Source organism: Brassica napus, chromosome C3, assembly GCF_020379485.1.
Source record: "Brassica napus cultivar Da-Ae chromosome C3, Da-Ae, whole genome shotgun sequence".
NCBI classification, from domain to species: Eukaryota; Viridiplantae; Streptophyta; class Magnoliopsida; order Brassicales; family Brassicaceae; genus Brassica; species Brassica napus.
In genome coordinates, this window is record NC_063446.1 from 70,220,522 (window position 1) to 70,292,610 (window position 72,089).

The window sequence follows — 72,089 nt, forward strand, 5'->3', positions numbered from 1 at the left end:
GATATCTGGATTTTCGGATCGAATCTCGGATCGAATCCGGATCTTGGATAAAAGTCTCAGGCCTACTTAAAATGCCGTTACTAAATAGGGAAGCTGAGTAAAGTTGATGTATGAAACGTCTAATATTAATCATAAGTTCCTAACATCAGAATTAAGCACTAAAATAAAACACATGCACAAAAAAATAGAAGAACAAAACAAAAAGTACTATTACTGTAACATCTGAGTTTGATATATAAAAATGTTTAAGAGAATTGATTTAGGTATCTATGTCACTAAAGTTGACTTACCTTTTCCGGAGCACATCCAGGAAGAACTCCAGAGTTAAGCGTACTTGAGCTGGAGTAGTGAAAGGATGAGTGATCTATCGGAAAGTGATTTGCGATAGTGTGCGAGTGAGGCCAAAGCACGGAAAAATGTCGAGAGGTGATTGCAGGGACAATAAACAATGATTTCGAGGCTTGGAAAATTTAACAGAACAGGAACGGGATGGGGCCCACAGGTCGAGAGAGCGGGCGTGAGCGGTCCATTAGCTGTGGGCGGTCGGGGCGTTACAAGTGGTATCAGAGCTGGTTAGCCATCTTGGTTCTGATCCGAGAGACGTTTTGAGACATGTCGTGGGGCGCAACGTGGGCGTTGCGTTCTTTGAGAGGGGGTGAATTGTAACATCCCGAGTTGTGATATATGAAAAGACTTAAGAAAATTGATTTGGCTACCTATGTCACCAAAGTTGACTTACCTTTTCCGGAGCACATCCAGAAAGAGCTCCAGAGTTAAGCGTGCTTGAGCTGGAGTAGTGAAAATATGGATGACCTATCGGGAAGTGATTCGTGATAGCGTGCGAGTGATGCCAAAACACGGGAAAATGTCGAGTGGTGATTGCAGTATCAGTAAACAATGATTTCGAGCCTTCAAAAAATTGACGAACCAACCACTGTAATGGGATGGGATCCACGGGCTGAGAGAGCGGGCGTGGGTGATCCACTAGCTTAAGGCGGTCGAGGCGTTACAATTACCTTCGGCTGTTTATCCTACTTTTCTCTCTCTCTCTATTGCCGGTCTTGGTTAATAAGTATAATCTTAGGGGGGTGTATTCAACTAAGAGTTTCAGATGATTTGTATTAAAATGACAAATCCAGTGTTATTCAAATGAGGATTTTAAAAAATACTTTCAAATCCAGTGTTATTAAACTTGTCATTTTAACAAACACTCTGAAATCCACTGTTATTGAACAAAATTTAAGTTGGAGATTTTAGAATGCTTTAAATGTTTTTAGGGTGTTTGAGAGAGATTTCTTAGTTATAAAAATAAAAATTTAAATCCCATGATTTTAGATGAGATTCTAGAGTTATTTAAAAAAAATCACACCAAATTCTAAGTAGGGGTTATTGGTTGTTGTATTTTAATGGATTTGAAAATCCGAACTAAATCTAGTGTTATTGGTTCTGTGATTTTCAAATCTGTATTAAAATCATGTGTTATTGGTTTAATGATTCATAAATTCTATATCAAATCAAGTGTTATTCAATCGTACAGATTTACTAATATATTTGATTTTATAATGGATTTGAATGGATTTGTTTGGATTTTTAAGTTAAAAATACAAATACTCAAATCCAAGGGAAAACCTCTGGATTTGCATATTTTACTTAGATTTATAAATACTATATGGATTTCTAAATCAATCAAAATATATAAACCAATAACCCCTCCTAATATTCTCTTAAAATCATCTAAAAACTCACTAAAATCAAATCACTTCAAATTTCATATTCAATACAGCCCCCTTAGTTTTTAATGATTTATTAGAAATGGATTATCTTCATGAATTTTTTTTTGATAATTATTATTTTCATGAATTGGGAGAAAGAAAGAAAGAGAAGTTTGATGAATTAACTTCCTTAGGTTATTAAATTAGACCAATCTTTGTTGATAGAAAATAGACCAAATTCTATCCACGTCATTATCTTTTCAAGATAATTTTTCTTTGCTGGGGTTTTATTATTATCTTAGAAAAGTGTTTCCTCTAATTCACAATTACTGTGTTTTTTTTGTTTTGCAGTTCTTACAAAATATTAAGAAACATTTTATAATTGACTTCTTTAAGTTATATGTATAACTGTTTTTAAATTTATTTTTTAATGTGTGAAAGCAAATATTTGTTAGCTTTCCCAACAATAATTTTAAAATCTTTTTTAATTTCTTGGAATTCCTTAAGTTATTTTTATGATTCCATGTTTAAACTGATTATTAGAATCGAAAATTACTACATTACCTAAACTAATTTTAAAATATGTACATGTAGTTGTGGTGTGATGCAATCCAATTTAATCGTCTTTTAGATTAGTGATGTGATGAATATCTTCGACTACACGTCAACGAAGACCACAACTATATAGAAATAGATAATCACAGAAAACATGTACTTATTACGTAATAAATAATAGATTAAACTTTAGCATAAACCTTTACATGTTCCTACCAGCGCTTATATGGGACCGAAATGAACATAAGTTTTGTGTTGAGTGTTTCCACCAATTAAATCTTTTCCACCTTATTCATGTATACAAAAGAATAATTTTGAATACACTCAATAATTGTCATAAGATTAACCAAAGATGAATCACATATTATATGGGTCAACCAGTACAAAACATGAACCAAATGCCCACATAGACAAACCAAATAGTTATTGGAATGTTTGAATCAAAATCGTTGGTGAATATTTGTAGCATGCTTATGACTCTGGGATGACGAAAATACTATGATATATATATATATTTTGAATTCAAATGATTTCTATAGTAGACACCAATCGTCGCCTATGAAAAGTACACTACAAGAAAACAGCGGTATTCTGACGGACATTCCGACGGAAAATGAAATACTCGGAATATCCCGAGGAATTTCCGAGGAAATTCCGAGGAAACACAAAATTGGGTTTCCTCGGAATTTTCTCAGAATATACCGACGGAATTCCGAGGATATATCAATCCGTCGGAATATTCCGAGGAAATTCCGAGGAAAAATGGGTTCCTCGGAAAAAACCGATGAATTCCGAGGAAATATTATAGTCGTTGGAGAGCCGTTGGGGGATTTTACAAAATTCCGAGGAAATTCCGACGAACTAGCCTTTTCCGTCGGAATTCCGTCAGAATTTCCTCGGTCTGTCGGCAGGATTTAAACTATAAATACAAGCACTCCTCTTCCTCTTCATTCACTCCATATCTTCATCCTCCCTCTTACTCTATTTACACACGAATTTGATTCATAAAAAATATGTCTTCTTCAAATTATTTTCGTTCTTGGATCGATCGACCTCATTTGGATCCGAACACGAGATTGCTTACGGAAGAATACCAACGAGGTATAACCGAATTCATGGGGTTAGTTCACCGACAACCGGAAGAAAAAACAGGTATGTTAAGATGTCTTTGCTCTAATTGTAAAAATAGAAAGGTTATTAAAGAGTGAGATGTTTGGACTCATCTATATTTGAGTGGGTTTACACGAAGTTACAAAATTTGGTATCATCATGGGGAAACTGATTATGAACATGGTAGTACTAGCGAACCTCAGCCAGCGGTTAGATTAGAAGAACCAATTAGAACGGATGTAGATTATGGTGTCGGTACTGAGTAGATGGTAAATGATCATTTTAGAGGGGAAGATTTACCCAATGCAGAAGCTAGGAGATTTTATGATATGTTGGATGCTGGAAAGCAACCATTGTACGAAGGTTGCAGAGATGGTCATTCAGCTTTATCATCTGCTACAAGATTGATGGGAATTAAAACAGATTATAATTTGGCTGAAGACTGTGTAGATGCGATTGCTGATTTTGTAAAAGGTATTCTACCCGAGGATAATGTAGCTCCTGGTTCATACTACGAGGTTCAGAAACTCGTAGCTGGTCTTGGTTTATCGTATCAGGTAATAGATGTATGCAGCGACAACTGCATGATTTATTGGAGGGCGGATGAACAGCGGGTTACATGCAAATTTTGTGGAAAGCCTCGTTATAAAGATACGAGTGGAAGAGTTCCAGTGCCATATAAAAGGATGTGGTATTTACCTTTGACGGAAAGGTTGCAGAGGTTGTATCTGTCTGAACGCACAGCGCAACCAATGAGATGGCATGCGGAGCACTCAACAGATGGTGAGATCAGACATCTTTCAGATGCAAAAGCGTGGAAGCATTTCCAATCAAAGTATCCCGACTTTGCGTATGAGAGAAGAAATGTCTACCTTGGATTATGTACTGATGGTTTCAGTCCGTTTGGCAAGAGTGGAAGACAGTATTCTCTATGACCTGTCATTCTTACACCATACAACCTACCCCCAAACTTGTGCTTGCGACGAGAGTTTTTGTTTCTCTCGATTCTCGTTCCCGGACCAGAGCATCCTAAGAGATCACTTGATGTGTTTCTTCAGCCACTAATATATGAGTTGCAACAACTATGGGCTCAAGGTGCTGAAACATACGATGTTTCGAGTAAAGAAAACTTTCAAATGCGGGCAGTACTAATGTGGACAATAACTGATTTTCCAGCATATGTTATGTTGTCTGGATGGACAACGCATGGAAGGCTATCATGTCCATATTGTCAAGATAACACTGATGCTTTCCAACTAAAACACGGAAGGAAAACGTGTTGGTTTGACTGTCACAGGAGATTCCTACCACCTGATCATCCATATCGTAGGAGTAGGAATTTGTTTACGAAGAACAAGAGGGTGTTTGACAGTCCACCTCCGGAAATTTGTGGGAAAGATTTGAAGATACAACTAAGAGATTTTGGTGCAGAAAGGACGCCAGACGTCGGTGGACATGAGCGTTTTCCGGTAGATGCTGTTGGAGAACTACATAACTGGCACAAAAAAAGTATTTTCTGGGATCTGCCATACTGGGAGGATCATCTGCTAAGGCATAATTTAGATGTCCTGCATATTGAGAAGAATTTTTTTGACAATCTCATGAACACGATCCTTAATGTTCAAGGTAAAACAAAGGATAATTTGAAGTCAAGACTGGATTTAGTCGATATATGTGCTCGTTCAGAACTTCATGTTGATGAGAATGGTAGGGCTCCTTTTCCCATATACCGACTTGATGCAGCGGGAAAAGATGCGTTCTTTGATTGGATTTCAAACGATGTGGAATTTCCAGACGGTTACGCATCAAATTTGCATAACTGTATCGACAGAAAGGAAGGAAAGTTTACTGGCTTGAAAAGCCACGATTTCCATGTACTGATGCAGCGCCTCCTTCCGTTCGCCTTCAAGGAACTATTACCACGAAATGTTTATGAAGCAATTGCAGGGATAAGTGGTTGCTTCCGCGATTTATGCACGAGATCAGTGACTCTTGAAGGTATTGAAAATTTGAAGACTAACATAGCTGTGATTCAGTGCAACCTTGAGAAGATATTTCCTCCCTCATTTTTTGATGTTATAGAGCATCTTGTTATTCACCTGGCAAGAGAATTGGAACTTGGTGGTCCTGTGCAGTATAGATGGATGTATCTGTATGAGCGGTATATGTTCCATTTGAAGAAGATGGTGAAAAATTTAAGTAGGGTGGAAGGTTCTATAGTCGCACAGATGATCAATGAAGAAACTTCAAACTTTGCGGAGTACTACTTTCCAGCAGAAGTTCAGACCAAAAACAGAAGACCTGCTCGGCATGATGATAGAGGCGAACATGCAACATATCATGTTACGGTTCCAGACATTTTCACAGACGTTGGACGACTTAGCGGAAAACCAAAGGACCGTCGACTTACTGAGCAGGAGCGCAGTCATTTGCAAACATATTTGCTCACCAACTGCGAAGACGTTCTACAATATGAGAGGTAAATAAATGAGCTTACAGTTTGTACTGGCTGGAGTCTGATGGGAGTAGCTGATGGGGTTGTGAATCATCTGGAATGGCTTGTGCAGCCTCATCTTCTCCTTCTTCATCAACCACGACCTTGCCTTTGGTCTGATATTTTGGCGTGAAGAAGGATGGCTTGTCTACTAGTGCGGTAGCAGGGGGTAGGAACTCAACTGTAGCCTCTGAAAGTAGAGCAGTCAGGCCGATCTGAGGCAGGTGGCAGTAGAGTGTTTTCTTCGCTCAGTCCTGGAATACGTAGACGTAAGGACCATCCCGATCGATCCTCGAGTGGGGACCAGCTATGAACTCCTTACTTACTAGAGAAATGACATCCAGGTAGTTCCAAGCAATGTTGTTCGATCTGTCCAGTGCTACCTGATGGTTCTCGCAGTCTACACCCACATGTGTAAGGATCAGAGTAATCACTGCACCAAATCCACATGCATTGCTCTTGGATTTGGTTACTTTCCCCTTGTATCCTGCTAAGTTTGCGGCCAGCACCGCTCCCATGTTGAAGGCAGTAGCAGGTGGGAATGTAGAGTTTCCAAATGCCGGTAGCAAATGCCTCACACCTTGGTACAGGAGGCACAACTCCCATTGCGTGACTGATGCGGCTTTGGTTGTCCCGTATAGCAATGAGCCAATGAGGCGTGTGGCATATCTCAGTACTGGGCTCCGGATAAGTGACTCATTTGCCTGAGAAGATCTATAAACCCCTGTGCCAATCGTTTCCCAGAAGTTCAACAGCTCTGAAGTCCAATAAAGACCAGATGTCCTCTCCCCTGCACTCAATCCAAATAGTCCGCAGAGGTCTGTGAAAGATACCTCATAGTATACTTTCTGCATTACGAATGCCAGAAAACCTTCCTGATGGCTATCATCTGGACGGCTGATGTATACGGATGCTATGAACTGGCGTACCAACTCCGGATAAGTGGGTTCGTTGAGGTTGCATAGTTGGCCTAGACCCATGTTCTGGAACAGCCCTTCAATGTCTGCTTTGGTTCCCAATATTGTCATCGTCTCAGGACATGCTAGTTGTGTAGCCGGAACGGCTACCTTCTTCATGTTGTTGTAGTGGGTGGTATCAGACTTATCCCACTTCTTTGGCCTTTGCTTCTCTCGCTGAGACGAACCCTCTTCTTGTGTGTTCTTCTTTGCTGATGTTTTCGTGCGCTTCATTCTCTACAAAATAGAATCATTGCTCTCAACATGGTTATAATCAATTAAGAACTCAAAGCAACACGAAAATGAAAGGCGAATTCGAGTTGTGATAAAAAAAAACCAAATTGAAAAAAATTCTCAATCCCTAAATCATCTCAAATCCTGTTCCAAACTCGTTGATCACAGAAAATTGTGTTCTATTCCATGTTTAAACATCTGTTTCATGCATATTTGATCAAGGAATCAACACGGAAATAAGAAATTCACAAAACCCAAAAAATTGCTCAAGAACACGATTTCAGAATGTAGAGATTCACGGAGTATATCTGTCTTAGGGTGAAAACGAGTGTAGGAATCAGGTAGAGCTCGAAAATCAAGGGGAATAGAGCCCAAAATTGTTCAAATCGGATGATTATAGAGAGAGAAAGGGGGGGGGGGCGAATTATAGGGGAAATCGGAGGGGATGAGAGTTCTGAGGTTTAGATCCAAAAAAGGTCGGGTTTTGCCTTATAATTCTGTTTCCCACACACGCATCGATCGATGCATTTTTGAATAAATACGGATCGATCGATCACATTCTTACGCTTTGGTCCATCTTAGTGATCGATCGATCCGTTTTTGGACATATATCCATCGATCGATCCCTTTATAAAAAAACTTACAAGATTTTCCGAGGACATTCCGAGGAACATTTGAGATTCTCTATCGATCGATGGGATAATCTCATCGATCGATCACATTCTTACGGTCCGGTCCATCTTAGTGATCGATCGATGCGTTTTTGGACATATATCCATCGATCGATTCGTTTATAAAAAAACTTACAAGATTTTCCGAGGACATTCCGAGGAACATTTGAGATTCTCGATCGATCGATGGGATAATCTCATCGATCGATCACATTCTTACGGTCCGGTCCATCTTAGTGATCGATCGATGCGTTTTTGGACATATATCCATCGATCGATTCGTTTATAAAAAAACTTACAAGATTTCCGAGGACATTCCGAGGAACATTTGAGATTCTCGATCGATCGATGGGATAATCTCATCGATCGATCACATTCTTACGGTCCGGTGCATCTTAGTGATCAATCGATGCGTTTTTGGACATATATCCATCGATCGATTCGTTTATAAAAAAACTTACAAGATTTTCCGAGGACATTCCGAGGAACACTTGAGATTCTCGATCGATCGATTGGATAATCTCATCGATCGATCACATTCTTACGGTCCGGTCCATCTTAGTGATCGATCGATGCGCTTTTGGATATATATACATCGATCGATCCGTTTATAAAAAAAAATTGACGTATTGAAACCCCAAACACTAGTTCTTCAGAATTTCCTCGGAATATTCCGAGGCAATTCCGAGGAAGAAGAGGGTTTCCTCGGAGTTCCCTCGGAATAATCCGAGAAAATTCCGAGGAAATAGGGTTTTTAAACCGAAAACAACGTTTTGCGGTTTGAATAACACCTATATAACCCTTATTAAGTGTCTTACGTTCATTATAAAGTCAAATATTTGTTCCTTACCGTATAATTAACACTTTTCCGATTGTATGAACGAAATCCCACAACATAAGAGAAACACTTATACCTTTTAATGAACGGTAAAGGGAATACTTTCAATTAGTTTTGAAATTTGTTATTTCATGGTTTATGCTCATCTATACAAAGAATCCTCAATGGTATGCATTACAATTGTATAAGAAATGAAATACGGCAAAAAAAATTGATGTTTTGAAACCACAAACACTAGTTCCTCGGTATTTCCTCGGAATATTCCGAGGAAATTCCGACGGATATTTTACTATCCGTAGGAATTTTCTCGGAATATTTTCATTTTACCGGGCAAATATTTCGCGAAAATTGAAATTAGAATTCCGACGGAATTCCGACGGATAATGTCCGTCGGACCCTAGGTTTTATAACCACGAGCCCCTTCTTCTTCCCCATTTCTCTCTTCTTCCTCTACGCGACTCCTCTCTTCTCTCCGGCGATTTCCCCCTGAAATCCAACGATATCTTCGGCGATCTCCCCCTTCTCTTACACAAATCATGTAAGGACCCTATCCCACTCTCTTAGGTTCTATTTGTTAGGTTTTTGTGTTGTTTTGATAGATTTTTGTTAGGGTGATTGGTTAGGATTGTGATTTGGTTGTATAATAGGTTTAGAATTATGATTAGGTTGAATAATTTGTTTTGTTGAATTGATTTAGAATTTTTTTATAGATTTTTTATTTTTGTATTTATAAAATCGATTTTTGTATATAAAATCGATTTTTGTATTTTACAAATCGATTTTTCTATATAAATTTGATTTTTTGGATTTTACAAAAAAAATTTTGTATATAAATTCAATTTTTTGGATTTTACAAAACATTTTAAATATCTATAAAACTTTTTTTGTGATTAAAAACTATTATTTGGGATTTAAAAATATTTTTAATATATATATATATATTATTAAAACTATTTTTTTGTAATTATTAAACTATTTTTATTTATTAAAACTACTTTTTGTTTATTAGAACTATTTTTATATATTTATTAAATATTTATAATATATATAAATCTTTTTTTGTGATTAAATTATTTGGGATTTAAAAAAAAATAATAATTTATATATTTCTCTATTTATTAAATATACTTTTTTAATTTACAGGTCTCATGATGATCAGATCCGGCCTCGACAGCGTCGTGGTCGTGGTGGTACGGGGAGACAGTCTCGGGATTCCAGCCGTTTTCAGGATTCCCCTTCGCCCCACAGCTCCAACCATACATCTCCCTCTGCTGCACCCGCTCCTGCTCCTCTCGCTCCCGCTGCTGCATCCGCTGCTGTTCCTCCGGGTCCTCCGGGAGTGATGCGTGTTGCAGAGTTGGTTCAACAGCCCGGTCGTGACCATCTTCCGTATCTCACTCCGTATCCACATGGACGGGGTCAAACATGGTAATTAAACATTTTTTTTTCTTTAAATTTGGATTCATTATTAACCGTTTATTCTTTTTATTAGGTTCAACCGATCCGGGAACGGGATCAGCGCATGGATCAACCGTATGATGTACTCGGCCCTCGACAGTGGACATCCGACTTTCACTCACTTCCCTACCGACAAGCAGGTTTTGTGGTTTCGTCAGTTTGCGGTAAGTATTCTAATTTTTTACTGATATTTTTAATCTTTAATATAAATTTTCTACTAATTGTGTTTTTTTTTCAGCAAGAGTTCAACTGGAATTCCGATGAGACGCTCTTTATCTATCACCACATCGTCCATAAAGTTATGGACAACTATGGGAAGCAGATCCACGAGTGGAAAAAGAAGTGGGAAATCAATAAGGTTCGATTTAATTTATTAAACAATTTTTTAATTTATTAAACTATTTTTTAATTTATTAAACTATTTTCTTTTCTTTTTTATTAAAAGGTCCCAAAGTCGATGAACGACACGGTCTGGAAGGAGTTGTGTGCGCATTGGGATAAGGAAGAGACGAAAGAAACTTCTTCCACCAACTCCACCAACCGCAGGAGCGACCGTAAAGGGAAGGACATCTACAAGCATAACTTGGGTGCTCAATCTATTGCCACTCTGGGAGATCGCATAGTAAGTTCAACCGCTTTTTCTTCAATTATTTGAGTTTCAGAATTTTAATTTATTGTGCATTTCTTCTAATTTCTAATGTTTCTTTAATTTATGTTTTTTTTCAAGGCGGAAGAAAATGATGGCGAGCCGGTTGATGATCTCGCCCTAATGAGGAGGGCGTATACCAACAAGAAGACCGGCCAGATTGATGACGGTCTTGTGAGGGACGTGGTCGACCTGGTCCAAACTCAGGTGGTAGACGAAGTGTCTCAGCTTCAAACCGAGGATGACGCTTCGACGGTTTCGACCAACTTGTCCCGGTTTCGAATCAACGAAATCGTTGAATCCGTAAGTTCTTTTTTTTTTAAAGTTCAATTCATTTATTTCTTGGTTTAAATTTGTAAATTTGGCTATTTTCTATTCAGTCGGTTCCAAAGAAGAAGGGACGTTTGGTCGGTTTGGGTCGTCGCACCCGGTCGGTTCCTCCTTCTTCTGCACCACCGCCCTTTGTTGATCCAGAAGTACTTACGGCTCAGTTGAAGGACAAAGATGATCGTATATCTTTGTTGGAGACCCAGATGGCGGCTCAACAGGCGGGCTATGAGGCACAGAGGAGGCTGAACCAGCAAATGATGGAGATGATGCAGAGGATGTACCCGAACGAGGTGTTCCCGGACGTGCCAGACCCGTAGTTTTTTTTTTTTTCCAAAAACTCGGAATGTTTTATTTTTATTTGTGAAACTTTGAATATTAATTAATATGATTTCAATTTTAATTTTAATTTCATATTTTCGAATTTAAATTTCAGAAATTTTATTTTTTTAAAAAAATTAATATTTTTTACATTCCGAGGAAATTAATTATATTTTTTACGCGATCGATCGATGCGTTTTTGGACATAAATCCATCGATCGATCTGTTTACAAAAAAACGTTCGGAATATACCGAGGGACCTGTTCCTCGGAATATACCGAGGAACTGTTCCCTCGGTATATACCGAGGGACATTTCCCTCGGAATATTAACATGTCCGTCGGTATATTCCTATCGATCGATGTATATATGTCCAAAAACGCATCGATCGATGAACGTCCGAGGAAATATCCCGACGAAGTTCTCCCTCGGTATATTCCGAGGACATTTCCGACAAATTAGTGATCCTCGGAATTTCCTCAGAAGTTCGTTTCCTCGGAATTCCGTCGGAAAATTCCCAGGGATTTCCGAGGAAAGAAGAAATTCCGACGCATTATTTCCGACGACTTGTTTCGTCGGTATGTCGTCGGAATAACGATATTCCGACGAAATTCCGACGATTTTTTCCTTCAGAATCCTTGCTGTTTTCTTGTAGTGATATACGTCTTTTACAAATGCTTTTTTGTCTGTTAAACCTTTAACAGATGCATTTGGTTAATTATATCCTGGGAGAAATTGACTTTATGGTGGGAGAATAAATGTTTATTGTCTTTCAGGTAATGTATACATCAACCTTAAGTTTCAATTTATCATAACGGTTGATAAATATCAAAAGCCGACCATAATAAAGTACACTTTCGGCTCCAATAGATATGATTCGATTAAAAAGACAATGACTTTTTTTTTTTTTTTTTAAAAGACAATGACTTTGACTTTTTCATTACAACGATTGCCGCTTAAATCGACCTTAAAAATATGTCAGCATCGCCGCCGGCAGTATTGAAGCTGGTGGTTGGAGCCGCCGCAGAACGGCTGAGATACGGTGGTCTATATAGCTTCACAATCATTGGGAAATTTTTATTCTAATTGTTCAAACTATAATACTTATCAACTTTCTAGCAAGGTGTGGTTGGATAGTGGCAGACAAGAATGAAAATATATTTTTATAGTTTTGTTTTAATCGTGTCTTAATTACCGATTATTAAAGAAAATATATTCCCCCTTGCCAGATACCGTCACCATTACCGTCAGTAAATGCGCAAACCTCACTAGCGTTTCTAACAACATTAGAGGTAAAAAAACTAATTATGACTTTTCTATAATTTTCCATGGTACTTGAATTCAACTTGTAGTCTTCTCGCAGAGTTGCTAGAGAATTTCTACAACGACCTTAGCTTCTGGAGAAGAACAAATAAAGACCAGGAGACTAAAACAAATTTACTTCAAAAAATCAATTCTATAATTAGAACCTTAAAACATGGGACAGTAAAAAAGAGAAGGTATTTACCACCAAATACTGTATGGACGTATGGAAGATCGTTAGGTGAGTAAAAGTCTATAAGAGCAAACACACAAGACCTTAAAGCTTCATCTACCTCCCTGCAAAAGTTGCAAAATCAATAAAGTCTTATCTACTTATTTAGATGTAATCCTATACACTAGTAGAAAACTTTGATATAGAGGTAATTTTCGTGACTGAGACTCATTTTTCGTGACTATATGACATCATAGACACGAAAAGTCACGAAAAAAAATGTGTCTATACGATCGTGACCAAAATTAACCGTGATAATTCGTGACTAAAATAGTCACATGTTGGACACAGTTTCATTCGTGACTATAATTGTCACATTAAGTCATAAAAACAATCGTATCTACTCAGTCACGTTTTTTTATTGTGACTTTACGTGACTATCTGCAAAAAATATTTTTAAAAAAATAAACACAAAATAAAAATAGATTTTTTAGTAATTTAATTCAGAAAACACAAATTATGTAATATACATAATTACATATATTTACAGAAAATTACATACATATATATATATATATATATATATATATATATATATATTATATCAACGCCTCCACCGCTCCACCATCGGCTCCGCCACCGGCTTCTCCACCGACACCTCCATCAGATTTTACACCGACACCTCCACCTGCTCTGGATGCCATGGGTTAAGCGATGACTCAGTCTGCTGGTGGTAGAGCCACCGGTGTTACGGCTGAACCGACGAACCGATATGCTCGCCACGCCTTCTCAGCCGTCAGGCTTCTTATGCCTCCACCGCCATCAAGCTTCTTCTATCTCCTCTGCTTTAGAGTATAGATATAAGAAATAGAGTGGGATATAGGGTTTGAGGTTTATATTTAAGATTTTAAATTAAGTTTTGAAATATTAATTACTATATTTTATAATTAAAATTAGTTAAAATTTTAGAAGTTAGTTTTTATCAATATATATTAATTATTATATTTTATAATTAAAATTAGTTAAAAGTTTAGAAGTTAGTTTTTATACTTTAGGGTATGAAAGGAAATAGGATTTATATGTTATATGTTTAAAGTTTTCGATTAAGATTTGAAAAATAGATTTGAAAATTTTGATCTTTTGTAGATATTGATTTTAAGAATATTGTAATAACTGAAAAGTTATTTTAAAATTAAGGCTTAGGGTTTTTAATCTAGGGTATGTAGTATATATATAGTATTTTGAGGTTTATAGTTACGTGTATATAGTGTTTGGAGTTTAGATTTAAGATTTGAGTTTAAGTTATGAAAAACAACAAATCATGAGTTTAGTTTTGAAGATTTGAGGTTAAAATATTATGTTTTTAGGTTTGTGTGAAGATTTTAGGGTTTAAAGCTCCATCTAGGGTTTAGGGTATCATATAGTCACGAAAACTTCGTGGCAAATTCGTGATTTTTTTAGTCACGTTTTTAGTTTCGTGACTATTTCGTGATTTTTTTAGTCACGTTTTTTACTTCGTAACAATTTCGTGACTTTTTTAGTCACGTTTTTTACTTCGTGATAATTTCGTGAGTAACTAAAAACTAGTCACGTTTCTTCGTGACCATTTCGTATCTTTTTTTTTTTTTTTTTTTGAAACACGTGACCATTTCGTATCTATAAGCATTTTTTCTACTAGTGATAACTTCAGGAAAAAAAAATCATCTCAAGCCATATTTGCAGTAGACTGTAGTTTATGGAGTCTGATCTTGACAGATACGACTTGAGCATGGTCTTTTCTGGTGTGGAAGTAGCTTCGAGTTTAGCATTCTAATTTACATTTCTAGTTCTAATTTCAGTTATAGTTCAACAAATTACACTGAATAATTTTGCTACAAGCCTTTAACTAGCATGCATGCTTAGCAAATCAAGATAATAAATCTACAAAAAGAATTTTACCAAACATTCACACATAATAACTTCGTTATATATATAGTTTATGAAATAAATTATGTATACCGAGTTATTCAGAACTAACAATCCCTATAAATAGAAATGAAAAAATAATAAACTTTCATTTTTGTCCAAAAAAAAAAAGAAATGAAAAAACAATGAAAAGAAGCTGAGTCTTGTAAATGTAAAGTCGTGAAGATATTACATTATTGGTAATCTAAGCAAACTAAACCAAAAAATATAACTGGAATTTTTCGATGATTTAGTTTTTTTTATAGGAAGGTGAAATAACTAAACTAGCTAGTTTACAGAACAAATTCAACAAAGTTCATATAAATATAAATAACCGATTTGAAGATTTATATAATATAATCATTGATTTGAATAGAATTTACTAATGTAAGGTAGACTTATCTTATTACCAACTATAAATCTATAACGAAAATTATTTAAACATAAGAAAAATGTGTTCACAATGAAGTTATTTAAGTAAAATGTTAGTACAATTAATAATGTAATACTTTTTGTAAGAAACACAAAACACTTGTTAGAGTTTACAAAGTACAATAATATAATGTATTGGTTGAACTGAATTATATCTAAATTTTATTAGATTGATTATAATTATGTTGATTTTATCAAAAATGTTAATATAACTCAAGACATATTGCGATATCAGTGGACACTACTAAAACTTCAAACTAAAGCATAATATGTTACCATCGGTCATCAAATTATGAATGGTCGAGAGTTAAAAATGGACAACTGCTATATCATATATTATATTTGTAACTTGTAAGCATTCGCTCATAATAAGTTTTGAATAATCGGGTCGTACAACTAATGTTTCTTTTAATCTAATACTAGTGGTATTCCGGCGCGTAGCGCCGGGTTCGTATGTTTTATTCTCTAATGAGTTGTTTTTGACATTTTTATTCTCTAGTGGGTTCAAAAAAAAATTTGATTCGTTTGATTGTGGTTAATGATTGTAATGTTTTTATTCAAATCTTCTTACCGAATATTAGTTGAAATCACATTGGCTTTTGATAAATAATCTAGCATAATTTAACTTCCATATTTTTTAAGTATGAACCGGGAAAAAGTATAAGCATATTTTACTAAATAATTTTATAATAATTTTAATTTATATTTTACCTAAATTCAAACTGAAATTCACTTAACCCCTAAGTTGCACGGAAGCTTCATCAGACGATCACTTCCCGCTTAGGAATCACAATCGAAACCTTATGGAAACTTACGAAATAGCGCTTCCAAAATGCTTCAAAAATATCCTATTCGAAAACACTTTGGAAGCTTACGATTCCATGTTGGAATCACACTTTCATTCAAAAACACACAAAGCTATAATTAAATAGAAAATGCAAATAATATTTTCTTATATAAGATTTAAAATTTAATACTAAAGAAACAGAGAGAATGTAAATATACAAATATTAAAACTAATATTATAAATTATCTTTATGCATTGAAGTTTTTATTAGAGATATAACATATATATATTCAAATATATTGTGTCAATTATTTATGAAATATTAAAATAATTAATATGATAACTTTTATAAAATTAATTTATGTGTATTTTCGCAGTTTAAATATGAAATCATTTAAAATTATTATAAATGAATGATTTTTTTTATTTTTAGTTTCAATCATATAATTTTAGTTATAAATCTTATAAAATGTACTTATATTTTAATATATATATATATACTCTTCCAAGACATATCCGTTTCCGTTTCCGTGTACCCGCTTTTTTTTCATGTAACATAGCTTAACCCTAAAACGCACTGGCCCCGATATATATAAACAAATATAACATATTTTGGTACAAACCTAAACTATTCTTAAATTAATCATTCATATTTATTATTCTAAAACCATTATCTATATACATTTATTGACATTTTTTACATAATCTATACATAACAAAAATCTTTTGAATTTGAACTTTACTTTTCTTTATATGTAGCTTTTAATGGCGATGAGGCTTACAAACTTTATAAAATACTAAGGATTAAGTTTCCAGTTAGAATTTTCACTATTTACCTATAAAACATTAAAATAAAAATTAAGTACTCTACCATGTTTGAATTGTCATATATATTTTTATAGTTAGATTCTCAACACAAAATGTAATTGGTTTTTTTCGATGGAAAAGTGAATCATAGTGAAAATAGTTTCCCAACATGTAATTGTATTAGAACGCATATTATTGGTTGGATTTCTAATCTTTTATTTTTAGATTATTTACTCTGTATATTTTAAAACACGTTAACAAAATACATATAATGTTGTATCGAATAAAATCAATTTTTTAATAGTTTTCAACACGTAGTAGGCAGATTTGTTTTCTACACTTGCCTAAAGATTGGAATTCAACTTTTTTTATCACGCATTTATACTTTTCTAATTTTCTCGTTTTTACGACAAAATAAGAATATCAATCGTCGACAAAAAAAAAATCAATCAACCTTGATCCGTGTTCATTATCTGTTGACTGAACTTTTACGCTACGTGTAAACTTATGTGTTTACTTAACAGCATAACCTAATACAACATCAAGAAAAGGGTTGTTCAACGCAAAACTTGACAATTACTGAAGTAAGACTATAATTTTTACAAAAAGGTTTATAGGACAATGACCATCTTTTCTCATTTCTGTAAGTAGTCCAGAAGCACATCCAGAAACCATGTCGAGATAAGAATCAACGTCATTGGCACATTGATAAGAACAGCAGAACCGTATTGGTACATCCTTGAACCAGCAGCTGCTTTCACTCTCCCTCTCGTCCAGCGTCTGTGAATAAGAGAAAACACAAAATCGACATTAACTTCCTCCTGGGATATTTAAACTAACATAACGTAATAAGATACTTGTGTTCTACTGTGTATCAGAATATCAGTTAAATGAACACAAAGATAACGCTTGAAGGTTCCCGGTTATTATGATTGGTCTTATTTCATTCAAACAACATTGTAAACCAAACTTGAGTATAAAAATCAAAGGTTTGACGAAGAAACAACAAAGTAATCTTACATGGACTCTAGAAGAAGAATCAGAAAACTCAAGGGCAATCGATTTGGTAGACCACATGATAGGAGGAACATTGCAACTGGGAGGGTGGTTTGAACTTCAATCAAACAACAAACTATTTCCAGATTTAATGGTAGCAGATATAGCATAATATAACTCACCATGGAGTTGACCTCTGAGACCCACAATTTGCTTTGAATGAATGGAACTTGAACTTGTCTTAACTCAATTACCACAGTGTTCGCTTCAAGCTCAGACAAGATTGAGTTGTGAGTGAAATCTTTCAAGCAACTTTGCCTTTGACCGGTCAAAAGCTTTGATCTTATATGGAATCTGGTTTCTTAATCCTGCATCATATAAAATCTTTTATTATAAAGTGCATAAAATGCAGTAAGCAAAGTGTAACCAAACCAAGAAAATCTGAAGATTCTTTGGTTATGCCATGCCTCCCAGAAGATGTTGAATGCGACCATGCGATCCACTTGAAAATGATTTTATTGGGCCAAGTCTTCACTTCCTACACTGACACTTGATTTGTCAATGATTATCCGTACTTTGTATTGTCCATAAACTCATCTTTTGTTCTCTGCACACAACTCTTCTGCTTGTTTCTTGCTAAACCGCCTTCAGCTGCAATCGACATCATCATCACCGAGTTAGTTCCTTTCATGTTCAACCTAATACCTCCAAATATGAAATAGAATAGTATGTACCCGAAACGGACGCCTTTGAGATCCCTTGCCCCTCCTGCTAAGGGTGTGTGTGTTGTTTCTATTTATCGTTCAGTGGCTTGATTTGATTGATGTAGGTAAATTTCACCACCAAAAACAGGTGTGCTGGTCCTCAGAAAACCCTGGGACAGTGTTTGACAACATGTCAGTTTCTCGACTGTTAGGACGGTTTAATGTGGTAGAAGAAGGGGCGACGTAATCATGAACGAAACCAAATGAGTTATGACAAGGACACTTGATGGCCGGAGCTGATTTAAAAGGTGTCCTTCAGCCATCTCTTTTAACTTCCTAGTTTCATTGAAACAACCAGTAAGTTGCATACATCATTGTTTTTCTTGCACACACTTAAATACCAGAGATGACAAATTTACCTGAGCGGTGATTTATTTAATAATTTATTTCGATGTCTTGCATCTCGCTAGAAATTTCCAGCGTCTCTTTTAGTTGTTTGGTTGTTATTTTCAGTTCTGCATCTTGAAGATGTGTCTTACGTCCAAGATTTTGAACCTGTCAAAATGAGTTATCAAAGGAGTCAATTTAGAGAAACGATAAATGATTCCCTTCTAAATTAAATTGCTGAGAGAGCTTTTAAATTTAGGGGGCATGATCTCACCTGCTGTTTGCTCCACCTACACACAAATGTAAAGCAAAAGATTTGAATATAGATTTCACTATTCTGGATACTATCGATTTCTCTGAAAAATTGGTTTGCCTGATTTGGGTGAAAGAGAAAATCAAAGAAGAAGAGGGATGTCGAGCTTCAAGTCGTTACCTCCGCCAATACTGAAACCGAATTAATAAGACGGAGTGGGAGGGTAGGTGAGTGTAGTCTAATGATTGGATTTATGGTGAAGTTAAAGGAGGTACAAACGTTTCAAAAACATTTATCTGAAACCATTGCCATAGTTGAGCATCAAAGATGATGAAGTTTAGAAAAACCTAAGACAAATGTCAGGCCGAGTTTATGTAATAACATGGCCTAACCAAATAAAACAAAAGTAACATACACGGCCCATATAAATTTGATTTACGAATACAAAATTCAGTTTCAGGGGTTGACACGTGTCAGTAAAAGCCCCATGCTGTTTGCTGATGTGGAGGACTAAGGTGGGAGAAAAATCTCCTTTATTATTATAGGTAGATAATACCACCTGATTTATCTCTAAATACAAATAAGTAGCTAGTTGCATCATTAATAAGAAACAAAAACGTCTATCTAAGTCTCTGGTTATAAAGTTGACCCCCAAAAAAGGTTAGCGGTTACTAATTGTTTTGTAAAAGTCGCAAATGGCAATCTCCATCATAACATTCAACTTGTTTTTCTTTATTTTACGGTACCGAAAAATGAAAGGCATTAGTTGACCTTACTGATCCTATTAGACACGGGACTAACATATATAATATGTGGAGTTTACTTTCTGGATACGAAAATTGTTACCATTTGTTGGTATATTATATGCAGTGGGGAAGCTACATGCACTAAGGGAGGGCCAATTTCCCACCATGATTTAAAAAAAAAAAATTAGTGTAATTTCTTTACTTTTGAATGAATACCCCTGTTTATATACTATATTTTGCTAATCTATTTTATTTTTTTCTCCGCGGATTCAAATAAATTATAGATCCACCACTCAGTACATATATATAATATTATATTCTTAAAAGAAAGTATGAAAACATTTACAAATGGAGTTGTAAGGTTTTTTTTGGTAATCAAATGGAATTGTAAAGTTGTAATCCTATAGAAGTATTTAGTTAGTTACTAAACTCTCTATGGGAAATAAAGATAAGTGTTATAAATTAAGCATTGAAATGATCATCCACTTCTTTACCAAACTCAAGCACTATGATCATCCACTTCTTTACCAAACTCAAGCACTATAATCATCCACTTCTTTACCAAACTCAAGCACTATGATCATCCACTCATTTACCAACTCAAGCACTATCTTTCATATTTTATGTATTGTTGCTCACTATAAATACCATCACTCATCTCACTCATTTGTACACCATAAACAAGAACAAGAGTTTATAATCAAAGAACCATCACATCTTCTTCTTCTTCCTTATAATAAACTCTCTCCCTTATACTAGTGTTATTTGCTTCCTACGGGTATCAAATTCTACTCTTATTTAAATTTCTCGATACTATAAATTATAAGTTATTTCTTAACACGTTATCAGCACGATCGTTCTGCAATTCGGTAAAATTTATTGTATCATATATACTCTGCTATAATAGTCGGTATACCGCCTGTACTATTATTTATATTATGTTCTAATGGCCGGAATACCGCCTATATTTTTATTAATATTTTAATTAATTTATTGGTCGGCCGAGCCGCCTTATATTCTATTTATTGTTAACTGGACGGCCGAGCCGCCTTTATTTTCTGTTTGTTGTTAACTGGACGGCCGAGCCGCCTTTATTTTCTGTTTGTTGTTAACTGGTCGACTGAGCCACCTTATATTTTGTTTATTGCTAATTGGTCGGCCGAGCCGCCGTATAATTTATTTATTATTCTGCATTGACCGGCTGAGCCGTCGCATAATTTATTATCATAACACCATAATTTTTATTTTTATTAAAATTTTATGAAATTTAATAGATTTGATTGATCGTTTAATACGATATTTTCAGATTGATTTTTAGTGCACTCGATTTAACCCCAACGGTCACAAAGAAAAATTTTCAAAATTTTTCTCTTTTTCAAACGGCTATGAACAGTATTTTCATCTATAAATACAACTCATTCTTCATTTCATTCACTCATCCAAAACATTTCATCTCCTCTCAAAATTTTCAAATCGCCATATTTCGGTTTTTCAATCGCAATGAAGATGAGTCGCTTAGCTTTAATTTTATGTGCGATTTGTATTTTTTCGGCTATGTATTTTATTTTTGTTGGAGGAACCACTGATGAATATTTTGGCATTAACATCGCCTTATGTTTGTTTACATTATATTTACTTGTTATTGCTTGTATGATTAATGTAAACTGTTTTTAAATTATGAAGTTCATAATAAATGGTTCATTTTAAAATTGCGAAATTCTAAAAAAAAAATAATATATATATATATATATATATATATATATATATATATATATATATATATATATATATATATCAACGCTTGTCTATATGTAAGAATAATAGTTATTTGATGAATTAAATTTTGCTTATTATACTTTAATATGCTTCATGGTTTAATGGTATTAAGGAAACATACTTTATGATTCATGGTCTAACATCATAAAAGAAATTATTTGTAATCGGTTAGTTTTGTAGTCGATTAGTCTTTGGTCTAATATCATAAAAGAATTTGGATTATATGTTGATATTTACTAATGTAATGGCCATGTTTATATGAGCAAAATTTATAGTTTTCAGGATTGTGTATTCTCTCGGAAAGATATGTACAAGTTATCAGCCAATTCAGAAACGTGAACAGCTGAAACTTTCATCGCCGATATACTTCTGTTTATAAGATAAGTATTTTTATGTTTTATATACAAGTTTAGCAAACTTGATTAGATAAATCAATTTGTTCATTAAATTGATTGATAGGTTAAACTTTGTTAAAAAGCATGAGAGTAATAATATAGTCTATATAATAATTACTATGAAAGTTTTATTTATTTTCTGATATAATAAGACACATTTGTTAATACATATTTATATATATTTGAAATATTTTGATTTTATTACCATTTATATTGAGGATTTTAAGTTTAAAGCTTGACTCTAAAAGATCCATAAGTTTTGGAGAATAATATATATAAAAAATGTATTATCACCTGAAGTGATTACCTAAAGCTCATTTTGTATTTTGCATTTAAAGATTACAAGACCTGAAGTCTGTAAATAAAACCAACTATGTTGGATGTTAAGTTTAAAAGTAAAATTTCTTCAAGAAATTTTTTTATGATGCATATATATTAAAAAATATCTATTGATAAATCACGTCTTGTTGATTATGATTCATTCTCCTGAAGAGAATATGACATTTAAAAAAACTCATAAATAGTGGTTTTAGACGTGAGCATAAATGAGGTCAAGGTCCAAAGAGTTTCTTTATAGAACTCATACTCTCACTTAAAGTTGAGAAAATAAACATGGTAATAAAGAAAAGAAATTATGAATTCATCTGAAGATGAAAGAAAATTTATTGTGTGTACAATATAAGGTAGTAAAAACTTATAGAATGCTTAAAAAGATGATATATATGATGCTCCAGAAGTATACATAGTATTACTGCACATAAAAATTTAATTTAAAGTTCTTAAGAATGCAATTTAAAGTTCTTAAGGTATTGTATTTTTATAAGTATCAAAAGTTAAAAGGATCTACGAAAAATACATAACCCATGTAGGATATGTTGTTGATTAAGAAAATGAGATACATTCGAGATTGATAAACCTGTAGTATTATAATCTCGAGGGGAAGAGTTAAAGAATCTCACTTTTTATGATAAGTCAAACATCCAGAAGATTACACTAAAACTAAGATTGATGAATTTTTCTCAAAGTAAATCCGTAAGATTTTGAGACACTTATGTTGAGACAATAAGCAAACGAAATGATATATACATTTCAATCAGAAATAATTCTCAAAGCAGTATAAGTATTTTAGAGAAAATATATACAGCCTCTTATATATTGTACTACACAAAGATTAGTATAATGAAGATAAATGTATAGTAAACTAGAAGTTTACATTTGCCATGAATCAGTTAGACCATTTTGGTTCATTAATAATGCGAATATATACTTAAAGGTCATATGCATAGTCATATAAGAACCAGAAGATTCTTCCGAATGATTTGACATATGTTGCTTACCCATAAGATAAAAGGGTAATATGGTTTTCACCAGCCAAAATAAGATATTGGCATAAATAACGAAGATGTTAGTGGACTGATCACCCACTATGCATTTTTATAATATTGGTGAATTCACTTCTTAAAGTCTTTAACGACTATAGCACATTCACTGAGATAAGTGCTAAACATTTTGAGCAACAATGGTTCGCATCAAGCCAATAAATATTCACTAGTTCTCCCCATCATTGGTATAAAATCAGAAACCAATCATTTTCATCTAAGAATGTTGGATGTTGCTCCGCCACACAGCTTCAAATGAAGATGTGTTTTCAAATGAGGTTGGAAATATATGTTGGATATAAATCTCTATTGACACTTAAGAATCCAGAGCCATCCCCGAAAAATATAAGTAAGGCTATACATGAATTCTAAAAGTGAGTTAGTACTTCCAACATAAGGGGGAGAAAATAAACAGCTGGAAAAGAAAATAAGTTGAAATGAATTATCATTGATCCTCGGGCTAAACACAATGTGAAATAGAAGTCCAAAAGATAATTCATTTCAAAACTTACTAAAGCAGTTGCCAGACACGACCCATATAAATATAGTGATCAAGTCACATATACCAGCTGTAAATGCTCCAATAAGAATAAATGTTCTACAAGAACAATATCAAATTGCTAGTCACGCCTGCAGGGTGGTAGACAGATTGGTTCCAAAGATAAATCCTCGTAAATGAAAAAGGAGCATATATTGATAATGGTCAAAACGAGGCAATATAGTTTTGTATGATCTCCAGAAGAGAAATTAAACATGACTGACGAAAATTCAGGTACCTGAGACAAATGAAGAGATCTCAATAAGTTATGTCATGTATGAAACAAAATGGAACCGATAAGAAAATTGACGTCGATGATATTATACATGCAAAGTAGCAGTTGATATAATAAATGAGAAAGAGGATCATGAAAGAAAGTCTATTGAAAAGTGTACACAAAGAAATGATTGGCCAAATCAGAAAGATGCAATAGACAAAGATATAAACTTCTTGTGAAATAGAGAAGTATTTGGACCAGTAGTCCATACACTAAAAGGTGTAAAACAAGTGAGATGTAAATGAACCGTTGCACACAAAGAATGATCAATATGAAATTAATTGTGAAGAGACATAATTTCATGTGGTAGATGCAACTAGTTTTAAATTCCTTATAGTCTGGTAATAAAGGAAGAACTTGAATGAAACAATCCACTTGAAAAATGTTAATCCCTGAAAGTATAATCCATGAAGGATTGATGATATCAAAATCATGTTCCCGGGAACTCTGCATATTCGATCGAATTGAAACAAACTATTTTATGGGATATATGAAATATTATAAGGTTAACAAATGTATCCATTTGTATTTATCAAGAGATTATAAATCAATAGAATCATGATTTGAATATAATCAAAACTCCTGAAGAGTTATAGAAAAATTATATTTTGGAAGAAAACTATTGACAATACTATATTGTTTTATGTATTCTAAACTGGAGATCTAAAACTAAGATGTTATCATAAAGATCCTTAAAGTATTTTATTTAAGACGCTCGTATATGTTTGGTCCTGAAATATCATACGTAAGAGTGTTATTTAAGAAAATTATTAATCTTTTTCTTTACTGAAAGATGTAATTTCATATGAAAAGAAAGAAAATCATAATAGTAACCTCTATAGTTACAAATGAATAATTCGTATGTACGAGACGAATTTCTATACGATTATATGTAAGAAATTTGGTTTGAAATCCAAATAGACCAATAAACTATTGTCTAAGTCAAAAGAAAATTATGGACAAGAAGTCTAAAGGACCTAGATATCATAATAGAAATGAATAGAATTTATTCTCTTAAGCTTAATTCTCTGAAGAGAGTTGATTGGAATGCATATCCTGAAGATATTGTTTCCAGGGAAAGAAATATGATAGTAAGTGTGGTTGTACTCTTTTTCCTTATCATGGTTTTTTTTTTATCCCATTGGGTTTTTCCATGACAAGGTTTTAACGAGGCAACAAAGAACATACAAAAGATAGACAACCAAAGAGAATGTTACAATTTGAGAGATGAAAATCTATCATTGTTCTAAAGGTTCTATGACTACTCATTCGAGGGGGAGCTTACGTAGTTGTACTCTTTTTACTTTTACTACGGTTTTTCGTATTGGCTTTTCCATGACTAGGTTTTTAACGAGGCACCACGTAATACAAGATGGATGATCAAGGGGGAGTGTTATAAATTAAGCATTGAAATGATCATCCACTTCTTTACCAAACTCAAGCACTATGATCATCCACTTCTTTACCAAACTCAAGCACTATAATCATCCACTTCTTTACCAAACTCAAGCACTATGATCATCCACTCATTTACCAACTCAAGCACTATCTTTCATATTTTATGTATTGTTGCTCACTATAAATACCATCACTCATCTCACTCATTTGTACACCATAAACAAGAACAAGAGTTTATAATCAAAGAACCATTACATCTTCTTCTTCTTCCTTATAATAAACTCTCTCCCTTATACTAGTGTTATTTGCTTCCTACGGGTATCAAATTCTACTCTTATTTAAATTTCTCGATACTATAAATTATAAGTTATTTCTTAACAATAAGCTATTATTAGTGGATGGAGAGAAAGAACAACTTTAGTGGATAAGTTTTGAAGTTACAATTCAAAGTATTTTTAGTTAGGTTTCATTTGCATTTGGTGGAAATCTGGCATATGTTGACCAAACTTTTGCATGGACTCGTTGTGCATGGTGTTTAGTTTGGGAGATTTTGTCTAAGCATTTTTAGTAAAGAGAAGAACCTTATTTATTTGAGTTTTATGACATATTAATTTTGAAATAGTATTATTACTAATGCAGTAAGCTTTTATATATCAACAATAATGTTGAATTTGAAAATAAATTGTTTTAAAAACACTATAAATTTCTCAAAGTAGTCTTTGGCCTTGGTGAAAAATATTTTGTGCTTAAGGAAATTATAGTAAACGAAAATTATTTAAAAACGTGTCCACGCCTCAAGTAGACAAATATTAAAAAGAAAATATCTCTTAATTCATGCAAAACAATATATAGTTTTCGAAGTCTCCCCTTAATTCACTCATGGCTTCATCCTTTATATAGTCTTACAGTCTCCTATCTGTCGAAGCACTTGCATCTATCTACTCATCAGTATTTGCAAATCTCGTCCATATATATAAGCCAAACTTTTCTCTCTTTAACATTTCTCCTCGTTTTTTCGTAAAACTCGATCTTTGAAAAATGGTCGAGGGAGTGTCCAAGATAATGTGGATTGTTGTGGCCACCGTGTTTGCAGGAACAGCGGCGGTCACACTAGTGGCGCATGGTCAAGAAACGCCGTGTTACTTCGTGTTCGGAGACTCTGTCTTCGACAACGGTAACAACAATGCGTTAAATACCATTGCAAAGGTCAACTATTTACCTTATGGTATAGATTATCCCGAAGGTCCAACCGGTCGGTTTAGCAACGGACGTATCATTCCAGACGTTATCGGTTAGTTTTTGACCGGTTTCTTAATCTTAATTTAGTTCAATCCAATTGTTTATTCGATTATTACACGTTGTGTACATGTTATGTATATACCGGATCATGCGGGGTTCTTTATAAAAAATTGCTAGTTTACAAATTAAGTTTTCAAAACGTTTTATGAATAATATATGATTAGATTATTAGCCGTAGTGTCTTGATTTTAGTCAATGTTTTGAAAACCAGACCAAACACCTGTTCATTATTATTGGGTGACTAGGTGACTGGTCGGACCGGTTCAACCAGATTTTCTAAGTTATATATATGTGTATGTGAAGTGAATATATGATAAACTGAAAAGATTACCTAAAATATTTCATTAAAGTAAAATATAATTATAACGTTTACCAAAAAAAAAAAAGACTATTGTCTGAATGCCAATTGTGATCACTATTGTTTATATATATATATATATACATTTTAGTATAATACTTTTGAATATTTTTGTTATAGCTGAACTAGCGGGTTTCAATGATACCATTCCACCATTCGCCGGGGCACCACCAGCACAAGCTAACATCGGACTCAACTATGCTTCCGGTGGCGGCGGAATCCGGGAAGAAACCAGCCAAAATTTGGTGACAACCTAAAGAACATAATATTTTTATATCATTCTAAATAACCTAACAAAATTTTTTTTTTTTTTTTTTTTTTTTTGGTCAAACCTAACAAAATTTATGTGTATATATTTATAGGGTGAAAGAATCAATTTGAGAAAGCAAATAAACAACCACCAGTCGGCGATTATAAACGCGGTGGTGCCACCGAGTCAGCTACGGAGATGTCTATATACAATCAGCATCGGAAGTAATGATTACCTCAACAACTACTTCTTGCAACCTCCTACCCCAGCTCGTCGTCAGTATACTCCTGAAGAGTTTGCTGAATCTCTCATACGCCTCTACACTATTTATTTGAAAGTAAGTATTATTTTAAGAAAGAAACCAAACAAACCTAATTCATATGTTATCTAAAAGTCTAAAACATATGGAGAAATATCCTATTGACAATTAATTTTGGAATATAAAATTATAAAATTGAATTGTATAATTTCAATAAATCTAAAATCTATTTTCACACAAATAAATATTTAAACCTGATATATATACACTAAAAACAAATTTTCAGTTGATACAAATTGTCAAAAATTCATCGGTTTTTAAACCGTCAGTTAATTAATATTCATGCGTCCTTAAATTTGTATTAAAAACAATTCCAATGACTCTATTCAATGCCAATATCAATAGATTTCCATCAAAATTATGTCAATTTCTTTTGAAAAAGATAAAACGATCTTATTTTAAAAAAAATTAAAGAAAAACTACTAATCCATTGGAAATCGTTTGAATTTTTTTGACAGAAAAATACGAGCGGAAGTTATGTCCAAATCCCATCTTTCTGTAGTGATATACTTCTTGTTTCTACCAAATATAAAAAATGAGAATTTTCATGTTTACCACATTGTTGGTACCATTATTCATGTTTACCACCAATAAAAAGATATTTTCGACAATATATTTTTCATTAAGAGCCAAAAGATTCTTATACATTTATTTTCTATATATATATATATATATATATAATAATTTTTAAATAAATAAATTAATTAAAAAATATGTTTTCGAATTATACTTTTTCAAATTCCAACTTTATATATATATATATATTTTCAAAAAAAAAAATTTGGAAATCGAAAATTCATTTTGAAACTATTTTTAATCTTTTTGAAACTATTTTTGGTATTTTTGGCAATTTTTGGCAATTTCCCTTTAAAAAAATGTGTGGTTTATATGTGTTTTTCTTGTAGCAATTGTACCTACTAGGAGCGAGGAAGGTGGCTTTGTTCGGAATCGGTAAGATTGGGTGTATACCACGTATTGTTGCTACCCTTGGTGGTGGCGTTGGCTGTGCAGAAGAAGTGAACCAAGCGGTGGATCTCTTCAACAATAAACTCAAAGCCCTAGTCACAGACATCAACAAGAAACTCTCTAGTGCTAAGTTCACTTACGTTGACCTCTTCTCTGGAAATGCTGAAGACTTCGCCGCTCTTGGTAATACCATACTTCAAAAACAAACAATGAAACTGTCTAATCAACTTGTAATGATTCATTTTTGTGAATATTGTAGGGATCACTGTTGGTGATAGGAGTTGCTGTACGATTAACCCGGGTGAAGAGCTTTGTGCACAGAACGGACCGGTTTGTCCTGACCGAACCAAATACATATTTTGGGATAACGTGCATACCACGGAAATTATTAATACAGTGATAGCTATTGCAGCGTTTAACGGAGACATAACTTCTCCCTTCAGCATATCTCAGCTTGTGAATTAGCTTATAATATGGACATGACTTTACTAGTTTAAGCTGTAAACTGGTTTGGTCATGGAAACCATATAATATACATATACTATCAACTGAATAATGAATAAAAGGATTGTAATAGTTTCCAATAACAATAATAATAATAATAATAATAATAATATTTTCAAACCCTATCTGATTGTTCTTATTTATTGTATTCCACGTAATCGAACTTTACATGATGTTCTCTGTGGCGACGTCCTCTGGATGGTTAACGAGCATCTAGTGTTCATCAGCTGAGGTGATTGCAAACTCAGCTAATGAGCTCACTGCAGCAGACAGCCCCTGCCAGACTACTTTAACTGCAATCTCAACCAACTTCTCATCATTCATCATCTTCTCCACATTGTCAGCTTCAACAAGCTCCATGCTCTCTGGTGTTCCTGAGTATGGTTCTTCTTTAAGCTGTCGAGCAAAGATTGAACCCATCCCAGAGGCAAAGATGTCGAGAAGGCCTGGCCCTGAAATAATTTTTTGGGCCGGAAGACCAAAAATTATAAAAGTAACAAAACGTAGTGAGGACTTGATAGAAGAATCGAACCCTTCACACACTGTCATTACTTTGGGACCCCATTACTTTTCACATCCGAGCTAGTCCGTAAAACGTTATAATCAATGTCAGTTACTTACTAGTAAATGAGAGACGTTTCAAAGCCACAGCATACCCTTGAAGAAGCTCAAGAATCTGTGGAAGCAGTTCTTGGTCGCGAAGAGACTCTATCCTTTGGAAGATAGACTCTATTGAGTGTATAAAAAAACCTTCATCTGATGAGCGTATAGATCTCTGACTATAAATCTTGTTTAATCAACTGAGGAATAGTCATCTCCTTTCACATCATGGTTCCTTAATTAGAGCAACATTATCAATGCTGATTCTTAGCAAACATCTTAGAAGTATTTATTAATATTTTAAGTTTAAGAAGTTTTGTAAGATATTTAAGTAAAATATAACAATCAATGGAATTTTTAGGAGGTTCTTAGGTGTAAATTTTTTTTTTTATTAATAAGTAGTAATTAAGATATATTCATTTATATTTAATACATTGAAAAGAAAAACATTTTATTTCATTAAATCAAAATTTCAAACATTTTATTACATTCCATACATAAATAAAAATCATAAATAAAAGCAAACACAAATTTTATTCAATTCATAGAAACTTAAAAATCATTGGTTATTTAGAAGATGTCCAAATTTAGCCCAAATATTTTCAATCAAATCGAATTTTAATTGTTCATGGGCTTGTCTGTTACGAACGCTCGATCGACGATCCATTGCAGTGCCGAGATTTGAATTCAGAGTAACAGTGAATGTATCCTCTTCCTTGCTTTCTTGAAATTCTCTCACGTTATACTGAGAGTATGTTGATCGTTCATTCTCGACAATCATATTATGGAGTATGATGCATGCTTTCATAATATTTCCTATTTTTTCTTTATCCCATAACTTGGATGGATTTTTGACTACGGCAAATCTAGCTTGCAGAACTCCGAAGGCACGCTCCACATCTTTTCGAACAGCTTCTTGGGTTTTAGCAAATAAAGAATGTTTCTCACTTTGTGGAAGTCGGATAGATTGAATAAAAGTCGCCCATTTAGGATAAATACCATCAGTGAGATAATATGCCAAATGGTATGGATTACCATTAACATAGAAGTTCACTTGTGGCGCTATTCCGTTAATTATGTCATCAAAAACGGGTGATCGATCAAGAATATTAAGATCGTTCATAGTACCTGGAGCTCCAAAAAACACGTGCCATATCCAGAGGTCACTTGAAGCTACCGCCTCCAAAACAATTGTTGGTTTTTCGGTTCCTCGTGAATACATTCCTTTCCAAGCACTGGGGCAATTCTTCCACTCCCAATGCATACAGTCGATGCTGCCAATCATCCCCGGAAACCTACGTTGTTCTCCGATATAGAGAAGTCTTTGCAGATCCTCCTGTGTGGGTTGGCGTAGGTATTGATCACCAAACAAGCTGATTATTCCGGCGGTAAATTTGTGCAAACATTTTCGAGCTGTCGTTTCTGCAAGTCGGACATACTCATCAAGTGAATCAGCTGCACTGCCATATGCCAACTGTCTAATTGCTGCAGTATATTTTTGTAGGGGTGTTAGACTAGACCGTCCAGTACAATCTTTTCCTTGTTGAAAATACGGTATGTTGGTTTCGAGACATTGCACAATACGCAGGAACAAAGTTTTGTTGATTTTCAACAACAGCCTCCTTAGATGTGTTGAGCCACACACTTATAAGAACCTCGTCATCAGCTGGAGTCCATTGCCTTCTCTCCTTAGAGGCAACAGCTGGGTTTTCACGTTGAGCTGGAGGTTCTGGTGCTTGTGAACTAAAAGCAGGTATCTCCGATCCTCCTCCAAAGTTTTGACTGGGAGGAAAACTTCCATACTGGAAGTTTTGACTATGGAGAAGGTAGCTATAACTAGGGGACTCACTATATGGATTCAAAGGATTCTTTGAATCCATACCGAGCAAAATGAGAGGATTTAAAAAAACAGATAGAGAAAGAAGAGAGAAATTACAGAGAAAGAGATTACTATGACAGCGTGTATAGGTACTACAGGTTATATAAAGATAAAAGAGGGAAAAAGATCATAAAGAGCTTTAAAGTTAAACCTAACCATCAACTACTATGGTCTAATCAATAGTTATTACAACATTTAAAAACAATTTTCATTTGGTTAGAAACAAAATACAGTCAAGTTACAATGAGCTAACATTAAACTTATATAATAGTTACAGATTGGTTACAATTACCTAACAATAAATACAGTCAAGTTAGAATGAGCTAAAAAAAATAATTTCAAAAAATTTGTACACTGCTGAATTCAATGATGAAGACAATGTAATTTAAACAACATATTATGCCAGCTATTACCCAATACAGTTCAGAAACATTCAGAAACTCTATACAACCTATACAAGTCGCCAATGAATTTACAATCAGACACACATCAGTTCACAAAAAATTTCATAAACATTCAGAAACTCTATACAGCCTATACAAGTCGCCAATGAATTTACAATCAGACACACATCAGTTCACAAAAAAATTTCAGAGACATTCAGAAACTCTATACAACCTATACAAGTCACCAATGAATTTACAATCAGACACACATCAGTTCACAAAAATTTTCAGAAACATTCAGAAACTCTATACAACCTATACAACTCGCCAACCAATCCATCACAAACTATACAGACAAACATTCAGAAACTGTATACAACTCGAACTATACAATTTCAGAAACATAAAGAAACTCTATACAGACGAACTATACAACCAAACATTCTGAAACAAACCAATCAATTTGAAAAACACAATCAATTCGAACAAACCTATCAATTCGAACAAACATATCAATTAGAACTAACCAATCCATTCGAACAAACCTAGCAAATCGATTCCTCTAATTCGCAAACCTTAACATAGAGACAGAAGATTAAGCGATATAGAAGACAAACCTGCTATCTTTTCGATTTGGAAGACGACGAGATCCTTCTGGAATCGGTGAGAATAGACGATGGCGGCCGAAAACTACCGGAGAGAGAGAGAGAATTGTCAGTCGATGCAAACCCATATCAAATACCACGCATGCAAAAGGAAATCGAACCAAAAAAAAATTAGATCCACAAATCTAACCGATTATCGAAAAAAATAAGGTCAGACAAGGAAGACGAACCTGCTGGAGAATAGATGCCGCGGCTGCGCCTTCGATTGAACGGTGAATCCGTGTGGTTCGCGACGCTACTTCAATGCTCGTGTAATCGCCTTCGACGGAGAGAGAAGAGGGAGACGCAGAGAATGAATCGAGACGGAATCACCACTTCCCTCTACCGCTTCGTACGCCCTATCACAACGAGACACGTGACACAAGCAACACCGATGAAAACTTCTTGCGTAAAAATCGCTTCCTCTAATTAACCTATTTTTTCATTTAATTTTGGGCCAACAGTATCGGTAAGAAACGGGTTAAGAAGCCCGATAATGTTGCTCTTAGAGCCAAACATATCTTCTCATATGCAATATATAACGAAACTAGTTATACGTAAGAAAAATGTGTTGATTAAAACTGAAGTAAATTAAGTAGGACAGACAATTAATAATGTAAGACTTTTTGTAAGAAACACAACACTTGATAGAGTTTACGAAACTGAATTATATCGAAGTTTTATTATAATTGATTATAGTTATGTTGATTATATCAAAAATGATCAATATAACTCAGAAATACTGCGATATTAAAGGACACTACTAAAACTAACTAAAATATGTTATCACTGGTCATCAGATTATGAATGGTCGAGTGTTAAAAGTGAACACTGTTATCATCACATCCTATTTTTGAACATTCACACATAATATGTTTTTAATAATTGGTTTTCTAATGGTTCTTTGTAATCTATTATCATCCGATTTATCTCCAAATACAAATAACTAGTTGCATCATTAATATGAAAAATCATCTATCGAAGTTTATGGTTACAAGTTGACCCCTAAAAGGGTTAATGGTTGCTAATTATTTTGTATAAAGTCGTAAATGGCCAACTCTATCAACATTCAACTTTTTTTCTATATTTTACCGCAAAATGTAATGCATTAGTTGACCTTACTGATCCGTATTATTCAGGGATTTCCTATTAAATTAATTACATATAGTCAAATAAAAATATGTGGAGTATACCTTCTGAATACGGCAACAGTAACCATTTTTGTTGGTATATTATATAATTTTATTACTGTTATTATATTTTTAAAAGAGTATAAAAACATTTACAAATGGAGTTATAGTCCAAGTATTAGAAGTATTCAGGGAAGATAGATAAGCTATTAGTGGATGGAGAGAAACAACAAATTTAGTGGATAGTTTTGAAGTTACAATTCAAAGTATTTATAGTTAGGTTTCATTTGAATTTGGTGGAAATCTGGCATACCTTGACCAAACTTTTTGCATGGACTCATCGTGCATGTGTTTAGTTTGGGAGATTTTGTCTAAGCATTTTTAGTTAAGAGAAGATCCTTAATTTTATTTGAGTTGAATGACATATTAACCTTGAAATATTATTATTACTAATGCAGTAAGCTTTTAGAATTTTCGAATTGCATGTATATGCTAAAAGACTATTATATATCAACAATTATTTTGAATTTGAAAATGAATTTTCTAAAATTATTAGAAATTCTCAAAGTATTCTTTGGCATAAGTGAAAATATATCGCGGTTAATAAATATATAGTAAACGAGAATTAGTTTTCTAACCACATCAAGTAGACACGTATTTAATTCATGCAAAACAAGGTATATCGTTTTCGAAGTCTCCTCTTAATTCACTCATGGTTTCATCCTTTATAAATAGTCTTACAGTTTCCTAATTATCAAAGCACTTGCATCTATCTACTAATCAAAATTTGCAAATCTCTTTCATATATATAAGCCAACCTTTTCTTCAACATTCTCTTCTCATTTTTCGTACAACTCGATCTTTAAAACATGGTCGAGGGAGTGTCCAAGGCATTGTGGATTGTTGTGGCCACTTTGTTTGCAGTAGCTGCGGCGGTCGCACCAGTGGCTTGTGGACAACAAGCACCATGTTACTTCGTGTTCGGAGACTCTCAATTCGACAACGGTAACAATAATGTCTTAAACACCACTGCAAAGGTCAACTATTTACCTTATGGTATAGATTTCCCCGAAGGTCCAACCGGTCGGTTTAGCAACGGACGTAACATTCCAGACGTTATCGGTTAGTTTTAAACCGGTTTTCTTTAGCTTAGTTCAGTTCAGTCCAATTTTTTATTCGATTATTACATGTAGTGTAATATTTACCGCTTATGTAATTTAAGTTTTCAAAACGTGTTATACATAATACATAGTATATGTTTAATTTCTTGATTTTAGTCAATGGAAACTAGATCGAACACCAATTCGTATTATTACTGGCTGACTGGTTGGACCAATCCAACAGGTTCAACCAAATTTTTTTTTAAAATTATATATATATATATATATATATATATATATACTAGGTGTTTTCCTGCACCATGTGCAGTAAATTTTTTTTTAAATCTAACTTATATTTAAAAATAAATTTCATTAAATATTTTAGATTTTACTATTTTCTTACTAATATTTAATATATATTTGATATATATTAAATCAATTTGTATAAAACTAATAAAAATGATATAACATTGTATAATTATCAAAAATTTAGTCTAAACAATATTTATAAAATTTGTAGGTATATAAAAAAGTAATGATCTTACGATTATATATTTAAATTTTTAAAAAATTATAGAAATTTTTGAAAGCTTTAGTAATACAAATTGTATAATTATACAAAATAATAATAATTTCAAATTTGAAATGATATATATGAATATATTTATTTTATAGATGAAGTATGAGTTATTACCATATATAATAAAAGTTTACCAAAAAGAAATATCAATATTAAATGTAATATATGAATTATTACCATATTCTAATAAGTTTGTCAAAAATATAAATCAACATTAAATGAAATTATCCATGTCATATTTTTCCGGAAGTCATGTCATCAATTTCAGTAGCCATGTCATATTTATTTTGTGAAATTGATTTTAAAGAGGACATGTGACAAAATCATTTCGCAAATATAGTCTACGGGATATGTGTGTGTATGTGAAGATATGATAAAATTTAAAAGATTACTTTAAAGTATTTCATTGATAACTTGAAAGAAAAATACGACGAAAACAACTATCAAATTTAAAATATTTGTGACTATTGTTTGATGTCAATTGTGATCACTTGACACTACTGTTTATATATAATTTTCAGTATAACGAATTTTGAATATTTTTGTTATAGCTGAACTAGCGGGTTTCAATGATTCCATTCCTCCATTCGCTGGAGCATCACCGGGACAAGCTAACATCGGACTCAACTATGCTTCCGGTGGCGGCGGGATCCGAGAAGAAACCAGCCAAAATTTGGTAGCAAAAACTATATAGTATTACGATTTATCATCTGAAAATAATCTAAGTATATTGATACGTATATAGGGTGAAAGAATCAGTTTGAGAAGGCAAATAAACAACCACCAGACGGCGATTATCAACGCGGCGGTGCCACGGCGTCAGCTACGGCGATGCCTATACACAATCAACATTGGAAGCAATGATTACCTCAACAACTACTTCTTGCACCCTCCTACCCCAGCTCGCCGCCGTTATAATCCTGAACAATTTGCTGAATCTCTCATACGTCTCTACAATATTTATTTGAAAGTAAGTATTCTTTAGAGAGAGAAAACAAATAAACCTAATTCATCTGCTATCTCAAACATATGGAAAAATACTATAATGGCAATTATATAATTTTGGGAAAACTAGGTATCCTAAATTTTTGAATGGTATTTTTTCACTAAATCCAATATCTATTTGCACACGAATATACAATTAAACCTTCGATATATATACACTAAGAATCAAAATATTCGGACATGTGCATATCATCAAAAATTTATAGGTTTCTAAAAACATTAGACGGTTAATATTTCTGCGCCTGAAATTTGCTTAGAAACCTTATTTCGGTGACCATATTAAATAAAAACTAGATTTGGACCCGCACAACGGTGCGGGTATTAATTTTCATGTTTATATATATTTTACATAATTAGAATATATTTTTTAAGTTACTTATATATTTAAATGTTTATATATAATTATTTTAAATATAACAATTTGATAGTTTTCATGTTGTAAGTTAATTGATTATTTCAAATCATCACATATATTTGGTATTTTTATTATATATATTTTAAAATTATTTTTTATTCAATTATTATGATCCTGATCCGTAATTCAAAGCGCTAGATTTCCGTTATCAATATTTTTTTTATGTTTATTCATTTAAGATAATAACTATATATATATATATATCTATATATAAAAGTTTAAGATAAGTTAATTTTATACATGAATTATCTTATGTACTAATGTTAACTCGTTCTACCAACATATTATATTTCTAGCATAAATTTTTAATGTTTGTGAAAATAAAATATATTAATTTATCAGTTTAAAATAATTTTATCATATTTAGTTAAATACAATGTTTTATTTTAAAATGATAGATATAACTATAAAATAATAAAATTTGATATAATTTTTTTCATTTTATAAAAGATAACCGAGTATATATATATATATATACACATATATATATATTAATGTATAATAACATTAATTTCATTACTAATTACAAAATTAGTGAAAATATTTATATACAATTTTTGATAATTAAGATATTGTTATAATGTTTTTCAACACATTTGTCAAAAAAAATAAATTTATATATTTATATTTTAAATTAAAAGATATCAAATTATATTATGGTTTAAGTAGTTAAAAAATTATATATTAGCATTAAGGAAATACATTTAATAAAAAAATTAAATGATGATCCAAATAAAAATATCACACATGAATCAAGATGAGTTTGTTAATCAATCCGGGTTTTTAGGGGCCGATGTTATATTAGGAATGATATGTTATTAATCTATATTATTAGTAATAAATGAATGATAACTGATTTCCAGTAAGGGTATATTTTTAAAAAAATCACACATGAATCAACGTCGTGACTTCTGTTTTAATATATAAGATATATTTTGATAAAATTTGCCAGCTTTGTTTTCGCCAAAAAATTCTGACAATTTTTTTTATCAAAAAACCGTTGAATTTCCTTTTGGAATTTTCCGACCGAAAAAAATTGATCGGAAATATTAATGGAATCCCCTATTTTCTTTTGGTGATACATTTTTTGGTTTATATATGTATGTTTTAGCAACTGTACCTACTAGGAGCTAGGAAAGTGGCTTTGTTTGGAATCGGTAAGATCGGGTGTACACCACGTATTATTGCTAGCCTTGGTGGTGGTGTTGGCTGCGCAGAAGAAGTGAACCAAGCCGTGGAGCTCTTCAACAATAAACTCGAAGCCCTAGTCGCAGACTTCAACGACAGACTTTCAAGTGTTATGTTCACTTACGTCGACCTCTTCTCTGGAAACGCTGAAGACTTCGCCGCTCTTGGTAATAACAACTCAAAAGCAAACATTTAATCAAGAACTTGTAATGATTCATTTTGTTTCTTGTGGAATACTCTAGGGATTACTGTTGGTGATAGGAGTTGCTGTACCGTTAATCCTGGTGAAGAATTGTGTGCGCAGAACGGACCGGTTTGTCCTGACCGAACCAAATACATATTCTGGGATAACGTGCATACCACGGAAACGGTTAATACCGTGATAGCTGTCGGAGCGTTTGACGGAAACATAACTTCTCCATTCAGCATAGCTGAGCTTGTGGATTAGTTAATAATGAACAGAACTTTACTAGTTTAAACTTTAAACTGGTTTGTTAATAGAAAGTACCACATCTATATATATAAAAAAATGTTTGCCTCACTCCTGCTTTGCCACGTCATTAAGTAGTTTAACCATAGAACAACACGTGTCCCTCTTTTTTAGTACGCTGCGTTTCTATATTTAACGTGAACATGTTTTTACCACTTTTTCCATTAAAGCCCAAATGGATTTGAAAAGTGCAAACGAAGGCCCAAATACAACAAGCTAATTACATCTAACCAAACTGTTAATACTAAAAATTAACACACTAAGATGTAATTAGAGATTTGAAGAGAGATCTAGAAAGAACTAGGGGAAACCTCATCGTCTCTACTCTAACATCGACGCTAGAGACGTTTGCCACCACCGTCTCCCCATGATTTTCAATCCCCGTGAAAACTCCTACCTTTACTACATCAGGCCTTCAATAATTGGTGATGATTTCTTCGCAGATGGTTGCTGGGAGAAGTATACTAACTCTAACCTTGATTCACCAGAGAAAACAAAGCCCACACCTGACTTAAACAAGAGTACTATTTAGAAATCTCTCCCCGTACCAATATAGAACCTGATATGATGTATGGCGGTGATAGTAACGTCACGACATGATCTGACGGTGGTGTTGCGTTTTGTTGCCGCCATTGTTGTTGCGTTTTGTTGCCGCCATTGTTGTTGTTGTCCACCGTATGGTCCTCCGGCTGAGAAACGCAAGAACATTCCAAATCTCAAAATCGGAAATGTTGAAAATCGACAAAACATTGAAACTTTCTAACAAATTAATTATCATTTCCATAAAGCTTATACCTTTGGGACAGAAGGAGGTGGAGGAACATAGTAAACATCTTCTTCGTCTCTTCTTCGTTTCTTCTTACAAGCTAATAATCCATCGGAAGAAGAAGACGACACGGCGGAGACGGCGAAGATGGAGTTCGAGAAGGCCCTCCGCTGCCGCCACTTGAGGGATTGGACGGTGGTCCTGAGGATGATGGAGGGTTTAGAGTAGGGGGTCTAGGAGGAGTGATAGGTGCGGTAGGAGATCCCAGTGTAGTTGGAGCGGGTGGAGACGGCTGAGTTGGAGCGGGTGGAGACGGCTTAGGAAAAGGCGGCGAAGATCCCGGCGTAGATAGAGTGGGTGGAGATAGATTAAGAACAGAGGGTGTAGAGGGAGAAGACAGAGGAGGAAATGTGGGAATAATGGGTGGCGGCGAAGGAGAAGAAGAAGGTGTGGTGGCTGTGGAGTTTGATAGTGGAGATGGTGGCTAATCCAGGAGACGGCTCCGAGGACAATGCTTTGCTTAGATCTAAATAAAAAAGGAGAGAGGAGGCTAGGGTAAAGTTAAAAGGAGGGAGGAGGCTAGGGTAAAGTTAATTGAATTTATGTTTTAATCATTTTTCTATGGGGATGATTTTTTGGACAATGAAGCTGTTATGGGGTCCCACACGATTCTTTGAGTTATTTCTTTCTATGTTATAATTTTATAAATGCGTATGTTCTGTTTAACAATTTCTTACAACAGTTTTAAATTTGGAAACAAATAATTGTTTGCTGTGATTATCAAGGGAGAATACGATTAATGTACCATTATGATAATTTGATATTTAATAGCGTTTTAGAAAGAAAAGATCAAAATAGTCTTTTTTATTTTGAATTTTTTAATATTTAATTTTTTAAATTTTTTTTTAAACTATATCCCTAAAACCACACTCCTTAACTCTAAACTCTAAGTTTAGATTTGATAACCCTAAGAAATTCTCTTATATTTACTATTTAATAAAATTTATTTTGATCATTTTCTTCATTGATGGTCATTTTTGTGACAAAAACTCAAAAAATAATATCCTAGAGAATTTCTCAAAAATATATGTGAATTAAAGGATAGAAATGCAACAAATTATTTAAAGAGATCATTTGGTCTTAAAGAGATACGTATACACAAATTATTTTACAAAAAAATATTATTTATTGTATTAATTGCATTAAGAGGAGAAGGCGTAATAACAATTTTTTGCATGTGTGGAAAATAGTTGGAATTCTTCTTGCTCCAAAGCAAAGAAAACAGCTGGACTATTGCATTAAATCACATACTCAAAGCCACTTACTACGTCATCTCCAACTTAAAACCTTATTTTAAAGGGATCAAAATCTCAAAATGAAAATGTGAGGGTTGATTGCTCTAACTATGAATCCTCAAAAAAATCTTTAAAAGTTTATTTATTTATATTGTAATCTTTCACATTAACAAAAGTTATTAATATGGATAAAACTTCACAAATGCATATAAAATATACGTTTAACACGTTATATAACACACGTTATTATAATATGATACAATACTTTAATATTATTGTTTCTGGTTTACACAACTAATAATTAACCGACTTAATAATAAATTTTACTCAAAATGCTTGGTTAATCTATGATTACAAGTTTGTCTCTTTCCTCACTATACTCTTTAGATGCATCCAATACCAGAAAACTACTAAAAATTATGTGATGACACGATGAAAAAAAAAATACTTATCAATACGGTATGGTATATTTAGTCTTCAAATACAATAATATATACAAAATTTAACTAATATGTATATTTTAAAATATAACAATTTATATTGAATATTTACTCTAACTATTTATATAATTTCTAAGAACTCATCCCGCCCGTAGGGCGGGCCGGCCCTAGTAATATATAGACAATATGAATAATGAATAAAGATTGTATCAGTTACAAATAATAATAATAATTTCTTAGTGTCATCTAATCTATTAAAAGAAGAATACAAAATTAGATTAACCTTTAATAAAATTAGATTAACCCTTAAACTTAAACAATATTTACAATAGAAATAGAATGTCACTCAAGTAATTAATAATACCTTTACTTTAAACATTTAATATTGTCTTTTCCTAATTTAATACACAATTACCTAAACTAAATTCACAACAATTACATTTTTTTTGTCTTTTCCTAATATAATACACAATTACCTAAAATAAATTCACAACATTCACAAAATTACCTAAATCCACGTTACTCTTTTATTTTTCTAACAAACTCTTCTTTCTCACTAATATAATTATTACATGCCCCAATATAATTGTTTATCAAATTTAATGCAAATAATCCATTTTTGTTTTATTTATACTTTCTCGGGAGTTATTGTTGAATGTTTGTATATTTTCATATACTATATAAACATAATAACTTAAACCGCTTTAACATTTGGTGATCCCCTTCCCACGTATATATAAATCATCAAAAACAATTTTATTGTGATTTAAATTGCAATATAACTTAACAAACTATTGATTTTTGAACCCACAATCTTTAAGAATATTCTCTATTATTAAAAATTGCACCAGTTGTTAAAAAATCATGCTCATTCCTTTTGGGTTGGGTTGGGGGGGGGGATATCAATATTTTTTATAATTTATTTTACCTATAAATCAAATTCTGTAACTGATTTAATATAGCACTAGATTATGAGAAATATTTTTTTTAACAAAATCTAATTTACAACATCAATAGATTTTAACATATTTTTATAAGTAATGTTTTAACATTTTTGTATTAGTGTTTTTGAAAACTATATAATTATATTATTTTATACTTATATTAAATAGGAAATTATCTAAAATATTAATTAATTTTGTTTTAATTATTTCAATCCATTTCATTACGAAGTTTTAATAAATATCTGTAATTGTTTAAATTAAAATTGTGATATATACTTATTTGATAAATTTTTAATTATAAAAGTTATTTGATGTTAATTTATTGACTCTAATATTATCTTTTTTTTAAAATGATTCTGATGTCAACTTAAACCAAACATAATTTCAAATATATAGTTATATGTTCTTAAGAATAAAAAAAATTTAAGAATATGCTCTCGCATATTAATTTGATTTTTTATATATCTAAACCCGCAAAAAATAGTTATACTTATTTTAAACTTTTTATAAATTATTTGGATTGTTTTAAATCAAATAATTTAAGAAATGACAAATAAAAGTTATTAAAAAGTATGACCTAATTTTTTATATTGTTTGGACACAAGGTTCATTATTGTGTTGTTTGCAAACACATTTAGTAGTATAATGTTATTTTTCATAATTACAACGGTGAGTTTAAATAATATAAAAAAGGTGTCTTCAATTTAAAAATTTACAAAAAAGTTGGGTCCATGAGAATAATTCAGTTTTAATAAAAGAGATTGATTTAGCATATACTATATCTATCCTATTAAAGTTGAAGTGTTTTTTTTAAATACATCTTGCGACTGCCTTAATAATAACTATTAGAAATAGTATTTTATTTTCTTAGGAAAACATATGGGTGTAATCAATTTTTTCAAGTTCCTTATTAGGAATACTAGGTATCGTTATCCGCGCCAAGGCGCAGAGTTTTTGCATTTTAATCTATTTTTGTCTCTTGCTCACTAATATAGCATTCAGTTTTTCAATGCATTTTATCTTCACCATCTCATTTTGTCTTGTTTACATTTTTTTTACGTTCTGTCGTTTGATTTGTCTTAGTTTTGGCTTGTGTAATAACTTAACCCTGCTCATTCTTCTTTCATTCTTTATTGATTGATATTTTTATCTCGCTTAGCTCTGTGTTGCCACTAATTTGCTCGAATCATTTTTCATCATCTGCTTCGTATTCTTTTCATATTCATTAACTATTATCTCCGATCTCTTTAAATCCTAAAAATCCTACATGTTCTTTTGTTTATTAAATCACATATTAAATATTGTTGAAACTGTTTATTTATTCTAATAAATCCTTATAGGTTATAACTAAGATGATATGGATAAAAGACTGATTATAATTTAGTTGAAATTAAAGTCTAAAGTAGAAGTTATTAAATTTGTAATCCTTCTTTTTGTCATCCAAGATAGCTTTAGTCAAATCAATTATATTGATTTAGAAAACCCATAAGCTATTTCAATATCAAACAACAAAAAACGCATTTGTTATTGATGCTGCGGCGGGTTTCATGTACTATAAACATAATTGCTTGTCACAACTGTTAATAAACCCAAATGTGTTTACAAAAGCTACCCATATAAGAGTTTCATACTCATTTCTCTAGTCATCTCCTATGTTAGTAGCTATCATAATACAATCATCAAACAAAGGACATATCTCTTAGTTCCATATAGAATATGCAAAATGACTGTTTTCTGCAGACTCCATGATCACTGAGTATTATAAATATCAAACTCTGTCTATGGTCTATTTATATTTTGAGGAAATGCTTCGAAATGTAGCTTCCAAATAATGATTTCCAGGTCAACACATTGCATGTTAACCTCCACAATGGGATCAGCAGATCTGCAGATACCGCTACATGTGGAGTCGAACGCAGCTACACATATGTTCCCTGCTTGTGCCTTTCATTCACAATCTGCAATTCTCCCAAGAACCAGAATCAATGTTAAATGGGGTAAAAGTTTTAGAGTCACAACAGACTTTGTATAGCCAAGCCCAATAAACCAAGCACCCAACGTAACATCCCCATTTGCCTATTAGTGCAGAAAATGACTTGATCATTATATAGTAGCATCGAGAAGTTAGATGGAGAATGAGGTATGAATACAAAGTAGACAAAACAGTTAAAATCTTACTGATTATGGGAAATATAAGAAATCAATTCTCTTGAAATGACGTATAACTGTCCAATAGCGTGACAGAAGTACTTTTTCCTGTTCTCACCAAACTTCCAATTCTAAATGTATATATAAATCTATTAGAGTTATTGCCAGCGCTCTGTTGCGATATTTGTTAGCTAAAATAATCCATCCAACATAATAGGAAAAAGAAACCAACGAAATTATAAAGCTAACCATCAGCTGAGATGCTTTTGCTGTCCTGACACATTGCAACCTTAGTGATTTCACTGTCAAAAGTAACAAACTAAGCAGTCATATACATCCGAGATATTTATTTACAAACAGTTCTTAGCACAGAAAAAGCATATTATTATGTTACGGATGATAAGTTTGATGCATAAATACAATTTATAATTTTTTTCAACTGAACATTTGTGCCTACTGAATTACCTTACAACACCCACTGCATTGTGATTTTGGCATGTTAAAGCTGAGAATCAACATTGGAGCTTGCGTTAGCATTTGGAACATGAAATATAGCACCATCAATTTCCAGTGTTAATTCCATTGACAATAGCTGTGCAAAAGAACTCTGCTAGTAAGGTAATCGTGATTAGTAATTCTTTACATCTTCGTGTCGTACAACTTCAAAACGATATACATTTACAATCGACGGCTCTCAAAGATGGACCGCAAACCATCTAATGATATGCTTACCTCGTCGTATAAGTAATCCATGTCACTTCCCTCCCACAGGTAACGTTGCTGGTGCAGATCAATTCCCTCCACCTCTTTCTCATCATTAGGATGCTATGCAATATACCCTCTGTAAGGTTCAAATTTATGTCGCTAGAATTATCAGAGAAAGAAATATAAAGTACCCTCCAAATCTTCAGGAGCATCAACATTTTCTTTATTCAATGATCTCCATTTAACCTAACAACCATCAAAATAAAAAGAATGTGAGGCACATAATCTTCAAAATCCAAGTTTAATGAATGGAAAAAAAAACTCAGGAAGACAGAAAATGTCAAACACTCACTGGCTTCTTCTTCTTTTACTTATTGGCTCCCGTGAATGAACTGTCAAAGCCATCATTATTTGCAGGAGCCATCATTATTTGCAGGAAAAAAGATTAAACAAAGCAACTGATGAAAAGAAACAAATATGTTTCACATCACATAAACTCTTCTTGAACAATCAGGCAACGGATAGTATGTCTCCTGTGTGACTCAGCTGAGTCCTCGATGGCATCATGAACGACAAATGTCTTCTTCTTCTTCTTGGTTAGATCAAAGGTTGCAAGTTAAGGATGACCAAAGAAAATTAAAACCACACAATCATAATTTATCAGGCAAAATAAAAGAACCGATGATGAATTTATTAAAGATGGGGAGATGTAGACACTAAAGAAGAAAAACTGATTCATGAAACTCAAAGAGTCAATCTGTATTTCTTAGATGAGTCATGAACCGATGATTAAAAATTGAAAGCCCTAAACTTCCATTGAAGAGAACGCTTACAGACCAAAGAGGTTTATTGAGTTTTTTTTTTAAAGAATCTCATTTCAAAACGTGAGTTATAAAGTATTTATTAAATCATTAGATAAAATAAATAAGTGTGGGTCCCAAAGAGAAAACCGAAGAAGCAAAGGTTTCCGACCTTCATAAATATATATTTGTTTCAGCCATTAATGTACAAAGAATCCTTTAGCTCAGTGGTATAAATGTTGTTCTTTAGATCTCAATAACCCGGGTTCGAGCACAAACTTGATATTTTTTTCACACTTTTTAAAAGTGGGATCCACATATCGCAGACGTGTCGCATCAGGAATGATGCAATTGTTCTATTATAACGTAGATTGTAATCGATTTGTTTGATAAAAAATGGAATATTCCCATCGAAATCAACTCTACAGTCTCGCCATATCTAACAATTAAATACAAATGAATTAATATTTTATATCAATTCAATCACCTTATATATACACCTCTTATCTTATAACTATTTTCCCATTCGGAAATCACAGAGAAATACAGAAAATGGTGACTAACCAAAGTTTTTCACTTTTTAAAGATGTGAAACATCAATTATTTTTCCAGACAAATCTGTTGAAATTTTAGTGAGTTTCGTCTATGTAAAAAGAATTAAAGCCTATTTTCATGTATTGTTTTATGGCCCGTTTGTAATTATCCAAGTTTTGTTTATATAATTAGATATTGAATTTCTAACATGTTTAAAATATTTAAGTGTCAATTTTTTTTAATAAATATTTGTAACTGATTTTAAATTTTACCCAAAACGTCGTAAAATTAACAATATGTTTAAATCATACAATAAAATATGAAAAATGTTAATATAAATTTGACTGACGCGTATATTAATACATAGATCCAACATTGTTTTTTATAACTACATACCTTATACAACATTCTTCTAAAAATAGAAATATATAACACGATACGGTAAGGCAATATATGGTCTCAACAATAAAATAAAGTAGTGAAAGTGCAACCATTAAATTATTATGTTTTAAAATGTTTATATAACTATCGTAAAACAAACACCCGCACGGACGTGCTGGTCAAGCTCTAGTTTCTCTTATATCCCACGTCTCGATCTATCCATGATCGTATTAAAAAAATGTTTAAAAAATATTAAGACGGTCATTAGACGTTTTATATGACTTGTATTAGTGCCTAAGACCATGATTAACCCCAATCTCTTAATTGTGGTTCTTAGTTTCGGTTAAGAGATGATTATTAGCTTTTCTTAGATTTTAACTAAGAAAAGCTAAGAACTGTCTCTTAAATTAGAGATATAAGAGTCGTCTCTTAGTCGAAAAGTGTAAAAAAAAATAAAAAAAATGTCAAATCATGAGTTAAGAACCTCGGCTAAGAGACCGGAAATCATGTAACTGCCTAACCTATTTTTGGAACAGTGATTCAAATTTCACATTGGCCAATAATGGAAGACAATCAAGATAGAATGGTGACATTACTTGCTTTACAAGAAACCTCTGCTTTTGTGCCTTAGGCTAACAAATTCATTTTCTCTCGGTTCAATTTACATCCCGGTTTGCTTCCTGATGCTGCTCTAATGTGGCATCCTCTGGATGGTTAACGAGCTTTGAGAGTTCATCATCTGAGGTTATTGCAAACTCAGCTAATGAACTCACTGCAACTGGCATTCCATGGCAGACTACTTTAACTGCAATCTCAGCCAACTTCTCTACCTTGTCAGCTTCATCAAGCTCCATCCTCTCTGTTCTTCCTGAATATGATTCCTCTTTAACCTTTAGAGAAAATATTTAACTCATCATAGAAGCAAAGAAACCGAGTTTGTCTACCACATGCTTCTCGTTTAACCCCTTTGAATAGCCTTGACCATCCTATGCAGACTTCAAAGACAGGTGATGGTACGTTGATGATGTGACTTTCTCTAGGTCAGGGTCGCATCTGAGTAACCAGCTGGTTAAAGACAACACATATGATCTCTGAGAGGTGGTCCATGCTTGGAAGCAAGCTCTCCAGATTAGTAGCTGAGCCACAAGATTTAAAGCGGACCGAGTTACTCTCAATGTTGATCTTCTTGTGATGTTGGTTACTGGGTATGGTTGCAGCAAGTAATAATGTGAACATAGCTTGGGCTTCGGCATGACAGATGGGCCAGAAGCAATGCTGATGTGACTTGGGCCAAGAACACGCAGGCCCATTCCAGCTGAAACACCTAGTCACATATAAACATGACGTGAGTATGTTGATTAGGTTAAGCCGCACAATACAAGAAGGTTGTTACATAGCAGACAGCAACAAGTATTCAGATCAAGGTGAAGTGCAAGGGGAAGGAGACAACAATACAAGATCAATAGCTTAGGCCTAAGTCTAGTTGATCTAAGGACTTTGTTGTATTCTCTTGTGAAGAGTATTTGATACTTGTGTAACAAACTATTTAGAACACTACTTTGGTGTTTCTAGAGTCTCTTTGATCTAGTGAAGTTTGGGAGCAGAAGTTCTCCCACGAGACTTACCGTGCCAAAGGCCGGGAACTCGTTAAATTGACTGTGTCATTGCTTTCAGTTTAAAACCTAGATCTAAGACTAACTTGGAACCTAAGTAACCTAAGCTAAATTCTCTTACAAGTGGTATCAGAGCTTCCGGGTTATTAAAGCTACTTAGGAGAGAGAGACAGAGTCATATCCATTACCTGTTCAATGGTGACTTCGAAGGAACGTGTGGATATTGACCGGTTCGAGGGTGATGGTGATTTCGCCCTGTGGAAGGTGAGGATGCTTGCTCACTTTGGAGTGCTTGGGCTTAAGTCCATTCTCACTGACGAGAAGCTTCTAAAGGAGGGATCAGACGCAAAAGATGAACCTGAGTCTGCCATGAAGGACTCGGGAAAGGGACTGGCTGGAATTGTTGACCCTGCACCTGCGATAGACCCTGCAAAATTTGAGAAATCAGAAAAGGCCAAAGACCTGATTGTGCTGAATGTTGGGAATATGGTACTAAGGAAAATTCAACATTGTGAGACTGCTGCTGCAATGTGGAGTACACTGAATAATCTCTACACAGAGACTTCCCTACCCAACAGGATTTATCTACAACTCAGGTTCTACACTTTCAAGATGGTTGACTCAAAATCTATTGATGAGAATGTTGATGACTTCCTAAAACTTGTAGCAGACTTAAACAATCTGCAAGTTCAAGTATCAGAGGAAGTTCAAGCTATTTTACTGTTAATTTCTCTACCTGCTAAATATGATCAACTCAAGGAGACTCTCAAGTATGGGAGAGACACACTGAGCCTAGCTGAGGTTACTGGTGCTGCAAAGTCTAAAGAAAGAGAGTTGATCGAGAGTGGTAAGTTCATCAGGTCAGGTGGAGAAGGTCTGCTTGTAGACAGAGGCAGATCAGAACAAAGGTCCGGAAAGGGCAATGGAAAGACATACAAAGGTAGATCTCAGAGTCGACATGGGAGATCCAAGTCTCGTTCCAGGAACAACAAAAACACTAAGGGATATTTTGTATGTGGAAAGGAAGGTCATTGGAAGCGTGATTGCCCTGAAAGGAGATCAGCCAAGTCGCAAGACTCGGCGAATGTAGCAGAAGAGGAAAAGCAACCTCTAATACTCACAGTCAGCACTCAATACACTAAGGACGAGTGGGTGATGGACTCAGGATGCTCATTTCATATCACACCTGATAAGAGCTTCTTATTTGATTTGGAAGAATTTAAGGGAGGCAAAGTGTTGATGGCGAACAACACTCATAACAACATTCAGGGAATTGGGAAAATTAAAATTCTAAATCCAGACGGTTCTTTGGTTATCTTAACAGGAGTTAGATACATGCCAGACATGAGCAGGAATTTAATTTCTTATGGAATGTTGGAAACAGCAGGATGTCGATATGAAGGAAGAGATCTCACAGTTTATTTCTTCAAGGATGATAAAAGAGTTCTGTCTGGACGGTGTCACCTGGGATTGTATTATTTTCAAGGAACAATTTTAAGAGGAGAAGCTAATCTATCCAGAGCAGAGAAGAATATGACTAATGTTTAGCATTCACGCCTCGGTCATATGAGTCTTAATAACATGTCAGAACTTGTCAAAAGGTGATTTATTGTCGATAAGGATGTTAAGACGCTGGATATCTGTGAACATTGTATCATTGGGAAGTCACATAAGCAAAGCTTTCCCAAAGCTAAACATGTGACTAATGGAATTCTGGAGTATGTTCATTCTGACTTATGGGGTTCTCCTTGTACACCAGACAGCCTTGCTGGAGCTAAGTATTTCGTCACTTTTATTGATGATTTTTCAAAAAAGGTCTGGATTTATTTTCTGAAGACTAAGGATGAGGTATTTTCTAAGTTCAGAGAATGGAAGGCTGAAGTTGAAACTAAAACAGAGAAGAAAATCAAGTGTTTAAGGACAGACAATGGTTTGGAGTTCTGTAATAAATAGTTTGATGATTACTGCAAGAAGGCTGGGATTAAGAGGCACAGAACCTGCACTTACACTCCGCAGCAGAATAGAGTTTCAGAAAGAATGAACAGAACAATTATGGATAAGGTGAGATGTATGTTAGCCGAATCTGGCTTGGACCAAAGCTTCTGGGCAGAAGCTGCATCTACTGCGATTTATTTGATTAATAGATCACCTAACTCTACGCTGGAATTCAAAATGCCTGAAGAAGTGTGGTCAGGTTATAAACTTGATTTGGGACATCTCAGAACGTTTGGATACACTGCTTATGTGCACATAACCGAGGACAAAACGGGACCTAGAGCCATCAAGGGAGTGTTCGTAGGATACCCTATGGGCACTAAAGGTTACAGGGTCTGGATAGAGGAGGAAGGCAGATGCAGAACAAGCAGAAACGTTGTCTTCAACGAGGATGAGCTGTACAAACACACTGTTGCTAAAGGAAAAGAAAGCACAGAAGTGACTAAGAAAGAAAAATGAGCTAAGAAGAAGGTTTCTTTCAGTGATGATTTGATCAGAGGGCCTTCTCCTTCTGTCGAATCCGAAGGCACATCTGATCAAGGTGGAGAAGAATCATCGTCTAGCTCTAACAGCTCTAGTGACGAAGAACAAGATCACGAGGTTGAGAGTGAAAGTGGTGACACTGAAACTCTTGACACCTACGTTCTAGCACGAGATAGAGAAAGGAGACAGAACGTGAGACCACCATCTCGATATGAGGATGGGAACTTTATGGCTTATGCGCTTAATGTGATTGATGATTTGGAAGTTCAGGAACCAAAATCCTATGCAGAAGCAATGAGAAGTCGTGAAAGTAAGCAATGGAAGCACGCTGCAGAAGAAGAAATGGAGTCTCACAGAAAGAATAGAACCTGGGATCTGATTGATAAGCCTGAAAAGGCAAAGCTTGTGGGATGCAGATGGCTATTCAAGCTAAAGCTAGGAATCCCAGGAGTTGAGGATGAACGATACAAGGGCAGATTAGTTGCCAAAGGATATTCACAAAGAGAAGGAGTCGACTACAATGAGATCTTCTCTCCAGTGGTAAAACATGTTTCCATCAGGCTAATGCTTAGCATTGTGGTGAATCTATACTTAGAACTCGAGCAGATGGATGTGAAAACAGCTTTTCTACATGGAAGCTTGGAGGAAAGAATCTTAATGGAACAGCCTGAAGGCTTTATAAAACCAGGAACAGAGAACAAAGTGTGCTTGCTGAGAAAGTCTCTGTATGGTTTGAAGCAGTCTCCAAGAAGATGGAACCATCGGTTCAACAGCTTCATGAAGGATCAGCTATTTGAGCGTTGCAGTAAAGATCTATGTGTCTATATGAGAGACGTTAAAACCGACAAAGCCATCTACCTGCTCCTCTATGTCGACGACATGTTGATTGCTTCAGGAAACAAGAAAGTGATCAAGGATCTTAAAGAAAAGATGAGTGGAGAGTTTGAGATGAAAGATATGGGAAAAGCATCCAGAATACTGGGAATGGACATCATCAGAGATAGAAAGAAAGGAACATTGATTCTGTCTCAAAGAAAGTACATTGAAAAAGTGATAAAAACATTTGGAATGCAGGACGCCAAGGCTGTAGTCACTCCCACCTCTTCTCAGTTTAAGCTTCGAAGTCTAACAGAAAAACAATGGAAAGAAGAGGCAGCACATATGGAAAGGATTCCATATGCCAGTGCCGTAGGAAGCCTAATGTATGCAATGGTCGGGTCGAGGCCCGACCTAGAATTTGCAGTAGGCTATGTTTGTCGCTTCATGAGTAAACCAGAAAGGGACCACTGGTCAGCAGTCAAGTGGGTTCTACGATACTTAAAGGAAGCAATGAACTCATCTCTAACATTCAGAAAGCATTCTACACTAGAAGTTGAAGGCTATTCAGACTCAGACTATGCAACAGACATGGACAGATGACGCTCAGTTACAGGTTATGTTTTCAAGTTTGCAGGCAATACAGCTTCATGGAAATCATTTCTACAATCAGTTGTTGCACTTTCAACCACAGAGGCCGAATATATGGCTATGAATGAAGCAGCTAAAGAAGCAATGTGGCTAAAAGAGATATGCGCAGAGCTAGGATTCAAACAACAGGGAATCAAACTATACTGCGATTCTCAAAGTGCCCTAGCTCTAGCAAGAAATCCAGTCAATCACGAGAAGACTAAGCACATAGCTACCAAGTTCAACTTCATTCGAGACCTAGTGGAAGCAGGAGACATAGTTCTACACAAGATTCATACAAATGCTAATCCTGCAGATTTCCTAACGAAGAGAGTACCTGGTCAGAAGTTCCAGCTTTGCTGTGAACTTTTGAATGTCCACTGATGAGATAGGAAGAGGCTCCAGGTGACTATGGTTGTCTAAACTTCACCCTCGTAGATCACAAGTAACAAACGCATGTTAGTGAATACGAAGGAGGAGTCAATTGATGGCCAAAAGTATCGTGACAAGAGACAGGAGATGTTACCTGGAGCAGAAGTAAAATCGAGAAGAGTGCTCGGTTCAGGTGGAGGAGTTCACCAAACAACACCAACCAGTCACGGGTTTGGTGTTAGGAATGTCGTCACCAACCATTTCTTCAAAGTGCTTTTCTAAACCACAACGAGCTACAAGAAACAAAAGGAGTTGTTGAGAAGTTCTGTTGATAAGAAGCAGGGAAGCAACGCGTTTAGAGCTCACCGAGCTAAAGCAGAGTACTCAGATCAAGATACAGAATCATCAGGGTCGTACTAGGGCCGTCATACGTGAGGGTGCCCTGAAACGTCAGATGGAACAGATCAGAGTAAATCGAAAACACGTAGAGGGATGAGGACTTGTCAGTTCATACCTCGGTTCACAGAAGAGGTGGAGCGTGACAGTGGAGCTCGAGTAAGAGCCGGAATCATGTCGGAGAAGACATGCAAGACACAAGGAAGTAAAGGATCAGTGAAATTCCCAAGAAAGCTCTCGGCTTTCTTTACAGAAGACCCTAATCTCAAAGCTAAAATGGAGATCAGATGTACCTGGAGATAACAGAGGAGCAGAGGGACGTCGGTACAACTGAGCTGATCGAGATCTCTCGGAAATCTGAGCCAAGACCATTTCTCTGGTGGAGGTTCGCGAGAAGAGAGACGGCGAGAGAGAGAGAGAGAGTAGAGACTGATGTCTTTCTTTCGCAAGAAGACAAAAGAGACCAAGGCGTGAGGCTGTCGGCACAAGGGTTCATCGAGGTGGGCCAGGATCGGGCCTTAACCAAGCTGGTGGAGATTTGTGAACATAGCTTGGGCTTCGGCATGACAGATGGGCCAGAATCAATGCTGATGTGACTTGGGCCAAGAACACGCAGGCCCACTCCAGCTGAAACACCTTGTCACATATAAACATAACGTGAGTATGTTGATTAGGTTAAGCCGCACAATACAAGAGGGTTGTTACATAGCAGACAGCAACAAGTATTCAGATCAAGGTGAAGTGCAAGGGGAAGGAGACAACAATACAAGATCAATAGCTTAGGCCTAAGTCTAGTTGATCTAAGGACTTTGTTGTATTCTCTTGTGAAGAGTATTTGATACTTGTGTAACAAACTATTTAGAACACTACTTTGGTGTTTCTAGAGTCTCTTTGATCTAATGAAGTTTGGGAGTAGAAGTTCTCCCACGAGATGTACCGTGCCAAGGGCCGGGAACTCGTTAAATTGACTGTGTCATTGCTTTCAGTTTAAAACCTAGATCTAAGACTAACTTGGAACCTAAGTAACCTAAGCTAAATTCTCTTACAAATAACTTGGCTTCTTCCAACGTTCGCTTTTGTATCTGGTGACACTCTGCCATCACTTTCCACATCCTAGCTAATCTGTAAAACGTTATTATCATCAGTGTTAATTACAAGTAAAAGAGAGACGTATCAAAGCCACACCGTACCCTTGAAGAAGCTTAAGAATCTGTGGAAGCAGTTCTTGGTCGCGAAGAGACTCGATCCTTGAAGAGACAGACTCTATTGAGTGTATAGAAACCTTCAAATGAGTGTGTAGATCTCTGACTATAGCTCTTGTTTTACCAACTGCGGAAGAGTCATCTCTTTTCGCTTCATGGTTCCTTAGAACTAAACGTTTCTTCTCATATGCAATCCTTACACGTTCTCCTGACTGTCATCACAAGCATCTAAGCTTAGTCAGAGAAAGAGTGTGAACTGAAACCTCTGTTACAAGTTATTACATTACCTTGACTTCATCATAGAGTTTCTTCTCCCACACGGTCCAACGTAGATTGATGACTACCAGATATCATACAAGACTCTTCTGAAAAATCACTACTGCTGCTTTGAGAGATGATCAAGAATCTTGATGAGGAGGAGAAAGAGGATGTTGATGAGAACAAAGCTACCGGATTCAGCATTTTCTTGGCTGCAATTAGAAAAGAGATTCAGAACCGTTTAGTCATTATAAACCAAAGATGATTATATAATCTTACCGCTGAGTTGGTCATTATAGATTGCGTATTGCACTTTACTAGCTTCCAGTAAACCTGAGACTTCATTAGCAGAGGTACATATGGATGGTGGCAAACTGATCTTCAAGATCCTTAATAACTTCTCCCATGCTCGTTGGCCTTCTGTTTAAATTCACAGTGTAGCCATGTGTCTCTTCTCCTTTTGAATCATTTGTTGTAACCTCAATGTTTCACGTCCCTCTCATTCTCAGCTTTTTATTTGACTGTATGTGAACTCCTCAGTAACATGTTCTACTTCATATTCTTGATTCATTTCACAATCTTCTGATGCTTTCATGTTATGATGATGATCATCTTCTTCTTCAAGATCAGAGATCCTTTCTTCCTCACAACTCGACTCATCTCATCGTCCATACCACTCTGGTTATTATCATAATTATATCCGTTATAGTCCATTGGCGCGAATTGGTTCCAAAAGAAGTCCCACTGAGAGTTATGCGGCGAAGGAGGTTGTATATAAGGACAGCATGTTCCTAAGAAACTATATGCTCCATAAGTTTCAGCCTTGTAAGTCTCATCAGGTGATGTCTCTTGAACCTGAACACGTCTGCTTCCACTTGGCTCAAGTAACTGACTTATAGTTCTGACTAAATGAACTCATGTGGCTCGTCTTCTTGTACGTAATTACGCGCGTAGAGCGTCTGAAACGTTTCTTAGAGACTGGATATAAGCAATGCGAGAAGAAGCAAAGCTGGTTTCAATGGTCTGATCTAATCGACTCCAATGAACCCGGTTTGATGGAAGAGTTGATGATGATACTGATGGAACGGTTTGTTGACTGATTCCACAATCAACCACGAAAGAGAATACTTGAATCCACAAGCACTCTAATTCGCCAATCAATAAGACAAGTGAATCCACACAAGGCTTGATGATCAAGATAACTCAAAGACACAAAGACTTTGAAGAAAAGAAATTGAAAAGTTTATTATTTCTTAGGTAAAAGATTCGTCCTTACAATATATAACTAATGTGCTTATATAGGTTCAGTACAATGATTTAGAAAGCTAAGTAAAATGAGAAAACATGCTGAAATTAAGAAATCTAGCCGTTAGGCCTTAATGAGAGAATCTGAGCCAAAATGGGAAATGTGTGGAGCTGCTTGTATCTGGACAACTTTGGAAAGATCCTAGGAACCTTGGGGAGCTTCTGGTTGATGAAAAAAATAGCCAAATCACAGCCAAGAGTGTAGAAAACTAGCCGTTGGGATTTAAAGAAAATTGGCTCCAAAAATGGCAAGTTGAGATGGTGAAGAATCTGGCTAGGTTTAGTGCATGGTATGAACTCTCCAAGTGGTCTTAGATGTAATGATTTATCTCCTGGTTTCCACACGTGAGTTTGAGTTGCACACTCCTTAAGCAAAGAATTATTTTCCTTAAATAGAACCAGTTCGGATGCAGTGTAGGTCGCCTGACTTGTAAATGATATATCTCCTAAAGCATTACTCCTTTTAGTATGAAACCAATTCGCCGCGTGCTCTGGTTGAGTTGAGAATCTATAGCAAGTTGTTTCACGGTCAAATTCCTCATAGTTGCAAAGATATCCTTCTTTGAATGCACCTATGTCCTGGTTGGCTTCTTTAGTTTTTTTTTTTTTTTTTTTTTTGTTGATAACTCTGGTATCTGGGCAGCCACAGTCCCAACTATCCCCCCGTAGGGGGTCCAGCGCCCCAGCGGAAGAGATGTTAAATCCGCTGTGGCCGGGGTTCGAAGTCGTGATGGCGGGCACCTCAGCCGAGGTTCCTTTACCACCAGACCACGAGGCCTGGTTGGCTTCTTTAGTTTTCCTCAGCTTCATGTTCTTCACTGATTTACTCCTGGTTCCTTTCTCATTTTCTGATGATGACTTGAGGTCCTCATCAGGTCCTATGATCAACTGCTTGTTTGATGAAACGTTTCTTGTCTTTGCAGATCTTAACAGGTTCATCGTCGTCACTACCTAACTTTGTATTAGGACATCCCATTTCGATTAAAGCTCAGATTAAGTGTTGAGGGAAACTACAAGAACTAAGAACAATAATATCAGATTCCAACATGTAACTAAACGCAACAGAACATTAATTAAAGACACAAAAGAAGTTTCTTTGTGTCTTAGAGTTTATGTTCTTTTGTCTTAAATTATGATTGTGTACAGTTCACCGTGAAGTCGAGAACTCAAACTATCAATCAAAAACCCTTTACACATTTGTTTATACTTTTCTTCATATGAGGGACCCGAATCAAAAAATATTATACAATTTTGATTTTTATTTAGAGAGAGAGAAGAAAAACAAAACTTTCAGGTGTTACAGTCAATGAAAATAAGCTGAGGAGGAGAGACAGAGAGAGAGACGTTTGAAGAAAAAGCAAACGGTCAAATGTTTGTATGAGTGGTGGTGGAGAAGAAGATGAAGAGTACGACTTGTAGTTGTTATCGACCGGGCTTCAGTTTACATTTATTTTCGATTTTTTTCACTGTCCTTTGCATTGGTTGAATCTCCTACCTTTTTATTTTTATTTTTTTGCTAAAAGGTAAATATTCATTAGTGAAAATGAAAAAACTATAAAGTTGTCCAAGTCCAAAAAAATGTGGAAAAAAAAAGACATAAAGAACATGTTAGGATTTAGATGCCAAAACATTTTACTAAAAGATTTGATCAACAACCGCTAAAGCGACTAGAAAATTTGACGACGTCAATAAACACGAACCCTAGTTTCCCGACAACGCTTCAAAGTACGAACTCTGGTCTCCCGACAGCGCTCTTAGTACACTAAGGAAACTCTCGGCACAAACCCAGTAGAGACTGTCTCCCGACGACGCTCTGAGCCACTAAGGAAGCTCTCGGCACGAACCCAGCAGAGACTGTCTCCCAACGACGCTCTGAGCACACTAAGGAAGCTCTCGGCACGAACCCAACAGAGACTGACGACACTTATCCTCAGCACAAACCCAGCAAAAACCGACGACACTTAATGACACGAACCAAGCGAGATCCTTAGACAATTAAAACCTTGATCCAATACGTGTATGAGTTATCTACACTCAACACAGGACTAGCTCAAGAGAAAAGACGAGATGAATGGCAGCCGCATCTAACACCTTGCAAAAATCCGAAACCTGCAACGATACAGCTAGAAACACAACGACCATAGCACCTAATAGACAACTCTAGTCCTGGGATGTTGCGATTCCACACAAGAAGCCACCAAGACTCAACCAAAACCAAAGACCAAATGGAAGCGATGAAAGCCTTGCCTTGCCTTGTTCAGTCTCTGAGAACCAGCGCACTGACCACATCAACCAAGTTTCCAAGCTAACGACGGAAAAACCGAGAGCTCAGAACTAAGGGCAGTCGAGACTCGATTTTCCGGTTTTGGCGGAAAAGCTCGATTTTCTGGTTTTGGCGGAAAAACTCGATTTTGCGGTTTTGGCGGGAAAACTCGATTTTGCGGTTTTGGTGGAAAAACTCGATTTTCTGGTTTGGCGGGAAAACTTGATTTTTCGGTTTTGGTAGAAAACATGATTTTTCGGTTTTGGCGGGAAAACTCGATTTTCCGGTTTTGGCGGGAATACTCGATTTTTTGGTTTTGGCGGGAAAACTCGATTTTTCGAATTTGGCGGGAAAACTCGATTTTTCGGTTTTGGCGGAGAAACTCGATTTTACGGTATTGGCGGAAAAACTTGATTTTGCGGTTTTGGCGGAAAACTTGATTTTACGGTTTTGGCGGAAAAACTCGATTTTGCGGTTTTGGCGGAAAACTCGATTTTACGGTTTTGGCGGGAAAACTCGATTTTACGGTATTGGCGGGAAAACCCGATTTTGTGGTTTTGGCGGAAAACTCGATTTTGCGGTTTTGGCGGGAAAACTCGATTTTTCGGTTTTGGCGGGAAAACTCGATTTTGTGGTTTTGGCGAGAAAATTCGATTTTGCGGTTTTGGTGGGAAAACTCGATTTTGCGGTTTTGGCGGAAAAACTCGACTTTGCGGTTTTGGCGGGAAAACTCAATTTTGTGGTTTTGGCGAGAAAACTTGATTTTGTGGTTTTGGCAGGAAATGAGTTTGCGGCTGTGGCGGAAAAAATTGTTTTTGTGGTTTTGGCGAGAACACTTGATTTTATTGTTTTGTCGGAAAATTCGTTATTAAATTTTAGAAACCCTAACTTTTTGTGACCATTGGTGATACACCCTAAATTTAAAGACCACTCTAAGGTTGGTGGATTGGATAAGCCTTGCATCGAATGAGCTAGAAAGCACAAACGATCTAAGAACGTGGATTGAATAGTGACACAAGAGGTGCGGAAAGTCTCTTGATACTACCGAACTCCTAAGCCCGAAGATATGAATCACTCCGACGACTTAGAAGCTACGATGTCCGATTAAGAACAAAGGATTCAACAAGAATAAAAAGAAAGATTTTTGATTAAAAATGTTGAATGATTAAAACAATACAATAGCAGACCTTTATATAATAGGCTGTGGAAGAAATAAATATTCTAGTCAAACCTAGAAACTATAAAGCTCTTAAAACCATAAAGACTTGACTAGGAATATTGACTTGACCAAAGACCAAGACTGTTGACCGAATATTGAAAGTTTTGGTCGCAGAACTCTTCGGTTGGTTGCGTCCTTTTCGCATGGTTGAAGATCTCGGAATTGCCGTTAGATTGATATATTATACGACCATGGCTTGTATTTTTTTGGTGGGCCTTTCTTGGATAAATCCAAACACTGATTTCTTATTGAGCATAAGGCCTCCCCGTTCTACATCAAGCCCATTAGCTTCTCTCGGTCTAGAACTTCATGGATCAAACCGATAAGGCCCATAAAATGTCCATTAACCCAAGCTATGATCAGTTGCTTAGCTGGTTCGTACCTTAAGCTCCTCGTTGAGACATAGCTGCTGATTTGGGTCGTATCAATTGGACCTACCACATCCACATAGTCTAAATCCATTAACGCCCATTACCCATTGGTCATGTGATTCTTGTCAATTTATAATCCGCATGGACAAATGGTTGTTACCAAAATAGACCCATTTATATTTGTACATTGGCAACCAATGGTCAGCCCACCCATTTGACAGTTATAAGTCGAGTAACTAACCCAACAATGAACCTTCGCGAAAACGATTCAACCTGAGCGCAAGAAAAGAGATGCCGTGACCGGAGAAGGCAAGGAGGAAGCTGTTGGAGCTCGGATTCAGCCGGAGCCATAGACGACTCTACACCTGCACCGAGGAACAGATAAGCACGCGCCTGAGACAAAGCTGAGGAACCGACACACGACGGTGCTGCAACCTTGAGACGCTCCGACAAGTGAAGGAACACGCCGTAAGCCACCTGAGAAGGACGACATGAGGCTTCTCCGACGAGATGCCAAGCGGAGGAGTAACACACGCGCCACCACCCCACACTGTCGGAGCAAACGGAAGCGGATAACAGCGAGTGAAGAGCAAAGCCCGAGAAGAGGAGCCAAAAAAACGGAGCACACGCTGCCAAAACGCAGAGGAGCGTCGAAGATCTACAAAACGGAAAACGTAGACTGACGAGCCTCAAACCCAAAACGCCGACTGCCTGAGCTGCTCCTTCCCCGTGGACCTCGCCTGAACTCCAGAAGCCCTCGATCTCGTCAAGCGGACCCTCATGAGCAGATCGCCGGAGATGAAAAGACCGGAGGGAGCCAGAGCACCGAGGAATGATTTATATGCACATTATGTGATGGTCAACAGCAACGAGAGGAACCAACCAGTCACCATCACCACCATGCATGAAAGAGTTTGTGATTGAATAGCTTTAGCCTCTCGCTCGCCTTTGTACCCATAACCTCTTCATCTTGCCGTCAACAGCAAGAATGATGTATTATCGATGGAGAAACCATGTGATTCATAAAAATATGTAGTTCTTCATTGATCAGACATGATAAAGAAAAGGAATAATAAACAAATGGAATCATGAAAAATTGTACTTTGGAAATAAAGTTCTTCTCTTTTATTGATGACAATCGATGAGTATATACACTCACAAAGTAGTAAAACCCAAAGCTAAAGGGAAATAGGAAAACCTAAAGATAACACTTATCTAAAACAATAGAATATATCAAATATGATGTAATTATCTCCAAGTTGGAGCATGGATATTGTTAATGCCTAACTTGAGAAGAAATGCATCGAATTGTTTTCGTCCCAATGATTTGGTTAAGATGTTGCAAGCTGCTCAATAGACGGGACGTAAACCACCTTGATAACGCCTTTGACAATTTCGTCACGAACAAACTGGCATATAATCCCCATGTGTTTCGTTTGTTCATGTAGAACAGGGTTAGCGCTGATATGTATGGCTGATTTATTGTCACAGCATATCGTGACAGGATCTGTGTGACTGATTCCCAATTCTCGAAGAATTTCCTTAAGCCATATAACTTCTTTTGTAATGGTTTTCAAAGCTCGAAATTCTGCTTCAGTAGAGGAAAGAGATACGCCATCTTGTTTCTTTGTTTTCCATGTAATTGGTGATGTCCCAAACTGTATAATCCAACTGGTAAGTGATCGTCTAGTTGTAGGACAAGCGCCCCAATCCGCATCACACCAACCGGTTAAAGAAAACATAGTGTTGGCACGAAAGAGAACACCTTGACCACAGTCCATTTTAAGTAACGCACCACTTTCAAGGCTGCAAGCCAATGTTCTTGTTGTGGTATTTGCATGAATTGTGAAAGAATATGCACAGCATAAGCCAGATCAGGTCTGGATGCAAGAAGGTAAATAAGACGGCCTGTGAGACGTCGAAAATTTTCTGGATCTGTAAGCACCAAACCGTCTGCTTTTGCAAGCTTATGGTTTTGATCCATTGGTGATCCAGCCGGTTTGCACCCAAGTAATCCACATTCTGTAATTATATCCAGCGTATACTTGCGCTGAGACAAACAGCGTATACTGACTCTGATACCATGACAAATTGTAGTTTGGAAATAAAGTTCTTCTCTTTTATTGATGACAATCGATGAGTATATATACTAACAAAGTAGTAAAATCCAAAGTTAAAGAGAAATAGGAATACCTAAAGATAACACTTATCTAAAACAATAGAATATATCAAATATGATGTAATTATCTCAAATAAATCAAGAAAGAAAAAGATTTCATAAATCAGCATAAATTATGTACAAACCAAACGGGTTTAATGACATAATTTATGTTTTCATAATTACTAAAAAATCGTTTAGTAAATTTGCAAAAGAAAAGAAGAAGAAAACCGATGGTTTCTGGCTATATATAGACTGAAATAATCTTGTTAAAAAAACATAGACTGAAGTAATTTTTTTTCGTTTTTAAATTTATGAAAATGAGAAATCATTTTAAAACTTAAAAAAAAAATGTGAAAACAAATGGAGAGAAGTTACACATAAACCAATAAGTAGTCCCCAACTAGTTTGTAAAATTTTGTGAAAACAAATGAGGCGAATTTTAGTACTTCTAGCCTTACTTTTAGAAGTACAAACGATAATAATTATCTTTCATATTTAAGTATTGTGTTTAAATTTTTATTGCATGTATTTTCAGTTGTTTATTTTTATTTTAATTCATTATTTATCAAAATTAAACAAATAATAAATAAAATAGGAACAAGATTGAAAATTTAATAATTTATTAATTTGTATGTAAAGAACTTAGATGGCTAAAATTCAAAGTTTTGAATTTTGGTCATTATAATTATAATCATTCAAAAGTCTTGAATGGCTACATTTTTAAAATAAATGTTTGCATATCTTACGTTTGTTTATCATCAAATGTTACAAATGCGTATTCATAGTATAAAATATAATGTAAGGAAGTGTTGTGGCGTTTGATCCAATCATCTATTTCCAAAATCAGTTATTCTATCTAACAACAATCTTATTTGTATTAACAGCTGATAACAAATATGTTTTTAGGTGGGAATGTGTTTTGTAATCTGCTTAATTGTCACAGATTCAGATGTTTCTATCGATGATTTACTAAAACGAATTAATCATACATAACAGTTGAAAATAAGGTGAACGCAAATGTATGCTCGGAAGGTCTAGGCATTTGTAACCAATGTGATGAGAGGTGCAAGGCCAGGCACGGGCCGACGGGTCAAGGCATGTGCGACCGATATAACCTATGCACGTGCAATTATATATGTGCACCAGTACCACCTCCACCATCTCCCCCGACACACTGCTCTGGCGGGGCAGGCCTTTGCGATACTAGATGTGGGAACCCATGTTGCAATCAAAGCTGTGCACAAAAGTACCCTGGTGGAGTTGGATTTTGTGACAGTCTTGCCCATACTGTATTGTGCAAATGCCAATACCCTTGCTAGGTTTATTTTTTCTTTTTTGAATAAATAAAGCCGAATCATATTTTTCTACATAATTTAACTTGGATGGTTGTAATATTTAAACTATTATTATGGTTATTCATAAGCAACTTCTCTGCATGTTCATGGTTCATATTGTCTGATGCTGAAAATGCCAAATGAAGACAAAATTTAACCTATATAGTGCCTAAAAAGATCGATCTAATTAATCAATTCAGCTCGCACGATATTCTCTAGATCTCACTCGCTCTTTTAGTTGGCACCATTCGAATGATTCAATCCAAGAAACTGAAAGAAACCTAATTCAAAAAAATCGAAAAGGATGCAAAGGTTTGTTCACCCAGTGTTCACTTCTAATATGGCGTTATTCACAAGGACCATACTCAGCCTGGCAAATTCACTAGAACAAAGACTGATAACATCCCCGAGCAAAATACCAGGGCATGTTAATTATTCTCATCCCCATCAAAGATTGAATATATGTGCCGTGTTATGAATACCGTAATAATATCTCGAGTAACGAACGGACATAAGACAAAAAGTGAGATCATCAAGCCTGATACTAGATTTAGACAATGACTAGAGTCGTGAGAGTCCACAAACAAAGAAGTCATGTTCTTACCAATGCCATGAGCTTTCAGAGATATTAGATATATGTGTATAATCGTAATAATTTATTTAGGATATTTAACCTCAATTTTCTCAATATAAAATTGACCAGTTTTGTCAGGAAACATCAAATAGTTAGCAAGGATACTGACACTTGCATAGATTAATATGGCCAATGCTGTCGCAATATCCAACTCCATTCAAATACATGCTAGCACAAGTTTTGTTGCAACATTCGTCCCAACATTTTGGGGTGCACAGGCCAGCTCCGCTATAGCATATTTTGGACGCTGGTGATGCACTCTCGTTGTTACAGAGGCATTGTTTACAAGTGTTGTCACAACTACCTTGACACGTTGGTCCATACTTAGTTTTGCACCTCTCATCACACTGTTGACAATCACCTAAATTGTTGTTGCAAGGTTTTGCCATCATCTTATTGGCATCTATATTATAATTATAGTTTCAAAGAATAAAAGTTATTGTTAGCAGAAATATTTTAGACATAATAAGAGTTATATATGTTCAGACAAGAACCCCAAAGAGCCTAAACATTCACAACCTAACTAATCAAGATTTAAGAATTAATACCAGAAGCAAGCATGATGAAGAAGGTGAATAAAAATACACGTGAAGATTCCCTCTCCATGTTTTTTTTTTCTTTCACAAGTTATTTTGTTTGAGATAAAGATCTGTGTTGACTATTTTGTTTGCCTTTTATAATGCCATGACTCAGATTTTAGTTTTAACTTTAATAATCTACTGAATACATATGTATTAATTTAAAACTAACCTTTCAAAGTTTCAAAAATTTAAGTATGTTAATGGTCGAGATATTTCCTTATGGAACTACATATGCAACTGATATCACCCACATTTAGTTTGCTTCGCTTTAATATTTCAATAGGTATTTTTAATTATATCATACACTTTGTCCATATTTTTCCAATATAAAGTATATTTTCCAATTTAAAGTGAAATCTCAAAGCATCTTTCACAAAATGAATCTAAATTGTAGGGCATCAGGTCTGCCACACAACATCTTCTATCAGACACAACCTACCTTAGAAGATAAGCTTACTGCGCTTCTACAAAGAATCCCAAACCTCCCGACCATCTTCGGCATCTTCCATGGTGGATACTTTGGAGAATATGGAAATATAGAAACAAGATGATCTTCCAACAAACATCAATACACTGGCGCACAACCTTACAAAAAGCCTATTTTGATACAAAAGAATGGTTGGAAGCCTACCAATCTTTAGATAAAGATGCAGATAGACATGAGCTGAGAAGAGATATGGAACATCAGCGGAACAAATGGACTAAACCACCGACAGGATTTGTGAAATGCAACTATGATGGAGCCTACAACAACACACAGACAGAGGCAAGAGCGGGCTGGATAATTAGAGATGATTTGGGGATCTTCAAAGGAGCGCCCATGCCTCAAATCAACAACCAAAAACAGCCTTAGAAGGAGAATTACAAGCCTTACTACTTGCAATGATGAACTGTTGGAGCAAAGGATATCGACATGTTATTTTTGAAGGAGATAATATTGATGCAATGAAACTGGCCAATGGAAAGACTAATAACATAGATGTTACGAATTGGATCCGAGATATTTGGAAATGGGCAGCAAAATTTGAGGATATCAAGTTCTGTTGGACAAACAGAAATTCTAACTTATGTGCAGACATCCTTGCAAAACAAGTCATACCATCCGTTTCATCATTCCATTTCTACAGTTATGTTCCCGAATTTATAAGGGATGCTATGTCAAACGATTACTTTGATCATTAATAAAATTATTTTCTGTGAAAAAAAAGAATCTAAATTGTAGATATTTATTCTTATCATCATTTTTTGCCTCAATCTTGTTATTATTTTTTGTTTTCTCTTTTCACATTTACAAACTTTACTAGATGTTATATTAACAAAAAGAAAGAACATATTAACAATATTAAGTTATATCTCAAAGTGGTCATTACTGATTTCCAGATTACATGTCAGTATTTATTATTTAACAAAAATACATTGCCGATTATTAAAAATAGATTATCGATTATTAATTAAGATTGTCAATATTTGAATGTTTATTGTTGGCATACTAGTCCTGATTATCTTTTTTTCCTTTTTATTTGTGGACTCTTCTTGAACCATTCCTTTCTTTTGATGTAATTAAATTTTCGAACCTAAGTTGTTTAGTGCAATCTATGTTTTTTTATTAACATTGCATTGTATTATTAACTGATGTAGGCAAAGAGTTCTAAACCATCTATGTTTGAGAAGCTTTTAAAAATATATGTGTGTTTATGCTATGAATCTATGATTTTTTTTTTAAAATAGTTATAAGAAGTCTTGAATGTTAATCTATGGTTTGAGTACAAGTTTCTCGTTACAATGAATTTGTCTTGTGTTCTTTCTATGCTATTGGTTCGTAAACTAACTGTGCTGTCAATTATGAATAATAAGTGCTCTTGCAATCTTGTTTTTTTTTTGGTAAACCTTGTAAATTGTAATCTTGTTTTGATCCTTCGAGAGATGTTACAGTGTTTGTTTACACTTTACATTACACGGCGCGGATATAGAACTTCAAAGATCGAATATGAATCACAATAAAGAATAACTCTCTTTATTAATCTTGAGAAACTAACTCAAAACTCAAGCACACAATCAAACTCTAAACTCCTTAAGTTATGCAACATGTTTGCATCTCCTTATATAAAGATATTATTTCTCCTAATCCTAATAAGTAATATAGTTTAGATAACTCCTAAATATAATTCATATTTCCATAACTCTGTAGGATTAGGATAAGCTTGTATCTCAAGCAATCTTCAAGCTTAATCCAACATTCTCTCCCTTAAGCTTGAAGTCTTCTCCTACTACATCTTTAACTCCAACGAGATCTCTCATCTCCCTGAACTTGATTCTTCCAAGTGCCTTTGTCAAGATGTCTGCTTTTTGTTCTTGTCCCGGAACATGATGTACCTCTATAAGACCTTTCTCTACGCACTCCCTTATGAAATGATATCGAGTATGAATGTGCTTGCTTCTTCCATGAAATACAGGATTCCTTGTCAAAGCAATTGCAGATTGGTTATCAATCCTGATAACCACCTTCTCACTTGAATCACCCATAATCTCGATGAGTAAGTCTTGTAGCCATATGGCTTGCCTAGCTGCCTCTGTCCCAGCCATGAACTCGGCCTCACATGACGATAGAGCCACTGTCTCCTGTTTCTGCGAGCACTATGTAATGGGACTGTTACCAACATAGAACATGTGTCTGGTGGTGCTCCTACCATCATCCTCATCAACGTTATGACTACTATCACTATATCCTATTAACCTCATTGGTTTCGAGTTAGTATGATGAAACGTGATGCCATAAGTTGTAGTGCCCCGTAGATACCTCAAGCATTTTTTCATAGCAGCTCCATGAGACTCTCTCGGCGTATGCATGTACCTGCTCAAAACGCCCACACTATATGCCAAGTCTGGCCGTGTATGAAGTAAGTAGCGAAGACACCTGACATTCCTTCTATAATCTGTTGCATACATTTTTTTCTCATGCTCAGCCTTCGACATCTTAAGCCCTGCTTCCATTGGTGTGTGACACAAGTTACAGTCTTTCATCCCAGCTTCCTCCAAGATTCTCAAAGCATAACGCCTTTGGTTTAAAGTTATACCTCCCTCATGCTGTTGAACCTCAATTCCAAGATAATAGGACAGCTTCCCGAGATCACTCATCTCGAACTTGGATGACATCTCTTTTTTAAACTCCTCAATGACTCTCACGCTTGTGCCGGTCAAGAAGAGATCATCAACATAAACAGCAAGTATAAGTAGATTACCATTAACCACCTTCCTGTAAACCGACGGCTCCTTTGAACATTTACTGAACTTCAGCTCCGCTAGTACCTGATTCAACTTATTATTCCATGCTCTAGGCGCCTGCCTAAGACCGTAGAGAGCTTTGTGAAGCCTGTGGACTTTTCCTTCAGCTCCCTTCACGACGAAGCCTTCGGGTTGTCTAACAAACACGGTCTCTTTCAACTCTCCATGGAGGAACGCCGTCTTGACGTCAAGGTGATGGATTTCCCATCCTCTGGAAGCTGATAGACTGATCAGAAGTCGGACTGTCTCAATCCTTGCTACTGGTGCAAAGACCTCATCAAAATCAACACCATATTGCTGTACATAGCCCTTTGCTACAAGCCGCGCCTTGTACTTATTAATACTGCCATCCGAGTTTCTCTTCAGCTTAAATACCCACTTAAGGCCAATGGCCTTAGCTCCGTGTGGCAAATCAACAAGCTCCCACGTTCCATTCTTCACTATGCTCGCAATTTCATCTTCACACGCTTTGATCCACTCTTCCATCTCTTATGCTTCCTCGAAGCTTTGTGGTTCACAGTTTATTAACATAAGTAGGCGTTCTACTTCCTCTTCTTCGATGAGTAGTATATAGTCATCAAGGTACTTTGGCGTTGTTGTCTCTCTTTGTGATCGTCTAAGCACTGGGCCATCTCTTCTTCTTCCTCAACCTCATCCGTGGCTTCTTGATGCGTTTTGTCTCCTTCATCTTCCTTCTCACTTGTTGCAACAACTTCTCCTTTAACCTCGCTTAATCCTTCTCGTGAGGTTGCATCTCTATGTGTCTCGTCTATACCGTGATTCCCAAAATCTCCTACCTTGATCGAGAAGTTTCATGTACCGTCAGGCTCGTTGATATGCTTACTCCAGTTCCAGCCCTTTGACTCGTCAAAGACCACGTCTCGACTCATTATAACTTTCTGCGTCTTTGGATCAAGCATACGATATGCTTTAGATCCAGGCTCCGTGCCCAAGTGAACCAATATATGTGACCTATCCTCAAGTTTCTTCAAATGAGGCTTAACTACCTTCGCATAACCAATACAACCAAAAATACGCAGGTGGCTTATGTTAGGCTTCTTTCCTCGAAACGCCTCATATGGTGTTATGCCATTAAGTGATCTTGTAGCTAGTCGATTTAAGAGATATGTAGCATGTCTTGTTGCTTCTCCCCACAAGAAGTTCAGAATCATTTTATCCTTAAGAATGCTTCGCGTCATCTCCATCAATGTTCGGTTTCGTCTCTCGACTACTCCGTTCTTTTGAGGAGTATATGGAGCTGTTAAGTGTCTTTTGATACCTGAACCTTCGCATAAAGAATTGAATTCTCTTGACACGAACTCTCCTCCTCTATCTGTTCTAAAAGTACCTATCTTCTCTCTTGATTCCCTCTCTACTATTTCCTTAAAAGACTTGAACTTCACAAACGCCTCACTTTTCTCTCTGAGTAAAATAGACCACATGTATCTGGAGTGATCGTCTATGAGAACAAAGATATATCTCTTCCCACCAGCCGTACTAGGCGTTATTGGACCACACATATCGCCATGTACAAGTTCTAATACCTTTGTTGCTCGGTAAGATGTTGCCTTTGGAAACACTTGTCTCGCTTGCTTCCCAAGTAAACATGAACCGCAAATCTCTTTCTCGCAAGTCATCTGTGGGATTCCTATTACAAGCTCACGCGAGATCATAGACTTCATAGTTTCGTAGTTCATGTGTCCTAGTCTATCGTGCCATGTAGCTGAGTCTCCCATTGACGTTGATTGAAGGCACAAGTTGTCTTTTACACCCATTCACACCTTATAGAGTCTGTTTCTTGACCTATTTGCTTTAACGAGCAGCTTCCCATCACGATCATGCATCGTCAAGTAGTCTCCTCTTAATCTCACATCACATCCAGATTCTGTAGCCTGACCAAGAGAGATGATGTTACTCTTGAGATCCGGGATATAGTACACTTCTGTCATCATTCTTGCTTCTCCATTACGATCAATGAACTCAATGGATCATTTTCCTTTAATATCTATCCTTGAGTCGTCTCCAAATTTGACTTTTCCGGTGATAGAGTCATCGAGAAGTCTGAAGTACCGTTTGTCGCCGGTCATATGATTGCTAGCGCCATTATCTAAGTACAACATATTATCTCCACTGGAGCTTGGATCGTATTTGCTTGGTACAATGCCATCTTCGTTGAGATATACAATCTCGTGGATCATCAGCTCATCTGCGTCCTGCGTGTCACTATTGTTCTCTATCGTTTCTTGCAACTTAAGCAAACGATCCGGACAGTCCGAGGCATAATGTCCTAGCTTGTCGCATCTGTAACACATGACTCTTGATGTGTCTCTTCCTCCACCATTCTTGCCGCGACCTCTTCCTCTGTACCACGAGCTTCGTCCTCCTCGACCTCTACCTCGGTAGTCGTTGTAGCCACGATTTGAATGATTAGAGTTTGTTTGATCAGAATTCGCATACATCAGCTTGTTTTGATCACCTTGAGGTTCTTCTTCCTCATCGGCTACACGTTCTTCATAAGCTTTAAGACGTCCTATGATATTCTCGAAGCTAGTCTGATTTAGGTCTAAGACTTGTTCTAAAGATGCCACAATATGAATATATTTTCTTCGAGGTAGACTCGTCAAAAACTTCTTCACAAGCTTTGGCTCATCGATGCTTGCTCCAAGTGCTGACGATTTTGATGTGATCTCAGACAATTTTCCTCCAAACTCATCAATGGTTTCATCCTCTTTCATCTTCAGCCTATCGAACTCACTCATTAACGTTTGCAGTCTTCATTCCCTAACTCTTTCTGCTCCTACATGCCTCGCTCTAATGGCCTCCCAAACTTTCTTTGCCGTATTAAGCTCGCCGACTTGTAGGATGAGAACCTCTGGTATTGATTGGAACAGAAGTGCAACAGCCATGTCATTCTTGTCTCCTTCGGTTAAGTCTCCTTTGATTGCATCCCATGCCTTATGAACCTTGAGAGCGGCCTTCATACGCATTGCCCATACCGTATAGTTTGTCGATGTGAGCATTGGGCATTGTATTGAAGATGTACCTCCCTTCGGTTTGTCTATTGCAGCAACAATGTCTCCCATCTCTTATGGCTGGCTCTGATACCAAATATAGAACTTCAAAGATCGAATATGAATCACAATAAAGAATAACTCTCTTTATTAATCTTGAGAAACTAACTCAAAACTCAAGCACACAATCAATCTCTAAACTCCTTAAGTTATGCAACATGTTTGCATCTCCTTATATAGAGATATTATTTCTCCTAATCCTAATAGGTAATATAGTTTAGATAACTCCTAGATATAATTCCTATTTCCATAACTCGGTAGGATTAGGATAAGCTTGTATTTCAAGCAATCTTCAAACTTAATCCAACGGCCAACGGCGGAATGTATACGGTGAAGACAATGCGTGGTAAGTAAACAACGTGAAATCGAGGGGGTTATTGTTGGAGGGTCTTGAAGCACTAAAATGAGAAATCAAGGATTAATAAGTGTATATATATTCTCTACACTCTACAGGGTCTTGAAGCACTAAAAATGAAAAATCAAGGATTAATAATTGGCCCGGAAGAGTATATATATATTCTCTACACTCTACAGAGCTTGAAAGATTTATTGTACGGCTTGACTTGGTCTTCTAGGGTCCAATTAATATAATTGGCCCCAAGTCGAAACAGTTTTTCCCATTTCTAAATATTGAAGTTTTAAAATAAATATATAAGGAAATCTGATGTGGTAGTGATGAAAAAAACTTTAAAAGATCATAGGAACTAGGGCTGGACAAATAAACCGAACCCGAAAATCCGAACCAAACCCGATCCGATGAAAATGAATCCGAACCGATCCGAACCCGACATAAATACCGAATAGATCTTGTTTTATGGTATTTCGGGTTATGGGTATTATCCGAACCGAACCCGAAATTAAATGGATATCCGATAGAACCCGAAACATTCAAAATGCCAAAAAAAAACTTGTACCAAACATGATCTCAATTCCTGATATGTAGCCAAAATACACTAAGATATTATTAAACATCTACAATAACTATCTACTACATGAAGGTTGATGGTTGAAAGTGGCGGTTGAGGCTTGAAATTTTTAGATTTTGGTTTTATTTTCATTGAATAATTTTTTCATTTCATGATAACTTAATTTTTCGTTTTATGATTTCATTTATTGGTTTTCTTTCTATCAATAACAATGTATACATTTCGTTTGACTTTGAATGATCATGTTTGATGTTTTTTTTCTTATTTATGAATCGATTTTACTTATGTTTTGGTTACAAAATAGGTACAAATCAAGTACTTTAAACCCGAAGAACCGATTTTACTTATGTTTTGGTTACAAAGTAGGTATAAATCAAGTTCTTTAAAACCGAAGAACCGGTTGGAACCTAAAACCCGAAAGTACACCGGGTTGTACC

At 35.2% G+C, this 72,089-nt stretch overlaps 2 protein-coding genes, 1 long non-coding RNA gene and 1 pseudogene across 3 annotated transcripts; 2 read left to right on the top strand and 2 right to left on the bottom strand.

Annotated features, from left to right (window-relative positions):
* Positions 1-26,498: 26,498 nt before the first annotated feature.
* On the top strand, positions 26,499-29,436 carry LOC106359802 (GDSL esterase/lipase At4g30140-like). Its single transcript, XM_048750490.1, has 5 exons — positions 26,499-26,905; positions 27,392-27,516; positions 27,634-27,858; positions 28,746-28,989; positions 29,066-29,436. Exons 1-5 carry the CDS (start codon positions 26,653-26,655, stop codon positions 29,269-29,271), a joined length of 1,053 nt encoding a protein of 350 aa, XP_048606447.1. The 5' UTR covers positions 26,499-26,652; the 3' UTR covers positions 29,272-29,436.
* Positions 29,437-34,688: 5,252 nt separating this feature from the next.
* On the top strand, positions 34,689-38,758 carry LOC106386680 (GDSL esterase/lipase At4g30140-like). Its single transcript, XM_013826494.3, has 5 exons — positions 34,689-35,071; positions 36,181-36,305; positions 36,375-36,599; positions 38,161-38,404; positions 38,480-38,758. Exons 1-5 carry the CDS (start codon positions 34,819-34,821, stop codon positions 38,683-38,685), a joined length of 1,053 nt encoding a protein of 350 aa, XP_013681948.1. The 5' UTR covers positions 34,689-34,818; the 3' UTR covers positions 38,686-38,758.
* Positions 38,759-38,858: 100 nt separating this feature from the next.
* LOC125583492 lies at positions 38,859-41,407 on the bottom strand. Its single transcript, XR_007320524.1, has 2 exons — positions 39,523-41,407; positions 38,859-39,416 (listed from the first exon to the last, which is right to left on the bottom strand). It is a non-coding gene; the product is annotated as an uncharacterized LOC125583492 (long non-coding RNA).
* Positions 41,408-51,735: 10,328 nt separating this feature from the next.
* Positions 51,736-57,748, bottom strand: LOC111203887 (annotated as a pseudogene).
* Positions 57,749-72,089: the final 14,341 nt, after the last annotated feature.

Coding starts and splice junctions, on each gene's coding strand:
- LOC106359802 (XM_048750490.1), top strand. CDS start 26,653: ATGGTCGAGGGAGTGTCCAAGATAATGTGGATTGTTGTGGCCACCGTG. Junction 27,517..27,633: donor AAGAAACCAGCCAAAATTTG/GTGACAACCTAA, acceptor ATATATTTATAG/GGTGAAAGAATCAATTTGAG. Junction 28,990..29,065: donor TGAAGACTTCGCCGCTCTTG/GTAATACCATAC, acceptor TGAATATTGTAG/GGATCACTGTTGGTGATAGG.
- LOC106386680 (XM_013826494.3), top strand. CDS start 34,819: ATGGTCGAGGGAGTGTCCAAGGCATTGTGGATTGTTGTGGCCACTTTG. Junction 36,306..36,374: donor AAGAAACCAGCCAAAATTTG/GTAGCAAAAACT, acceptor ATACGTATATAG/GGTGAAAGAATCAGTTTGAG. Junction 38,405..38,479: donor TGAAGACTTCGCCGCTCTTG/GTAATAACAACT, acceptor GGAATACTCTAG/GGATTACTGTTGGTGATAGG.